We start from the raw sequence: 60,948 nt of genomic DNA on the forward strand, positions 1-60,948 counted from the left end.
TTTATATATCATATAACCGATAAAGGTAAAACTACTACTTTCAGCATTCATTAATAACAGGTTTACTACACATTTTAATTTTTATAGAATTTCTTGAGAAAGGTGGGGAGGTTAATTCTGGGTTATTTATGAGTGATGTGGGACTGTGTAGTTTTACAAATAGGATTATGAAGCTATTATTAATATAACTTTTTTGTTACTCCTAGGCCAAAGAAGGACGAGGAAGGAGCTCAAACAACCCAAGTACTGAACCCTCTCCTCAGGAAGTCGTTCCTCTGTGAGATAACGGGTTCAACCTCCTGACCTTATTACCGTACCATCAGACACAGCAGGGTAAGACCGTGGTCACAGGAGCCAGGATCCTTGTTGACGTTGTAATTTAGGGGTGTAACAGTAGAATGGGGGGGGGGGGGGGGGGGGGGTGGGGTGCTTTGTAGGAGGAACTGACCAGCTTCAGGAGTGAGGCTGAGGTGTGTAAAAGGTGAGTAGGTGTGGTCTGTAGGGAATGATTCTGACCTCCGAGTCCTCTGCTGGGATTAGAGTCTGCTGCTATGTTGCCCGCTGTCTTCATCTGAGATGGACTGGGAGGATATTTTTATCCTGCAACAGAGAAAGACTTTGAAAAGGTCAAACGGACAATGTGATGGGTACAACCGAGGCAACTTCAGCCCCACAACAACAACTTGGACAACCTTGGTGACACACCACAGAGCACACGTCCAAGAGCAAAGAAACATGTATCTGGATTAATGGGAATGAAACGTTTGACAAAATACACGATTTCTGTTTGGTCCCTTGAAAAGCGTTGACATTTTTGTCATCCTTATGATCCCACTATTTTCTTTTACGAAACTTAAATTCATCTTTAAGGCAATGAATGGATGAGTTGTAACATGCGTCCATTATCTTACTGTACCGTCAGTGGAATTGTCTTCTACACAGATTTAAAAGAAAACCATCTCCAACGGATTACACCAATTGTTATGTATTAATATTGATCATTTTATTTGTATTAGGCCTATAAAGTTGTAATCAGCCATTTTCAAAGACTTTTTGAAAAACGATGTACTTTATATTCTGGCAACCCGCCTTCTCCAGTGAACCGCCTCCTCCCCAAACCGGACACAACTTTACTGGGCAAAAAGGCCTGTTTAATCCACAAAGTCGAGAAACGAGAAACCTGGGAGGAATCGACGGTCCTATCCCCCGAAAACCTGTCTCTCCTTGCCCGAGCCACATGGCTGAGAGAGCCCTGATTGAGTGGAGAAGCAGGCTATTCAAGCCCTGCTTCTCCAACTGTTCCTCAGGTGCTCTGCATTTAGATAATTGGCCCCCGCTCCAACACCCTCAATGGCGCCATCTGGGGGTAGACTGCTTCCAGGGGTGCTGGGCCGGATCCGGGTTGCCACACTCCTCCACCCTTTGATGCAGCTTTGGGGCCTCGTGTTGGAGGGGCGGTCCTGCCTGAAGCGGAGCTGCTCCCGCTGCAGGCGTCGCCCGCTGCGTCGTCTCCGGCTGCCTCGTCTCCGGCTGTGTCGCGGCTGCTTTGGAGGCTGGCGTTCGCTCAAAAAATGGTCCGTAGCTTGGTCGAGTCCTCGGTCGATTCTCCACCATATGTGGCGACCCGGCCCCAGGAATGTCTCTACCACTCAGGAAATCAACATTTGCGTTGTAGTAGCAGAGAATGGCCTGCGGGGCAGTATGTACATTGTTAAATACATGAATAGGCTTGGATTTAGTAGTAATAGAGGTTTCATATTTTTACAAAATGGATTATGTGAACATTGCTGAATAACAATCATGTATATTAAATGTATTGCAGGAGTTTAGCTTGACAACCAAGTGAAAGGACAATTAAATGAAGCCCACCAAACATGTAGAAGTCAATGTGGGATTTTAATGTATGAACACAAAAACACTTGACAGAAATGTAATACAATTTTATAAAGGAAAGCAGAGGAAAACATTTTCCAAATTAATCTTTTCGAAATGTCACCACCATTCCGAAAGCAAGTGAAGAGGTTTGTGTAAAAGCAGTCCTCCCTGACCAGCTCTGTCCCTGACTCTAAACCCTGACTCTCAACCCTAACGATAAACCCTCTGAGGGCAGGAAGACGCGCCTTCAGTGTAAAGATTTGAACCAGAGAGAAGGAAGAAAAGAGGAAGCAGTAGAGAGTAGTGAAGTAGTGAGGTTAGTGACAGACGTGAGGGAAAGGCGTGTGGAAGCACACGGTTATATGTGGGGTCAAGAAGATCACTCCCACTGGAGGTCAGTGATCCATCAGCCTCAGACTGCTGAGCTCAGCAGGTCTTCTGGAGGACAAGGCTCAGATGAACTGAGGAGATGGGACCAGCAGGATGTCAGGATCAGGGCTGGTTTAGCTCAGGTGTGACTACCCCCGACCAAACAGGATCAGGTGAGGTTCAGCTCAGGTGCGTCTGCCCGGACCAAACAAGGACATTGATTAGGTTCATTATTCAAAAGATGCAACATTATCTGAACCAAATAAGTCATTAAGGAGCAGGCAGGCTTTAGGGCGCCTTGCTCAAGGACACATCACTGTATTCTGAGGACTTGAATCCGGCACCATTGGTTTGAGAGTTGAAACCCCAACCCCCTACCTAGTCCACCATGTCCAGATAATGCAAACTTATGAGGAATCCTTGATGGTAGAGTGCTGGTGATCCTCAGGCTATTCCTTCCAGATGTACGGCTTCTCCATCAGTCCTCCAGATTCCTGGTCTGGTTAGAAACGCAATTTGTCTCTGATGTAAGGTAACAAACACAGGAGTAGTTGGGCCCTAATATCAGGTAACAAACACAGTAGTAGATGGGCTCTAATGTAAGGTCACAAACACAGGAGTAGTTGGGCTCTAATGGCGCGTAACAAAGTAGCAGCTGTAGTTTGTCTGGTAAACAACCACAATAGTATGCCGGAACTTGTACTGGACAAACTAATCCTGCGTTACAACAAGTCTACTGTTTATTTTCGGCAAACTTACGAGGATCCTGGTTGGTGGAGCGATGTCGTCCTCCAGAGTCTTGGCTCCTCCATCAGCTCTCCTCAGCCAGAGTTCTGGTCTGGAACAAACAGAGCGAGTCTGGCCCCACAGTCTGGTAACGAACATGTAGTTGGTCTTATTTTTAAGCCCTTTATTCCCGGTTTGTTTGGTTAATACAAACTTACAATCCTTGTTTGTAGAGTGATGTTCATCCTCCAGATTCACGGCTCCCCTACCAGCTCGCCTCCTCTCCAGGAACACGTTCTAGTAAGAAAACACAGCGGTAGTTGGTTTACGCATAACAGCTGTATTTTGCCCTTTAAGTCAACCATGTAACTAAAAACTAACTTACGAGGAATCCTTGTCGGTCGATTCCTAGTCGTCCTCCAGCGTCTCAGCTCCTCCAGCAGCTCTCCTCTGAAAGAGTCCTAGTCTGGAAAAAACAGCGGAAGTCTTGCTTCAATATGTGGTAAAACAGATGTAGTCGTCTGGTATATATGGTACAAACGCCGGTAGTTTGTGGTAGCAGTGAGTGTGATGATCACTTCCGAGTCAAGCTCCATCTACCCCATGACAGACGTCCTTCACCAGGCAGGGTCTCCACAAGGCAGGGCCTTCAGCACGACTCCTCCAACAGCTCCTTCAGCACGGGTCCTCCAGACATGGATTCCTGGTCTGGTTACAAACCCAGTCCATCTCAGCAGTAAATCACCTGGGGACGAAACACACCCCACCTTCTGCATCCGAGGTTCACAAATGTAAACACTTAAATTAGACAATGTCTGCAGATTGTCGCATTCAGCCATTCATCCACTACGGTCGTAGGAGCACTAGTAACATTAATGGCTCATATGACTACTACATAACCCCCGTATGAATTAACTAAAATCACAGCTTGGCACAGATTTAAAGTCATAAGATGATCAAAACTAGACCTAAACTACCGTGGATTTTAGTGTTTCAGATGAGCTTGGTGATGGTTACCCTCTGGTCCGGTGCTGTGGGCCCCTGGTCTCCAGCCTCAGTCTCCGGTCCACCCTGGCACCACAAGCCTCTGGTCCCCAGCCTCTCAGCCTCGCCGTTCAGCTACAGCAGCAGGTTTATATCAGCATTTGCCCAACAATAAACTTAATTGACTCATCCGAAACAGTGTTGCACAATTAATTGAACTATTATTTTATAACTCAAGGCTAGAAAAGACTTGAGACCAGACATGAGCATCCCGTTTTCGGGAATGAAGACAGAGCTGTCCACAAGTTTAAAGAAGTGGTTCAGGCCATGCATTGAAACTGACCTGAGAAGACTACTCACACAGAGCACTGACCTGTTCTGGAGGACTTCTGACTGGAGGTGGAGGTCTGTCTCTTGGTGAGGAGGTGGAGGTCTGGCTCTGGGTGAGGAGGTGGAGGTCTGGCTCTGGGTGAGGAGGTGGAGGTCTGGCTCTGGGTGAGGAGGTGGAGGTCTGGCTCTGGGTGAGGAGGTGGAGGTCTGGCTCTGGGTGAGGAGGTGGAGGTCTGGCTCTGGGTGAGGAGGTGGAGGTCTTGCTCTGGGTGAGGAGGCAGACACCTTGGGACAAACTACATGTTACCTTTTGAACCTTGTACAGTTCTAGACTAGATTATCTTCTATTGTAACATGTGGGAATGACTGCCATTATTTTAGCTTTGATATAATGAAGTTGGTAACTGAACCAAAGTCGTTGTTTAACGTCATTCCATTGGGTAGGGTTTAACTTCTGTGCCAATTAATGACAGCAGATATTTAGAACGTACAAAAGTTGAAGTAACAAAGAACTCTAAGCAGTATCGATATTAAATCAAATATACTCAGCCATATTCAGGTGCTGGGTTCCGTTGAAGAAATGTCAAATTAGCTTCCACCTTGAAATGATTTTCAGCCTCCCCTGATGTCAAAAATGGGCCCGCAAGTAGAACGCCGTTTTGTACGCAGTGAGAGTCCCGTCACGTCATCGTGGTTAAAAGTACGGCGCAACCATCGGAATTTATCAACATATTGTACGACGTACGCATGAGTATGTATTTAATATCAGACTTAAGTTGTTTAAGATAGGGGCAACAATTCCCAATCGAAACCGACTGAAATAGAATAGGAAACGGCTCGAGGTTACGCAAATACAATCCAGAACGTTCCGCCAGATTCCCTCAGGGGACTCCAGTCCAACAAACTGCCAGGTGGTTTCTCATGGTTGTCAAGACTACAACGTTCTATGCTGACCATTGGGACTAAATCAAGTGACCGCACTCAGAACCTTCCACGGCGGGAAGCACAAACCGTCCGACTGGAATCCGAACATTCCGGCCGGAACCAACCAAAGAAAAAACAGAACCAGCGCCTCACCTTGAGCTGAACGGAGGAAGATCCTGAAGTCCAGCGATGGTCTTCATTAAAACACAGCCAACAGACTTACCTTGAGGAGATCTGTTTGTTGCTGTTGGTCATTACTATTCAGTGTACCTTTACATTATTATGCACCCAGTGTGTACAAGTTATATCACTCAAAACCATACGAAGAACCAAACTACCATGTACGTCCCACAACAACTTTAAAACTAAAATCATTTAATACAAAACCGTGTATACATTTTACAATTATCTAGATTATTCCGGGTATAAACCATACAGAGCAAATCTAAACGTTGAGCAGAGAGCCGACCATAGCCCTGCAACGTCACCCTGACCACCTCATCACCAACAGCAAATCATGGGCATCATCGTGGGCATCCGAGTGAAAGGACTGCCCATAATAAAAAGAAGCCCAATTCCTGAACTATCCAACCATCTTCATGGATTAAAGATTTACAGACTGGACATTCCATTGTGTTCTAATCACCTTAGTCTGCTCCCTCGTTACTTATAAAACTCTACATCTCCATCACTAGAGTGTTGCATCCTACTCATGGGGGTGTGGTCCGAGTGAGCAGAGATGCATGCTGGGATACAGTGCTGTCTGAAGTCTTCAGTTCTATAGACACGCCCCTCAGGAGAAACCAAGTGTTTAAGAAACTGTCGTGACATCAGTTACATGAGCTGGAATATCCTTCAAGATGGCACCAGGATTCTCAGAGGAGAACGGTCAAGAGAAAGATGTGTGGGTTCTTCCCCTCAGCCAGTGGAACACAACAACGGTGTTCATCAGAGTACCATGGAAACATTCTCCTCTTTATACCTTGAAGCCCAGTGAAGGTTTCCACAGGGCTCTTCATCAATCCGGCCAGGTAGGAAGAGCCGTCTCATTACAGGTCTGAAGGTCATCTTGAAAATCCATTTAGGTCCCTTTCCAACGTCAGACTCTCCGTGTGGAATTCCTTTTGGTGTCAATCCTCCATTGATCCTGATTGGTGTAGTCCTAATTTGAAGTCACTGATCTGAACACACCGCTTGCATCCTTTTACACTTGAGTTGGATACTCTCCTTCCTGCCCAGTGTGTTGGATATCGCTCTGGAGCGTCGCTCAGGGCTCTTCATGTCTACTGGAGGCCCTTGAGTAAACGTGTGGTCATCCATCAGGTATGATTTAGTTGACCCTTCCAATAGCCCAAGCCAATCACACAGACCCCCGTATGAACATTATCACTGTCAAAGCAAGCCGGACACACATAGAACCCAGGCCAGGCACGTAGAACCCTATGCCAGCTATGAGTGGGAGACACAGTATAACCCTCAAAAATCTTCCATCTCATGTCAAACACACACCACTGAGCCATAAAAGGCCAAACAATCATGCAGGGTAAACACCTCATGCCAAATAACATTCCATCATTCCCCACCCCTCCCCAGGCCTCCTGCCAGGGCACCCATACCAGAACAACCAATTTCTCCAGAGATGTAAATTATGCACAACATTCTTCAGTGGCGTCCCACATTGGTGATGGATTATGCTTTGCGTCTCCAAAATGTCCCAGGTTGATTCAACGTCTCTGAAGTCATGTCTTTGTAGTCAAGTGGTTTCCTGAATGAGGGGCCTTCACAGACGCAAACGGTGCAGCTTTAGTCAGCCTGAGGACAGGAAGGAGGTCATCTGTTCAGAAGACCACCCAGTGGCGGGGGGTGGCTCTTGAGGAGCAGGATCCATATGGGGATGGCCCCAAATAAGACCTTGGAAATGAAACCTTCCTGAGGAGTCACGATGCCTGGAGGGGACTGTTGAATGTGTTCCATGGTTCTCTGTCAGACTGAAGTTGTGTTTTGGCCGTTGAGATGAGGAGCCCCCTCATCTCCCCCTGGTGTTTCTCCTTCTGAATCCCTGTCTCCATCTTTAAGAACATTCCAGTCCATGTAACTGACGTCACGACAGTTTCTCAAACACTCGGTTTCCCCTGAGGGGGCGTGTCTACAGACCTGTAGACTTCACACAGCTCTGTATCCCAGTATGTACATCTGCTCACTCAGACCACACCCTCATCAGTAAAGCAACACTCATGTGATGAAGATGCAGAGCTCAGGAGAGTAGAATGAAAGAAGACTGCAGATATCAGAAACCAACCCATTGCCCAGGCTTACAACAATAACTTGGAGCCTGTAACCATTTTAACAAATCATTAAAACCAACATAAACCAAATCCCTAAGTAACCCATGAACCAATAAAACATCCTTGCTACTCAGATCAACCTTCAGGTAACAGGTTAACTCACCAGGAAGCCAAAATACATCAATGTGCCCAAGAGTAATGACAAATTAATGACTTACAGTTTGCAGTTCATCTTCATGGTTAAGTTGGGATACTCACAGAACTGCAGTTAAGTATCCATGATAGACCTTTGAAGGAAGGAACAGTTTACTCATGGTACAAATTTCAAATGAGTTAAACCACCACAATCCCTAATTAGTAAAACTCAATGCTAATTGAGCCAATTAGTAAAACTCAATGCAGGTTCGGCGCCCCGTGGTCTTCTTGGTAACAGTGAGAGGCTATTTCAGCTCTGTGTTTGATCTTAAATGACCTACCTCATTTTAATTAAAGGGATGAGTCGGATTTAGATTCATACTTCAAAACGAAAAAAAGTCTTCTTTCAATTCACCTTACTGTGCGACACACACACACACACACACACACACACACACACACAGAAGGTAATGTAACCTTCATACACCGGACTTTCAAACCCAAAGGATGGCAAGGCACACAGTTGCAAATAGGTTTTTAACAACATTCATTCCCCCAGTGTCACATAAGTGCCAAACATACAGAGGAGGCCAACCCCCAAATATCTGAAAATAGTAAAATATAAACATTCAAAAACCAATTCCAAAAACAAATAATTCAATCAAAATAATCAATTATTAAATATTCTCTATAATAAATCAAGCATATTCAAAATCAAAAACCGGTACTTCAAATAATGTCAATAAATCACATAATCCATTAGCAAAATAAATGCAAATTAAACTCAATCACTGACTATATTTAACCATAATTTACAACATGATAGAATAATCACCTCAGTAGATATTTAGCCTCTCATGGAGAGCTGAGCACCCTGCTCAACACAGACAACCTCTTCTGGCAACAGCATCCAGCAGACTGTCAGAAGGACAGCAGCTCAGCCCTTTTATACCCCATGGCCCCTCCCACTAGACAGGCTCAATCAACAGGGGGATTATAATACTGTGGCATATTGCAGGTCAACCATGAATAAACTCATCAAATATACAGCATGCATGTTAAAGTTCATTTCAACTTTTAGATCAGTGATTTTCACCAGTGCATTTAGGCTTGTCGCTCATTAATGTCCAATGTCAATGTTCAGTGTCCTCCTTTGACACAAGGAAAAATGGTTTGGCCCAAATTGGGCCAATCAGTGGCAGCAGGTGTTTCCTGACACCATATTTAAAGCCCTCAGCCCCACCCGGACTCTTTTAGTCTGCAGTACGGAGCCATGGTGAGAGGGAGAGATTGTTTATGAGTGTTTGTGGCTTGAATAAAGAGCTTGTATGTATATTGTATGCTTGAAGGTTTACTGTTCATGCACTATCCATCAATGCGCGCTATTGACGGGCAGTTAAACAGACAGGGACAGTGGTCAAACTGTCACACACACACCACAGATACACACATTCACACACAACATATAGATACAAACCATATGCACACACAAACGACAGATACAAACCATAGGTATACACCATATAGATACACACACACACCATAGTTACACACCATATAGATACACGCCATAAGGATAAACACACCAAATCGACACTCATCAAAGATTAACTTAATATAGATAGATTCATAGACTCAAGAGAATAGATTTGGGTGGGGATTTCTAGGATTCATAAACATCCGGGGCTTAGCCCAGAGTGAAAATGAAAATGCTGCGCGCCAAATTTATGTGTATGCTTTATTGTGCATGCAAACTTTTTCTTAATGCTTTATCTAAATAAACGAAAAAAGCTATAAGTTTATTATAGCTTTAAATAGCTACCTGACTGCTATGCTGCTTATCTCCAAATGCCTAAAGTTCCATTCAAGTTAGTCAAGCAAATGTATACAAGTGAGGCAGACCTCACACACACACACACACACACACACACACACACACACACACACACACACACACACACACACACACACACACACACACACACACACACACACACACACACACACACACACACACAGATCTGACTGGGGATAGGATAGGTTAATACACTTCAGGTGGTAAACAGGTTGTTGTTTATTCTCTTGCCAGAAGGACTATGTCTATCTAGACTAGGCTACTTATGTTTATGAATATTTATATTTTTGCAGTCATTGCAGACGGTTTGCTCATTTCACGGAGGAGGGCAGAGAGATGGCAAGAGCTACTATCTTTGTTATCACGAGGAAGCTCAAAGTGTCCGAAATGGAGGAGACATAATGTTTCTTTATTTTTTATTGGTTTGTTTGAAGAGAAGAGCAGAAAATAAAATAGATAATAATGGACACCAATTCTAAGAAAAATATTATTTGAATCGAAATGAAATCATATATTGATGATTTTTTGAAAAGCAAACAATTTCTGTTCCCTCTTTCTTCATTTGTCACGTGAAGTTGTTCCCCAATTTGTTATACTTTTCCATCATTGCCAATACGTTTTTTTTTATTATATCAATATTAATTTAAACAAAAATAAATAAATATAAAGAGAAAAGTCGACTCTCTCTAGCTTTCAATTCAATCTAAGTATTATTTAAAAAAACCTTTTAATAACAAAAAACCTTTTAATAACTCGTATTTTAAATGACCAAAGTCAATCAAACATCCGTGGTGTAAAAGGCAACATTGTGTTTTTACACTTGGGGGAGTAAGAAAAGGGTGTCCGTTGTCTTCTTCACTAAACCATGTTCATTGGGCCAGTAACTGATAAGGCATCTTCAAAAAAAATGATCTAGGTCATGTTTATTGTGAAGGAATTAGGATGTGTCTTGCTGTCATTGTTATTATTCTCATCCTTATTAGAGAAAGAATAATAAATATTTTCTCTTTCTGTTCCAGAGAGATTATCTTCTAGCCCACTTTGGAGCGTTTGGATCACATTAGGAGTCCTAGGGGTTCTAATTATCATTTTAATCATCACCATGTTACTTTTTTAAACCTCCTGACTGTATGACCGGTACCATCAGACACAGCAGGGAGGCAACTTCAGCACTACAACTTCAGCACTACAGAAGGGACGTCCAAAGAGCACCCTTCCAGGGGGGCAGAGATGTGTATCTAGAAGGATAGAGATGAAGGACTTCTTCTGCTACAACAAACAGACGTGGTGTTTTATAGCCTGTTGATCAGATGGAAAAGCAATTTGAGCTGCAATTTGCTGTTATGGTAAAGGTTGCTCCTATGGTGATTTATTATCATTGTTCGCTTTATTTGTATCATTATTTAATAATGAGCCACTTTTATATATTTTAGGGAACTATCTGTAAATGATGTCTTACCATTTGTCTTGGTCTTCACTGCCTCACTGTGGATGGGTGTTAAAATGAGCTTCACCTCAAACACAGGATGCCTCTGGTGCTGCACAGATTGTAATGTTGTACCCATTAAGTTAACGGTGACCACATCAAATTAAATTAATAAATATATATATATATTTTAATCCTCTATTGCTTGTCATTTCAAACCTCGCTGCTGGTTTTGTGTTATTTTTTTCTGCGCAAAGACACTTTGGCGAGCAGCACGGGACGAACTAGACGATCCCAGGTCAAACGAGTCTTCAACCCTCGTGCCCCATACTCCTGCTCCGGGGTGAGCCCCTGTAGGGCGGCGTGGAGGGCCAGATCCTCCCGCGCAGCAGGGGGGGACCTCTGGGTACCCGTGTTGGGCGTAGAGCCTAGCGTCAGCGGCGTTAGCTTAGCCCCCAGGCTCTCCTCCTCCTGGCGGCGGCGACCAGCTGGCTGCTCCCTGCTCTGGTCACTGAACGTCCGCTGCTCAAATCGCAGCAAGCAGGAACTGCGCCAGGTACGGCACCAGCAGCGGCGCCTCGTGGAACTGAGGCAGCTTGGCCGGTGTCCTGACCACCAGGGGGGGGGGGGGGGGGGGGTCGGCGGCTGACAGCGGTTCCCCCGTCGTGCAGGGCTCATTAGGGCGGGCTGCACCTGCCCCCTCCTCTGTGGGCTCAGCCTTCACCTGGCATACTTAGTAAAGAAAGACACACCTCTACACAGTGGCGTGCACAGGTAGACCCAAGGCGGTGCTATAGCACCTGTCCTTCGCCCCCTGGCCCAATCAAGTGCCCTTATGAAAAAAATAAAATAATCCGAAATATTTTTTATTTTTTTTAAACAGTGCATGTGGCCCATGCCGACATTATCATCTATAAAGGCTTGACAATTAAAAACGTGTGATAATAATGCCCCAAAATATATGCCCCCCCCCCTTCCTCGCACACACCTCTCTTCCTTTGTCAACGTGAACGCGCAGAGCAGACACAAACGGTTGCAGCAGCAGTTCACAGCTGCTGCCCACACACACCTACTCCCCTGCCCTGCCAACCAGCGATGTAACACATAAATTAATTGAGTCTAGAGTGTATTGTTTGCACCCTAAGCCTCCTTTCTGGATACTGTGACTGAGGATCTAAACAGGAGATTCAACACTGGAAGTCCCACTGCTAGAATCATTCAGTCCTTCCACCCCTTCACGGTACATGCCAACTGGGTAAGCACGCCAAACTCAGAAGCCAAGGAAGCTGTCCGCATCCTCTGTGATCTCTATGGAGAAGACGAGGACCAGCTGAAGACAGAACTAAAGGTGTTCCACTCCAGCTTTCCTGCAAAGGACCTCAAAGAAATCTTTGCCATGCTGAGGGAAAAGAGTGGCCAGCTCATCTTTCCTGCCTTTGTGAAGATGATAAAAATCGATGCAACATTGCCAGTGACAAATGCTTCTGTGGAGAGATCATTTTCAAAGCTGAAAATTATCAAAACTAAACTAAGAAGTCTGTGTGGAGAAGAACGGCTCTCTGACCTTCTCCTGCTTGCTATAGAAAAATATATCAAGATCAATCATAGTGAGGTCATCAACATCTTCAAAGACATGGCACCGAGGAGGTTGCTGCTTTAGAAAGTGATAATCACTCTTCACTTCAAAATGCTGCTTTAAAAAAAAAAATCTCACACTGCTATAATATGGCAGCCGGCAGTGCCACATGCTGCATGTTTCATTCCCATGTGTTCTAATGTGATTTTGTGTATGCTGCCTTTAGCTCGAGACCCTCGGCTCCACCCCTTCAGCTCCACCTCTAGACTGTGCACACCTGGAGTCCTGCCGCTGTCTGCTGTTGCCTGCTGTCGCCTGCTGTCGCCTGCTGTCGCCTGCTGCCCGGTATCCCTGTCCCGTCAACTGTTTAGCAGCTCTTCAGTCTTTGTTTTGTGTTGAGCCAGGAAGCCTGCCATTATGTTTGTTCCCACTTTTCTTGTTGCTAGGGAGGATTAGAACATGTACTTTTCTTTAATTTAGAAAGTTGTCTTTTGTTTCTAGTCAGGGATAGGCTTTTGTTTGTTGTTTTTGCCCGTTGATCTCCCTGAAGACAAGCGCTTGAGTTTGGCAATAAACACCCTTAACTTGGACTACATGACTCCTACTGTTTTTGACATGGTACTATGTTACTTCCCTTACCCCCTAGCCCACTTAGGGGACGTAACACGGCACAAAGTGCCCTAATTTTTCACTGAGCACCTGCCCCCCAAAATGTCTGTGCACGCCACTGCCTCTACATTACAAAAGAACCGTTTGAACCTTTGGCCGAGTCCAACCCTGCTTTGTCTGATGGTACGATGATAAAGTCAGGAGGTTTATAACAAGAGAGGAAGCCAGAGACAATGACAGCGCTGGGCAGTGTTGTGATTCAGACGGTCGTGGTACTGACGGGGCTGGTCGTCGTTCAGGGAGGTAAGCTGGACCGAATATAAACCGTCTCTCTGGCAAACCTAATATCAAGTGTTCTTCTATGTTTGGTTTGTAATGCTCGATATTTGGACTAGAACCAGGACTCAAACTATCTTTTTTTTCTAAAAATATAGCTCTTAGGTTTTACTTAGAATGTGGAAAATAATAAATAAAATACAAAATAAATAAATGTATTTGACCTCATTTGAACTTTGCTCATACAGAAACCAAAGCTGTCTCTAAAGATTAAACCAGTTTCTCAGGTGGGTCAGGTGATGTGAGAGAAGACGAGAGATAAGCAGACGGGGAAAGATAACATGCGTGTTGCTGAACAAAAAATAAAAAGCTAGAGAACATAAATCTGTCCTCTGGAGTAGTTAAGAGGACAGTTTGTCATTCACTCTCTCAGATTGTAGAGGTCTATAGGTCATGTTTTATGAGCGATTTAAGATCATTTTTAAATGAGTAGTCACTTATTATCAGTTATCACCATCAGAGTATTACTTATGGACCTGCTTCTAAAGTTAATGAAGAGTATGCCTCCAACACCCCCCTGTCCTCTGATCTCCAGACACCCAGGTGGGCTGTGTGTTTGGGGGGAGCTGTGTGCTGCCTTGCCGCTTCCAGCCAAACAGTGATACGACCCTCCACTGGGTCAAGAGGAATGGGAAGAACGTTTAGGTCCACTCCTACTACGATGACCAGGACAGACTGGGATACCAGGACCCTCTCTACAAGGGAAGGACCTCCCTGTTCAATGACCAGATCTCAGGGGGCGACGCATCCCTTGGTCTGGCCAGGGTGAACCTCCAGGACCAGGGCAGGTACCTGTGTTACGCCAGCACTTCACAGAACAACCAGGAGACCTTCGTCAGCCTGACAGTGAGAGGTGAGCTCAAGTCCTGTTTAACAGGACTAAAATATTAAATATTTTAAAAAGAACAACTCTTTTGAGTTTCTCGTTTTGATGCACTACCATGTCGTTGCAGCTCCTGTTTCTGGAGTGGACATTGTACTAGTGAGCAACAATGTCACCTGTAAGTCTGGAGGAATCTACCCAAGACCACAGCTCACCTGGTCCGTCAGTCCTCGCCCGGCTACTGTCCTCCAGAACACAACCGAGGTCCATGAAGATGACCAGGGACTCTATGACATAACTGGCTCCTTAAGGACTGTTAACAATGACACGGAATCGACCTAAAGCTGCTCAGTCCACAATGAACACAGTGCAAGGAAAGCCACGATGAGGTTACACCGTAAGTCTTTGAATATTAGAATGGCAACAGTCAGAGAAAACGTAGATTAGATCTGGTGCGATACAATTTGTGATGGCTTTAACTTAAAGTGGAACCATAAGGCCGCTAATTTCTAACATAAGAGAGTACTGCTTCAAATGTGTTTGAGAAAATATTTCGGTCTTCTACATCTACTCCATTTTCGCAGAAAAATGGTAAAGTGTTAGAGTTGATGTAATTGGTCTGGGATTTGCGTTCTCCATTGGTCAGATAAGGAAAAATCGTCTGACTCTCCGTCCACTCGAGTGTCTATTTGAATCAGCTCCAATGCAAAATGCTCCCAAGAGTGAGGTGTTACTCCCTTGTGACGCCTCGGGGCCCGACGACATCACCTGGACCTTCAACCACGACCAGACCATCCTCAGAAGACAAGCAGGACAAGAGGAGGTGGTGGAAACAGAGTGGCAGCAGCATGTAAGAGACCTGTCTGAAACAGGCAGCCTCCTGCTGTATGTGACCTCATCAGCCCAGAGTGAAGGGACGTACAGGTGTACTCTCAGGTACGCAGACGAAGAAGACGTAACCCACATTGAACTGAAGATACTGGAGGACCCTAATGAAGGTAGGCTCTTGGTGAAAGCACAAAAGCATCTGTGTGATGATTAAACCATCCTTGGTGTGAAGGGGACATCGGGCTTACAATACTTTGATTTCAACGTACATTGTGTTTTCTAGGCTGATAACTAAAGTCAATTTAGACATTGTGTTGAAAACATTGTTGACTAGGTCATGTTTAACATGAAGCTACTTGAATGTATATTAAACTTCTTGTTATCATTTGTTATTATTGTACTAATATTATTAATAATAATGATGATCATTTTTTTTTTTTATTGTTATTATTTTTTCCCTTTTTCTTTTCAGAGGGATCTTTGGTGGAATTAGGAGTCATCCTTGTAGTTATGCTTGGAGTTATCACCGTCATCGTAATCCTCATTATCTGGTAAATATATGTCCACCGGTACTACACATTTTATCAACTGGGATTTTTGCTTTATTTATTTCTGGGTCGTTTATGAGTGATGTGGGTCTGTGTGGTTTTAAGAATATGTTTCAGATTAATCTTTAATTAATTTAGGATACCTCTTTTTGCTCTTAGGAGGATAAAAATCAAAACAAAGATAGCAACAAAAAGTAAGCAACTAAAGCCCTCAATCCGGAGAGAGACCTCAAACTCCCCATAGACTCACTCTTCACACAATAATTGCACTATTGCACACATCCTCCATTATGTAAATACTGTGTATTTACAGTGTGTCTTTAATTAATGTTTACACGATATACTGTAATTCATGTAATTTTTATAATATTATATATTATACTATATACCTGACCTTTTTACTTTTTATTTTATAATGCTGTTTATTTTATTGTTCGCCTGCTTTGGCAATGCAAATGTATAGTTCTCATGTCAATAAAGCTTTTTTGAATTGAATATATATCTGGGGGGAAAGTGGTGCAGTCTATTTGATTGTAGTGGGTATACTGTGAATTAGCCAATGTATGATGGAAATTACGTGAAGATTAACCACTTAGAATAGTTGTCCCGCCTGCTGTCCGTCTAGTATGGAAATATAGAAGCACAAAAGCAAGAGAAGGAGCTAATAAAGAGATTTAGGTGTTCACCAAGTGATACAGAACATTAAAACGGTTCTAACGGTTCTGAGTGTAAAGATGAAGCTGCTGGGATCCTGGGAAGAGTTTTGAATCACAGCTAAATGCGTCACATCGTTTAAGTGAATAGTGAAACTAAAGTCATCATGAAACTTGGGACAACGTAGCGTTCCAGGTGCCTGTGACTTTGTATGGAGTTGCGCCGCCCAGTCGCTTTTGGTATGAACGCGGCTAAGACTTCAAGGGTATGAAGTAATGCTGTACTTTGTGTCGTCTGTGGTGAAATCCCGTGACTCTCAGAGTATCAAAATACAACTGGAAAAAAAAGCTTATAGGAAACACTTTTACTTTAAAGGACAAAGAACAATTTAAGAGAAGTCAAACAGACTAAAAAGGATAAACTGAAGAGAATTACTGGTTTAAACTGTACTCACACGAGCACACAAACACACACACACACACACACACACGGTTATTACCTCTGAGGCTAATTCAAGGCTAGTTGCTACTCAACTCACATTTAGCTTGATAAGACCCTGGCCGGTACCAAGGTTTTGCTTGCACTTGATATGCAAACAACCATGGAGCAATACACACAGGGAACCTTTTTCAGTTAACACCCCCCCCCCCACCCTCCTGGACAAATTAGGACCCTCTCAGGGGGTGAGGATCAGGGGAGCGGTGAGAATAAGGGTGCGGCCCGCTGCTCTGGGCTATCGTCTATCTACTGGACATGGCTGCAGTGTGGAGGTCCGGCCAGCAGGGGCAGCACTGAGGAGGCCTCAGTCCTTTGTTTGTTCTGGAAGAATGGCAGAACGTCTCACTGGTGTCTCACTGGTGTCCCACTGGTGTCCCACTGGTGTCTTACTGGTGTCTCACTGGTGTCCCACTGGTGTCTTACTGGTGTCCCACTGGTGTCCCACTGGTGTCTGACTGGTGTCCCACTGGTGTCTTACTGGTGTTGAATTAATCCTCACTGATGGTGCGCCCTCGCATAACTTGAACTACAAATGATTTAGATAAGTTAAACCAATGTCCTGAAACACTTCGGAGGGCTAGCAGTAGAAGCTCCTCACTAACTCTTTTTTTATTATTTTATTATCTATGTTTCATGAAGGAAAAAACTTCAGAGTTTTCTAGATTAAATCAATAAACATAATTGTAACTAATGTGTGTGCATATGTGTATGTGTGTATGTGAGCTTATGTGTGTATAGTTCACTAGATTACTCACTTTTTGGGTAATATCCTCCCTATAGACACTGATGAAGGGGTGAATGGAGATTCCACTGTTGTGTGTGTGGTAATATCCTCTCCACACACTGATGAAGGGGTGAATGGGGACTCCACTGTTGTGCTGGAGGAAACGTCTCCAGAAGACTTGAAGGATTTCAACTGAACTAACAGGAAGAATCATCTGAACACACGAGAACGTTCAGTTGATCCACTGAGTTACAATTGCAAATCATAAACAGGTATCTTTAATAACTGCACATGTTTAGTTTAGTTTTATTTGTGCAGATAAACAAGATTAAAGTGGCAAAAAGATTGTGATGACGCGGCTATTGGCGCGTCCTCACGCGTCCGTATTGAGGCCGCACCGGGCATTTAATCCATATAACCCGTATAACCCGTAATCGAGTGTCTGCATATTTGTTGGGACATAGACATACAAAAGTGCACGGGTGGGACAAAAGAAATCCCAAAGGGCTTATAAATGATGCCCACCTAAAATTAAAATAAGGTAGGGTAAAGAATTAAAATACAATAAAATGACAAAAAAATAAAACAAAAACAACTACAAGATGATGTTACAAAAATTAAAATACAAGTAAATATAGTAAACAAGCAAAATAAAATAGTAACTAACAAAAACAAAAGACAACATAACAGTCAGTTTATCCATAATCGTAAGCTTTTAAAAGATGTTGACTTGTTCCCAACAGAACACAAATAATCGATCTTCCGTTTAAAGTCATTCACAACATGGACATTGTTACCCTTTCCCATAGACCACTTATATAAATTTATGATTATGTTGTTTAATCTGCATTAAATCACGTTACATGTCAGACATGGCAAAATAAAAACTGATATCAAATTCCTTTATTACGATGAAAAATATAGCAAATATTGTAGCAAAAAAAGGCTCCATCAAACAACATTTAAAACACATTTTACCTTAGAAAGTAAATCTTTGTACAACCTGCTTAACCCAAAGGAAGATCTTCCTTTCATGGTTTATGCTGAACCTTCCAGAAGCCCAATAAAATGCAGCATTTGGAGTTCAGAGGAGCATTTAAATCAATCACAAAGTGTTGTACTTCCACTGAACGGGTTGACCCCTCAGAGCACCAACAGCTGCTGCTCAACAACCCGATGCACTACAGGTACGTCCATGGCAGTGGCGAAACTACCGGGGTAGCTGCCACCCCCCAAAAAATGCTTGCCACCCCACTTGCCACCCAGGTTGTTAGAAGTGTCTCCAATATACATTTATTGAATGGTATTATATTTTTTGCTACTGAAGCTGTTGATCTCATTGGTAACTTGTTTAAGTTTAAGAACTAAAATCTTTATGTCCCCCCTCCCCTGTAAAATGGTTGAGTCCATGAATCCTATTTGCTCTCTTCTCACCGTGCGCATCTGCCGCTTCATTCAAATGAAGACAGAAACGGTTTGAAAGCCAAAGAACTGGAGACAAGCCAACTGTACGCTTGCAGTGATGAAAAAAGGTACAGTACAGCTGAAACTTGAATCAAGAAAATGTGATGGGTGGTCGCATGTGTCTTAATCTGCATGCCTGTTGTGTTCGTGTGTGGACGAGTGCGTGCTCGCCATTGACACACTGATTACGATTGACGGTGGGGTTTCGAGATCGGACAGATCCAAACGCGCGCACACACACACACACACACACACACACACACACACACACACACACACACACACACACACACACACACACACACACACACACACACACACACACACACACACACACACACACACGCTTTCACAGTGCAAAGGCAGGAGGTGTTGCCCCTTTCTCAGGTAACAGACAACACAATTACTTTTCAAACGATCGACACCACATCAAGTCCAGCCGGCGCACAATGGGACCGCCCAAACACGCAACTCCACAGGCAGAGAATCCACAAGCCCTTTCCTCGTAGCTCTGAGTCTTATGAATATTAACAATGACAACCCATCACAACGAGGTGATGTAAATCAATCAAATATTAAATTGATTTAATATTAATCAAAGGGAGAGAAAATAAGTATTAAATTGGCTTTTCAGTGGCTGTTTCCCGATGTGCTCGGATGATGGGCGGATCATCCGAAGGGAACCACACTGAATCATTAAGTCTTTTGTGTAGAGATGGACGGGTATAGATAGACGCAAGACTGACAGACAGACACACAGACAGACACACAAAACTTAAAATATAGACAAACAGAAAGATAGACACAATATGTTAACTGTTTTCATTAGCGATTGGTATAAATAAATACATATAGACACCAGGCATGTGTGTTTCCAACAATAAAAAGACTTGACTTGACTTTGTGTGTGTGATTTGCCACCCTTGAATTTAACTTGCCACCCTTCTGCCACCCCATGTAAAATTTTCTAGAATCGCCACTGGTCCATGGGTCCACAGGTATTCAAACGTCCACCCTAACAGCTGGTCCTTAACAACGTCAGGACTGTGAGGACCCCCAGACCCAAGCGGCCCCCTCTAATCTGACGCTCAGCAGCCCAGCTGAACACAGAGAGGGCTGAGAGATGAACCACCAGAGACACTGATGTTACCTGCTGCTTACCACCGGCACACAGACCTGATGTGGGTTTAGATCCATGAAGGATGTGTGTGTGTGAGTGCATGTCTGTGTAAATAAGTCTGTGTACGTGTGTGTGTGTGTGTGTGTGTGTGTGTGTGTGTGTGTGTGTGTGTGTGTGTGTGTGTGTGTGTGTGTGTGTGTGTGTGTGTGTGTGTGTGTGTGTGTGTGTATAAGCCTGTGTATAAGCCTGTGTACGTGTGTGTGTGTGTGTGTGTATTTATAGAGTGCGATGTGTTTGTTTGTGTGTGCTTGTTTATAGAGTCATGAACGATGTGTTTGTTTGTGTGTGTGTGTGTGTGTGTGTTAATTTCTATGTACATATGTGTTTGTTGGTTTGGGTGTGTTTATGACTGTCTACATGTGTGTGTTTGTGTGTCTACAATGGACACTCACAGAGACGCTGAGGAACCACTCTTATACAACCCAACCCCAGGGAGGAGGACCTCCTGGGTGAAGGAGGCCTGGAAGGTGTGGAGGTGTGTCAGTGTGTCTGAGGACCCTCCTCCACCTGGGGACACTCTGTAGAAGGACAGAGAGCCAGCGGGCCGGTCCAGATACACTCCTACTCTGTTAGAGCGAGGGGGTGTGAGACGTAGGGCTGTTGAACTACCGTTGTGACAGGCAGTGTAGGCAGCAGCGTCACCGTCGTCATTACAATCAAGACTCCAGGACTTGTTGCTCCATCCAAGCACGGTGTCATCACCCCCTCCTCTCCTTGTCATTCCTCTGTATGCCACTCCTATATTAACCCGTCCTCCCCACTCTGCCTCCCAGTAGCAGCGGCCAGTCAGACCCTCTCTACACAACACCTGCCCCCAGGCGTCAAACCTCTCTGGGTGATCCGGATACGACTGGTTCTCTTCAACCCACGTCACCTTCCTGCTGTCCTCAGACAGAGAGAGTTGTCCGCTGGCTGTGTTTGGGTCCAGTGTGAGTTCACAGGCATCTGACGGGAGAAACATGATTAGGCTGCTAAACCAATATTATTAATTATAATTATCATCATCATCATCGTCATCAATATTAGATAAACAGCATCACCAGCTCTAATTTAAATCTAAGGTGAAACACATGCATCATTCAAAACATGTTAATATGATTATTATGTGCCATAGCTAATGTAATGACAGGAATTAAAACAATATTATAATTATTATAATGGTGACAAGATGATAGTTTAATTTAATAGTTTTTGAATATAAAATAGACATGTAATTATGATTAACAGTATCCTGATTATTATGGTGTTATGTCCAATGTTGTAAAATCATCACTCCTGATATAATCACAGCAATTATGTTAATGTTTATATATGTAAGATACATGATGTCAGTCATCAGCTTCATTCCCAGATATCTGAATGAACAGACGTCACCTCCTGCTGTGTGGATGGACTTTCCCTCTCAATAGTTAGTGTGCGTTGTGATGAATCAAACAGACACTTACACTTCTCTAGAGCTGGTTTCAGCCTCCACGCTCCACCGTGCTCCACACTGGCGGGGGAAACAAAGTGAGAGCAGCATGTTGAAACATTCACCATCATCATCTGCCGTCTCATCACTTTCTACACAACACAAGTTACAGCTGCCTTTTCAAACAACTTCATCTAGCAGAGGGTTGAATCCTTGTAGGAGGCATTTTCTCTGAATGGTGAGCTGTCCTCGCCATACCTGAGAGTGTCCAGTCTCCAGCGTGGATCCTCCCGTCCAGCAGAGAGCAGCGCAGCTCCTGAGTCTCCTGGGTGATTGTAGCTCAGGTCAAGCTCTCTCAGATGGGAGGGGTTGGAGCTCAGAGCGGAGGCCAGAGAAGCACAGCCTTCCTGTGTGACCAGGCAGCCAGACAACCTACACACACACACACACACACACACACACACACACACACACACACACACACACACACACACACACACACACACACACACACACACACACACACACACACACACACACACACTCATTTATTCTATCTGGAAGAGAATATTTCTTACTGAAGTAAACAGATTAATAAAGTATTAATTCCATATGATGGACAACTTAAAGCTTTATGATTTAATTCAGATCACAGCCCGTCTAGAGCCACCATCACCGAGCCTCATGTCTACACTAATGGCAACTCCTCAGAGTTACATAACATATAACACATAACACCCATAACATACAGACAGCAACCCCTAACCCTAACCCTCACATGAGCTGGTCAGAGTTACATCACATATAACATACATAACATGCTAGCAGTTAACAGGACAGCAACCCCTTACCCTCACATCAGCTGGCCAGTGTTCTGTCAGCTAGAATAACCTGTTAACTAATGACACACTAGCAGCTAACAAGACAGCAAAAATAAACAACCCTTAAAAAATAAAAATGATGTTCCTAGAATCCTCGTCCTCTAAAGTTCTGTTCCTCCTCTGGCCTCTTGGCCTCCCTCCTCCCATCTGTGCTCTGACATGTTGACCCCAGCCTACAAATGAATAATGATGCTGAATCTGGTGGGGATCTTAAGCCCAGTTCAGACCAAAGATTCGCCTCGCAACGAGGCTGTTTTGGAACGTCGCAGGGGAAGAGTTGCAGCAGCGTGACCTTAACCCTAACTTCAGGTCAACATTGGGGATCGTAATTATTTCCTTCAAATTTGTTCAACCAAAAAGTGGCCATTTCAGTATTATTTATCTGTAATTTATTTGATTAAATCCAAATTTTGTTTGTGATGTATGAAATAACCCATTCCATCAATTGACGACTGCATTTTACAAGTGTGTTATGAGTGGCGGGGCATGCACTCATTTAACATGCCCTGGGAATGTATAAATATTCTTGAAACTTAAAACTGGACCATATATTCATTAGAGTTGGATTTCAACTCAATGCAGGACCACTATTGGAGTGGATTTGACGAACATTGGAATAAAATTAATTGTTTGGAGTGCTGCGGCAGAACGAATCAAGGAATGGGCGCAGTATCGGCCCAAAAGCAACAGGCCTACAATGCGCTTTACAAAGTAGGAAGGCGAGAATATAGCCTAGTCCCCTCCCCATTTGCACACAAATTCTCGAAGGGGATCAATAAAAATAAACCAACAGTTTTTGCAAATAGAAATCTCTCTACAAAGTTAGAACTGCTCATGATGATATCGCTGCGTTGTCTCTGTGGAGACAGCGCAGCAACACCTCTGCCCAAGCCCCCGCCCCCCCCCCGCCCCCCGGAACCGCGGAGCCGTCGCATTTACATCAGAATGAAACCCAATAAACCGCCAATGTGTGTGTAGGGTCCGGGAGGCTAAATTGGGGTGCAAGCTCAAGCAACCTAATCGCAAACCTAAGTTAGGCTACTTTTTAGCGTGATGCTGATGCTGTTGCGGCTCTCAGCTGTGCCAGAGCGTTCACAGTTGCTAGGGAAACCACCTGACGTCGCCGCCCGGTGCAGCAGTTTGAACTGCCCCATTTTTAGAACGTCGCAGCCCGTCTCGTCGCAAGGAGTTGGAAGGAGTTGCGAGTTGCAAGTCGTTGCGAGGCTAATCTTTGGTCTGAACTGGGCTTTAGACACGTGTCGTCTGTTCTTTTAGATAACAGCCCACCTAGTCCTGGATTATCCCTTACTATCAAACAACCTAAAGACACATTTAACCCTAACCCTGACCTGAGAGTTTCCAGTGTACAGTGTGGACTCCCCAGTCCAGCAGAGAGCAGCTTCACTCCTGAATCCTGCAGATCGTTGGTATTCAGGTCCAGCTCTTTCAGACTAGAGGAGTTGGAGCTGAGAACTGAGGCCAGAGCTTCACAGCATCTCTCTGACAGATGACAGCCAGTCAGCCTTCACACACAAAATAAAAGACCATGTTACTGTGTTTATGACTTTAACATTTTCCATAATTGAAAGAGAAGTTACGCCAATGTTAATTTTTTTTATGTTTAAATTCTAATAATAAGCTTTAAAAAAAGCCTGACTACATGTGAATAGGTAGAATAATAATAATAAAAAATAGTAAACTGTACATTCTACATTAAATGTCTTTATTGAAGTTTTTTTGTTACTTTTTTTTTATAAAGACTCTTGTGCTGTAAAGGTTTGCACATTGAGTAAAACTGACCTGAGAGTCTCCAGTGTACAGTGTGGACTCCCCAGTCCAGCAGAGAGCAGCTTCACTCCTGAATCCTGCAGATCATTGTAACTCAGGTACAACTCGCGCAGACTAGAGGAGTTGGAGCTGAGAACTGAGGCCAGAGCTTCACAGCATCGCTCTGACAGATGACAGCCAATCAGCCTGCACACACAATAAACAGAACATGTTAGGAACCCTGATTTAATGTTTTAGACGACTTTTCTGATAGTTGTATAAAAATGATGATACATTATTCTTCTGTTAATTATATTGTGGTGATCACGGCCGTGGTCACCGTGTCCGGGTGCCGCAAAGGATCCTTGGAGCCTCGGGGGGAAGCGGCACCGCCACCAAGGGAGTCGTGTGTGTGAGTATGAGAGTGTGTGTGTGTGTGTGTGTGTGTGTGTGTGTGTGAGTATTCGTGTGTGAGTATTCGTGTGTGTGTGTGAGTATTCGTGTGTGTGCGTGCGTGTGTGCGTGCATGCGTGCGTGCATGCGTGCGTGCATGCGTGCGTGCGTGCGTGCGTGCGTGCGTGCGTGCGTGCGTGCGTGCGTGCGCGCTCGCGTGTGTCTGTGTGTGTGTCTGTGTGTGTGTAAAAAAAAAAGGCTACGTTTCCTGAAACTCCTCTTAACATGAACGCGCGTGCATTGCTCTAACGACGTTTGTAGGCTTGCAACTGTCCACTGACACGGTGCTGGAATGGGCTCTATAGGAGGGGGAGACGCAGGATTGTCGATGGAAAATAGGGTTAAATAGGGTTCAAATATGTCCCCATCAAGGCTAACGACAGAGTATCCTACGAAAAGAATAGACTACAATAATATGAATGCCGAAGATATAACAACACAATTGATTAGGCCTGGGCTGACATATGCTTTGTCAGTCCTAATCTTGAACGCACTGTGCGTATATTTTTTCGAGGCATTTTCCCCCCTGAAACAATTCCATATTACAAAAATCTAAAACAGCTTGTGTGACAACTACATTTATCTTAATGTGCTGATTTCTGAAACATGCTTTGCTCAGTGAAGAGAGCAGACTTTATCTGATTCCTTAAAAGGTTTCATGGATTGGCGCGCACTCTCTAGTCTAGAATCTTTGGTGTAAACATTAAAAATGCAACGTTCCATACATTCATTATCAGTCAAAGGCAGAGGCTGGGCATTGACACACGGCTATTGCTGACCCGATTAGAAGCGCATGGTCTAGATCCTGCCCATATTGTTGGGCAGGATGATGTATAGGCCTCTTTACACTGCCAAGCCGGTTCGGTCGCAGCTTGGCATGCCCGGCGACTTCACCGTCTTATCTTAAGTTTCCTGTGTAAAACCGAAGGGGGTCAAATCCCCCGTTCGTCACGGCGCGGGCTTTCTTGGTTCACTGGAGAAGGCGGGGCTGCGCACAGAGTTTAGACCTCTTTAGAATAATTTGCATACTCCCGAATGTTTTATTTTTTTTATGAATGAAGTCACCTGCATGCAAAAATGAGTTCACGTCAGTGTAGGCTATAAACGCGTTGAACAATTTACAAGTGCAAAAATGCCAACATATTCTTTATTTTGCTGACTAAATTAACTAAATTGGGGTGCTAGCTCAAGCAGGCAATTTACCTCGGGTAGTGTTAACGCGTGGATCGTGCCGCGAAAAAAAAGGCGTGCATAAGACGGCATATTTGGCAGTGTAAATACGCCTTGTGATGGTGCTGGTAATGTAAGCGGGAAAGCGCGTGGCATTCAGGCACGCATTGCAGCACAGTTTCCCGCAGAAGTCTACGTTCACTGCAGAAACCACGCTCTCGATTGTGCACTCTACTATAAGGTCAGGGATGTTCGTTACTGTCTAGACACGGTCCAATTAATAATGAACTTCAACACAGCCATAAAGCACGAAGCGCCTTCAGTGCTTTATGGCAAACAATCGCAACAAAAAACGCCTGCAGAAATTCCCCGACACCCGCTGGTCTCAGCCTGATTCATGTACAGTATGTCTTCTGTCATTAATCAATATGAGGACCAACCACAATGGTTGAATTAAAATCAGAGGGAGAAAGCAAGTGCAGCTCGAAAGCGACTTCCCACACAAGACGAATGGAATCATTTGAATTTATTATATGCCTTGAGGGTTACCTTGGGACGTGGCGTTTGATCGGTACATTTCGGCTGCGCATTTATTTTTGGAATTTTAAATTGCTGCAATAAATTATGTTGTTGTTGACTCTGTCTCGGTCTTTGCTTTTTAAATCTTACAGTAGTCTATGAGTAATATATTGGCGGTAACCACTGTTTAGGAGGTATTGCGAAATGGTGCCAGCTGTACATTCTGTGGTATTGGATGTGTTTTAATAAAACACATCCAATACCACAGAATGTCCAGCAGGTGACTCCACTGAGGCTATAGTAACGATGCTCTTAGCACCCTACGAGCACCCCTGGAGCCCTTGTTAGCCAAGATCCCTTGGTGGCGGTGACGCTGCCCCCGGGCCTCCCAGGATCCTTTGCGGCACCCGGACACGGTGACCACGGCCGTGATCGCAAAAATATCATTTTCATTGGAACAACTCAAGAATTTATATTTTTTGTATGCGTATAAAGTCTTTGTTATGTTATACTTTTTTACACGTCAAACAATTTAAGACATATTAAAAATAAATAAAGGCAACTCTCGGGTCGTGTGGTGTATTGTGTAAATGCTTTAAACCGGGTCTCCTGTTGGGTCATTCCTGTGCTGCTCGCCAAAATATAATAATTCTAGGTAGACCTATAACCTTTGATTGATGCAAATACTGTGACTTCATTTGTTTAACTCGCACTCTCCCGTTAACAGGAGATTGTGGGAGGGCACTATTATTATATTTTGTGTATATAATTGAAAAGATGCAATGGCAACTTGGATAACTTTTCAACTTTTCATTTTCGCACCGCACATACAACAAGGTGTAATATGTCCAATGGCACCACCCTGATAAACGTGGTCAGCAAGGGTACTGAGTCATTCGATTATATATTTAGACGACATTTAGGATGATCCTCAAACCAGGGGCCAATAGTCGTCTTTTAATAATCTCCTGATACGGAACTGTTTGCACGTTGAGTAAAACTGACCTGAGAGTTTCCAGTGTACAGTGTGGACTCCTCAGTCCAGCAGAGAGCAGCTTCACTCCTGAATCCTGCAGATGATTGGAACTCAGGTCGAGCTCTCTCAGACTCGAGGAGTTGGAGCTGAGAGCTGAGGCCAGAGCTTCACAGCATCCCTTTGACAGAACACAGGAATTCAGCCTGCACACACAATAAAAAGAACATGTTAGGAAGTGAGATTAAAAGTGCTTAAAGGATCCAACTAGCTCACAGGAGAAACATGGTGTAGCTAACGAACAGCACTGGAGGGGAGGACGTCCAGTGATGCTAGCGCCTCGGCTCTCCACGCTGCTATCAGGGATCAGGGAAGGGAGCTCAAGGAAATGACTGGACATTCAAACTTCCTTCAGCAGTCCCCTGATGGCCGTAGGGATCCTGAACTCTGTGTGAACAGAGTCAGACCTAACGAAGCAGAGGGCTATGGAGCCAAGGAGGGCCTTCAGCGCTCTATCAATCCCAATGCTTCCTTCTGTGAGACTATTGATTCATTAATTCAACCTTTTATTTTGATAAACCATCATAAATGTGCTTAAGCTCATTTACATAAACCTAAAACACTGAGGGCACTTGCCCTTCCTGACTTCAGACACTTATAGGGGGCTTCAAAACAAGGACGACTATGAAACCCCTCTGGGGCTTTGCTTCTTTACATATTCAAACGTTTGATCTTATTCTGTATTCCTACATATTAAACAGATACATATTGATCTGTATTTCTACATATTCAATCGTTTTATGTTGCTCTGTATTTCTACATATTCAATCTTTTTATGTTTATGCATTCCTACATATTCAATCTTTTTATGTTTATGCATTCCTACATATTCAATCGTTTTATGATGCTTTGTATATCTACATTTTCAATAATGTTGTTTTGTATTACTACATAGTCAATAGTTTTATGTTCTGTATTTTAACATATTAATTTATGTTGTCCTGAATTTCTACATATTCAATTCTATTATGTTGCTCTATATTTCTACATGATCAATAGTTTTATGTTGTTCTGTATTTACACATATTAAATTGTTTTATGTTGCTCTGTATTTCTGCATTTATTGTTCTGTATTTCTACATCTAAAATTGTTGGACCTTGTTCTGTATTTTATGTCTTCAATTGAAGTTCTGAAGATAAAATATATATAAAGTATATCTGTAAAAAATGATGACGTAACAAAGACCTTATAAAGTCATGGCAACAAAAAAGAAATTGTTGAGTTTCTCCTATGAAAATTATACATTTATGAACTTGAAATGAACTATACATTCATATAGCGCTTTTCAAGTCAGCTTACATTGACTTCATATAGGGCTTTACAGTGAAGGGGGGACCTCACTAACCATCACCAATGTGTAGCATCCACATGGGTGATGCACGGCAGCCAATCGGCGCCAGAACGCTCACCACACATGAATTGTGAATGTGTGATTGGACTGTCATATTTTACTTTGTTGACCCCATTGTCATGTACATTACCTTTAACACACACACTTACATACACCTATATGCATGCTTACACTACCAAGGGACCACAATGGAAATAAGCCCATGTGCTTTTATGTGTTATCCTTTTGACCTGTACATTTGTATGCTTACGTTTGTGCATGTGTCAAAGAATTTCAATCACTTCAATCAATCAATTACACACCAGCTTGAGGTGGAGAGTGAGGGGATTAATGAATCAGCTATTTAAACAGGGGGATGAATAGGGGGCCAGATTGAATGAGCCTGGTTGGTCAGTTTTAGCCGGGACCCGGGGAATCCCCTACTCTTTTTGAGATAAGTGCCCTGGGATCTTTAATAACCTCAGTGAGTCAGGACCTCGGCTTTACGTCTCCTCTGAAGGACGGCACCTTCCACAGCCCAGTGTCCCCGTCACTGCACTGGGGCATCAGGATTTATGCTCTGGCCAGAGGGAAGAGTGCCCCCTACTGGCCACCAACCGACACCACTTCCAGCAGCAGCTCAGTGTTCCCAGTTGGTCCCCCATCCAGTACTAACCAAGCCCACCTGCTCAGCTTCAGAGGTTCAGCTAAGGCAGGGTCTACATTGGTCTGGCTGCTGGTTTATTTAGACCTATAAACTTTCATGGATGCAAATACTGCGACTTCATTTGTTTAACTACCACTGTCCCGTTAACAGGGGATTGTGGGAACGCACTTTTATTATATTTTGTGTTAATAATTGAAAAGTTGCAATGGCAACTTTGGGATTACTTTTTAAACTTTTCATTTTTGCATCCCACATATACAAAAAGGTGTAATGTGTCCAATGGCACCACTCTGATACATGTGGTCATCAAAGGTACTGAGTTATTATCTGATATAGTTTGACGTCATTTAGGTGTGATTCTCAGACCAGGGGGCAGAAGGTAAAAGTCTTCTGAAACCGAACCTTGTGGTGTAACAGTTTGCACTTACTGACCTGAGAGTTTCCAGTGTACAGTGTGGACTCCCCAGTCCAGCAGAGAGCAGCTTCACTCCTGAATCCTGCAGATCATTGGTACTCAGGTCGAGCTCTCTCAGACTAGAGGAGTTGGAGCTGAGAACTGAGGCCAGAGCTTTACAGCATCTCTTTGACAGCTTACAGCTGTCCAGCCTTCACACAAAAAAACAGAACATGTTGAGAACCGTGATTAAATGTTTTATAAGACTTTTCTGATAGTTGAACAACTGATTATACATTAGATCTTGAAATGGTAGTTACATATTAGGTGTACAATGTTGATACTAACAAAAATGCTATAACAGTTGTTTTGTAGTTCTGAAAACTGTATCATAATATTACTTTTATAGAATTATGTATATAGTGTGCATCGTAAAACATTTTATAAGTATGCCTACAGATATATATTGTATGTTATTATAACTTTTGTATTCTAGTATTATGTATATTCTATTGTTTGCATTCGATACATGTTCTTAGTCCACCGTCAGAGATGTTTTGTAATTTAATATAACTTTTATATTGTAGTATTATGTTTAGTGTTGTATTCTTAATATATGTTATGAGTGAACCTACAGAGATGTTTTGGAGGCTTTGACCAATGGCAGCAGCCCCAGAAGACCCTCGTCAGAAGCAGAGTATTTCTTCAGGTAAAACACGTCCAGCTGCTCTTCTGATGTCAGTACGATGAAGACCAGAGCTGACCACTGAGCAGAGGAGAGAGATTCAGTGGAGAGACTTCCTGATGACAGGTACTGTTGGATCTCCTCCACTAGAGAACTGTCATTCAGTTCATTCAGACAGTGGAACAGATTGATGCTTTTCTCTTGAGAGAGATCTCCACCTATCTTCTCCTTGATGTAATGGACTATTTGGTTATTGATTTGTGACCTCCTTCCTGTCTGTCCCGGTGGATCTTTTTTAGTTAGATTGCCCGGTAATTTACTTCCTCTTGGTCCCAGCAGACCTTGTAGAAGCATCTGATTGGTCTCTAGAGAGAGGCCCAGGAGGAAGCGGAGGAACAAGTCCAGGTGTCCGTTCTCACTCTGTAAGGCCTTGTCCACAGCATTCTGGTAGAGGGGGAGGAGTTCAGCTTCCCTGGAGGTTGGATGTTCTTCTGAGAGCAGGTTGACACCAGTGTTGATGTAGGACAGAAAGACATAAAGGGCAGCCAGAAACTCTTGGATGCTCAGATGGACGAAGCAGAACATCCTGTCCTGGTGCAGTCCACACTCCTCTTTAAAGATCTGGGTGAACACTCCTGAGTAAACTGAGGCTGCTCTGATATCGATGTCACACTCTGCCAAGTCTGCCTCGTAGAAGATCAGCTGGCCTTTCTCCAGCTGGTTAAAAGCCAGTTTCCCCAGAGAAACAATGATCTCCCTGCTCTCCGAACTCCAGAGTGGATCAGTATCAGCTCGCCCATGATACTTCCTGTCCCCCTGTATGGACAGAACCCTCAGGAATTGGCTGTACATCTGAGTCACGGTCTTGGGCACCTCTTCTCCTCTCTGGGATGTTTTGAAGAAGTCCACTAGAACTGTAGCAGTGATCCAACAGAAGACTGGGATGTGACACATGATGTGGAGGCTTCGAGATTTCTTGACGTGAGAGATGATTGTGGTGGCCATTGTCCCCTCTCTGAATCTCTTCCTGAAGTACTCCTCCTTCTGTGGGTCGGTGAACCCTCTCACCTCGGTCACCATGTCAACACACTCAGCAGGGATCTGATTGGCTGCGGCAGGGCGTGTGGTTACCCAGATGCGGGCAGAGGGAAGCAGGACTCCCCTGATGATGTTTGTCAGCAGCACGTCCACTGAGGTCGGCTCGGTGACATCCGTCCAGATCGGGTTGTTCTGGAAGTCCAGAGGAAGTCGACACTCATCCAGACCATCCAAGATGAAGACTACTTGGTCATGGTCGTATCTGTAGATTCCTGATTCTTTGGTTTCAACAGAAAACTGATGAAGAAGTTCCAGTAAGCTAAACTCTTTCCCTTTCAGTAAATTCAGCTCTCTGAAAGTGAGGAGAAATGCGAAGTCTATGTCTTGGTTGGCTTTGCCTTCTGCCCAGTCCAGAGTGAACTTGTGGGTTAAGAGAGTTTTACCAATGCCGGCCACTCCGGTTGTCATAATTGTTCTGATTGGTTTATCTTGTCCAGGTTTAAAGATGTCTTCACATCTGATTGGTGTTTCCTCATTGGCTGTTTTCCTGGATGCCTTTTCAATCAGTCTGACCTCGTGTTCCTTGTTGACCTCTCCACTGCCTCTCTCTGTGATGAAGAGCTCTGTGTAGATCTCATTCAGAGGTCTCTGCTCTCCGGCTCTAGCGATTCCCTCAAACACACAGTGGAACTTCTTCTTCAGATGAGCCTTGAGTTCATGTTGCCACTGGACCGCAACAGCTCCTAAATCCCAAACCAGAAGAAACATACCATTCATATTTCCAAGCAATATTACTTGTGTAAAGAAAAAAGTACTATACAATTCTACTTTAGATGGATCTTATAACTTTATTAGTAGTGCTGTCGTTGTTGAGTATCAGTGGTATCAGTGACTTGCTAACCTAATAGAAGAAGATAGTGGTGCATCTCTTTCACTGAATTATTCTGCTGTTGATCTGCAGTTTAATGTTTAAAATTCTTTAAGCTGATACCCCCACAATAACCCTACATATCTGGATCAAACCATGCAACCTGATACCCCCACAATGACCCTACATATCTGGATCAAACCATTTAACCTATATATGAGTATCTTACCACTCCCCAGCTTGTCGGCCAGTTCCTCCTGGTTCATCTCCATCAGGCAGAGCTTTGTGATGTCTACCACTCCCTGTATGGCGCGCCTCCTCTGCTCCTTGTTCTTATCATCCCCCTCCTCCCTCTGACTCTCTGAGCATTGTGGGAAATCTGAGAAGAGATCCCTCCAGAGCTTCTTCAGCTCCTTGTCTAGAAAAACGTGTGCGTTCTCCTCAGCCCTCTGGAACAGAACAAACATCAAGGAGAACTTTACTTTGAACTAACCGAGGACATCAGAAGCATCAGTCCTAGATGAACGTCTCCCTGGTCTATAGAGGGAAAACTGGAGCTCCACAAGAGATGCTTTTATTGCCCATGTAGAGCCAGGGGCACCACTAGAGATTGTGGGCCTTATCAAATAATATATTGGGCCTCCAACCTAGACCACCCACCAGCCTAGAAAATCCATTTGACCACCCATAGATTGATAGACTAGCTCTAGTGTAGCCTACTGCTAATTACCTAATACTAAGCCTGCAGTCATTGACCATTGATGTATGAATGTAAGAGGTACATGAGTAAGGCTGGGACAATGCGTCGACGTAATCGATGACTTCGACGCATAAATTACGTCGACGCGAAAAATGCGCGTCGATTCGAAAAACCCAAAACGAAGATGGCGGCGCCGGAGCGTAGTAGCAACGCGAGTGGCTCTTCAGACTCTCATAAGTGCAAGGCGCCACGCACTCATTCCTCTAAAGTATGGGAATTCTTTAATGTAAAAGGAAACGATTCCGTGATATGACATCTTTGCAAAATGGAGATCACTTTCCATTCTAGCACCACGGCAATTCACCAGCACCTGAAGAGGCGCTGTCACACTAAATTTGTACCGGCTGCCAAATTTGTACCGGGCGCGTCATCCATACGTAATCCACTCCAAATCTGCCTGGCAACAGATGATCGGGACGATCGCGTCGAATGACGTGAACGTTCGCGAACCTTCTATCTAGCGATCCGTTATCTGTATTGTGCTATTTCGCCCTTGACCTGCTTTAAACACTCAGTTTACTTGCTAAATTTGATTAAACAATTAAATACAATCTGCAGCTGTCATCTGCAGCTGCAGATGACCGAGCACCGTAGACTTCTAAGAATGCATTACTTTGCACTTTTATTTTGGAATTTAAAGGCAATAAACATGTCTTGCAATGTTAAGGAATTCATGTTTTTATCATTCAGATATGTAAATCAACATGTATAAATTGCTATTAGTCAATTAATGGGGAGATAATCGATAATCGAATCGAACTGAAAAAGTGAATTGTTAGATTAATCGATGCATCGAAAAAATAATCTCTAGATTAATCGTTTAAAAAATAATCTTTTTTCCCAGCCCTATACATGAGTGGCATCTCTCATTACTGTTGCTGTTCTGGCAAAAGGCTTGCCTCTTGAGAAATTCATGAAATTCAGTGGTGCTTTACATTTTGGTCAATTTGTTCCCAAAGTTTGTCAGATGCCAGTAATGTTACACTGGCTCTAACCACCTCAGTAAAAAGAGACAGAAAAGACACAGACTGTCTTCATACTCTGCTATTACTTTTCACCACTAGGGGTCAGTATTCACAGACCTACCCTGGCTGTATAGTTGATAAGTAGAAGAAAATGAGTGAAGGCCTAAATAAACAGATTTCCCGGGTCATCCACCTGTCTCCCTCATTTATTGATTTATATTTATGAATTTCATGTTTTATGAAGAACTATTTGATTGATATAAGATTCTATGATTCACTAGGTAGCTCCGTGATAATGGGCACCTCAGGAAGGTAAATAAATAAAAACCTTTATTTGTATAAACTGGGTGACCTTTTCCTCCCTCTCAGGTTTCTGTTTCTGATACCCCGACTTCTACATCAACGACGACGTGTCAAACTACCGACAGTCTGTTCTCCGTCTGTTCTGCTTGTAAGCTGACCGAGTGGAAGACTCTGTGCTGAAAACTGGATCCACGCAAGACTGAACCATGCAATAAAGAGAGAGAGGTGGAATATATAGACTATACTGAACATTTAGCCAAACATGGAGGAACAAACCCCTTGTTTGTTTAAATTGCAACGTTTTTTAGATAACATTTTCACTCGAAATATATTAACTTGATTATGATGAATTCCCCCCCCCCCCCCCCCCTCCCTTTACGGGCGCCCCTGTTTAGAGCTGAAGTCAAATGTCTTGTTTCATTTACACACCTTGATCAGCTCTGCTTGATTCTGCTGTACAGACCGAGCACTGATAACCTTTGACCTCTCCTGGAGTCGCCTGTGGAGACAGCGTGCGCGCGCACGCACACACACACACACACGCACACACACACACACACACACACACAAACACACACAAACACACAGTATCTTTTTATAAAAATATTTCCTGAATTGTAAATATCAGTTAGTAAAACTACTAGTTTGTTGGAAACTCCTACCTCTCCTCTCTGGAGGGGCGTCCATCTTTAAGTCCAGGAGGACGATCCATAGACCGGTCGCTCTTCAAGGAGACACAGCTGGGTCCAGGGGAGTCCGCTCTCTCCTTCTGGACTCTTATAGAAAAACAAGAACCAGGATTTATTAGGGCTGCAGGATATATCGGCTATGTACGATATATCGATATAATTTCCACGGGGATACAAGATTTGACAATATCGTTTATATCGATATGCGTTAAAATGGTCAGTTTCCCCCTCAAGCGTCTACAGCGCTTGCCTTGGAGACTGTGAGCGCGACCCCTCCCCCTCCCACTCTGTCTTTCCGAACGTGCGTGTGCAAAGACGCCTCATTCCCGCCCCCGCCGCCCCCTCACAACACAACAAGCATGGATGATACCCGTAAAGAAAACGAGACGGCGGCGGTAGACGAAATTGTTTCAAAGAGGAGAAACAACGGCTCCATAATGTGGAAATAGTTTGGGTTTAAAAAAAAACAGATGAGCAGCAGCTGCAGGTCATCTGTAGAGAGTGTAGCAAAACCGTTGCGACTAAAAGTGGAAGCACGACAAATCTGTTCCACCATTTACAGCAGCGGTACAAAGTGCAGTATAAGGAATGCGTAATACTCCGTGGCTGTGCTGCTGCATCACCGGCCGCGACAGTTTCTTCTGCCCCGAAACCAGGGCCGGCGCTCGGCATATGTGTTGGGGGCGCCCTCTGGTGACGCTCTTAATTAATTAATTAAAATATACGAAACAAGCGAAATTAAACCAAACATGTTCCCAAATGGAACGGAGAAGGAAGGGGGCGGGGGATTAAAGTTACGGCGCACTGAAACCCTCACCGTAGTACACAGGACAATGCGACGAAGCCAATGCTCTTATTGGTAGCTAATGTGTGTAACCTACAGCTTTATAATGTTTTGCATAGGTGATTATTTTGTGAAGAAGGTGAAAAACGTCCCTTTTTTTTAACATGTTCATTCAATTCTGTTGAAAATAACGATACAAAATCACATGTTGCAGTCATACTGACCTATGTTTTAATAAAAGTGCTTGCAACATCTCACATGCGGCTTTTGACTTAGAAAAAAAACATCTAACCCACTCTATAGAAAATATCGAGATATATATCGTATATCGCCATTCAGCCAAAAAATATTGGGATATCATTTTTTGCTCATATCGTGCAGCCCTAGGATTTATGGATGTTTGATCGATGCTGTCGTTTTATGATTTTTGACAAATCCTTACCCTTCCTCTCTGGAGGGGCGTCTATCTTTAAGTCCAGGAGGATGACCCATAGAGCGGTCACTCTTCAAGGAGACACAGCTGGGTCCAGGGGAGTCTGCTCTCTCCTGCTGGAATCTTATAGAAAAACAAGAACCAGGATTAAAAGATGTCTGATAGATATAGTTGTATAATATCTGATAAATCCTCACCTCTTCTCAATAGACTGATTTCCATCTCTAAAGTTAAAAGGATGAGCCATAGACCAGTCACTCTTCAAGGAGACACAGCTGGGTCCAGGGGAGTCTGCTCTCTCCCGCTGCTCTGGGCTTCAACACAACACGCACACAGCTTTTACTAAGACTGATGATGGAGTCATGAGATATCAGTGCTGAGCTCTGAGAAGGACAACAGTCACAGACAGTGAGATCCTCTTCTTACCTCTTTGCTTTGCTCTGGCAGCCATGTTCCCCAGACAGAGTGGTTTTAGAGGTAGGAGCCCCCTCCTCTCTCTCCTCATCCATAGTAGACTGGAGACCTGGACACAAACACAACTACAGATTGTTTCTGTGGATTCTGTTAGAGTACCGAACGTGAAATGACTGTAGTGAAGATGTGTTATCCTCCTGTCTAATAGTCACACACTCTATCACTCTCTTTGTCAAGATATACATAGTATATCACACTCTATGTCTAGATCACACACACACACACACACACACACACACACACACACACACACACACACACACACACACACACACACACACACACACACACACACACACACACACACACACACACACAATCACTGTCTATCTCTAGATATACACATTCTATCATCTATGTCTTTATCCGTTAACTGTTGTAACCATAAACCATCAATAATGAACTAATGTTACCAATAAAACGCCACAATAAAAGTCCATAACACAACCAAACTGACTACTACAGACCCTGGAGAAAACTTATCCTTTCAGTACAATTAAAAACACTTTATGTACCGATCCAAAGGATCCGTATATAAACGCCCTCCACACAGTGAAACTAGTTATTGATGTTCTGACCCATACTCCTTCATTTCAACAGGTTATTTCACTGATATCAGCGTCCCTTTTACACCACAAACCTGGAAACACTGAACTTGGACTGGAAACAGATTCATTTAGTAAGAATGAATTAATATAGTAAGAATACATCACCAGTCATCTGAAGATAACTTGAATTCACCATACTGTACCTTATCTTCTCCATGTTAAAACTTGTGCTGTCTGTGTAGAATGGAAATATAGAAGCAGAAATGAAAGGCAAGCCAAAATCACGGAGAAGTGTTAAGAAGCGAGACAGAACATTAAACGGGTTCTAAAGGTTCAGAGAGTAACGATTGAGCTGCTAGGCTCCTCAGTGAAGACCGATCAAGAGGAAGGAGACTTTGAACAGCAGGTAACTACGTCTACAAGCTTTATGTTCCACTGGCCTCTGTCAGGGCACAGCACCATGATTGATGAAGTGATAAGATAAGACCGAGCAACAGCTTAATAAAGTCCATATCAAGCTATAAACCAACAGGTCCCAGTGCTGATACCCACAGTGATGGCTGGATAGTACAACTAAAGTATGACTTCCAGGGTACAAAGTACTGCTGTGTTTGGTATCGTCTGTATAGAAATCCTGGGACTCTCAAAGTATCAAAATACAACTGCAAAGGAAGGAAAATAAAAGAAATCCTTTTACTTTGAAGGAGCAGAACATTTCTCAACACTTTTTGTAGTTAGTAGACATAAAGTACAACAAAACAAACACACATTAAGGTGATCTTTTAAAACGCATACACTGTCAGAAACACCTCAGATCAAACCAGGACACAGACTCGAATCTTACTAACAGCTGTCATTAAATAATCCATCATTAACTGGTTTACCTTTACACGCGCACACACACACACGGACACACACGCACGCACGCACACACACGCACACGCACGCACACACTAATAATTTGTCACACAGCCAGAGTCAGATATTACCTTTCAGGCTAATTCAAGGCTAGTTGCCATTCAACTCACATTTTGCCTGCATGATAAGACCCTGTCCGGTACCAGGGTTTTGAAAAATAGGGGGAGGACTTGAACTTCATGTGCTAACAAACACGGAGCGATACACATTGGGAACCCTTTCCAGTAAACACACCCCCAGCCTTCTGGACAAATTAGACGTCTCACTCTCATTTAAAACCTCTGTATCAACAACTGTAAAGGACTTTCCTAAGTGTGTCCTCGTCGTCAAATCGTGAGCTGCCCCGTTTATAAAAATACAAAAGGACAAATCGAAGGAAGGTTGAATTAAGTGTAGGGGTATGCCAAAACACAAAAGGAATGTTTAGAACCGAGAGAGAACATTAAGCGGGTTCTGAAGTTGTTGAGAGTAATAATTGAGCTTCTGGGCTCCTTAACCATAACTGTTTTCAGTGATAAGAAATAGCAACGGTCTTAGGAGATCACAGTGGACACACACCTTGCTGGAGACCTCCTGCGGGGACCTCCTGTTCACTGAGCCCTGAAGGTGACCCCCCTAGTGGACACACACCTTGCTGGAGAGGAGCAACAATACTCCGATTCCCTACATCTGTTTATTTACAGACGTACCTAAGTTGGATGAATTTAATTGTTTCCTTCATTCCTCCTTCTGTCTTCATCCCATGAATGATTCCCAACGTTAGATGTGTCTAGTTTCCATGCCAACCGTGTCATGTCCACATCCAATCAAATCCTAATTCAGTGTAATGAAGACACTGGAAACACTGCCCTCTAGTGGTCGTACTTGGTTAAAGCACAAACAACCTTTTATTGATTACATCAAATACAGAAGGGAACTTTGACAAGTTTAATCGAGGAGAATAATCAAACAAACCAAACCAAAGCAGAATCAACAGCAGCCATCAGGAGCCCAGTTAGGGGCCCTCGAGGGAGCAGTGAAGGGGGGGGGGGGGGGCTCACCATCCTGAACAGAGGTCGGTCTGAAGCAGCCCCTCTGCTGTGAGGGAGAGCCCCCCAGGACTAAAGAGAAGGCCCAGCGTTTAGGGCCTTCTCACAACTGTGGAGCAGTGTGTGTGTGCGTGTGTGTGTGTGTGTGTGTGTGTGTGTGTGTGTGTGTGTGTGTGTGTGTGTGTGTGTGAAAATTAGTGGGCTGGCGGTCTGAATACTACACCAACACCTGACATCAAACACACCACTGGGGGTGGTCTGTGTATGGTGTGTGTGTGTGTGTGTGTGTGTGTGTGTGTGTGTGTGTGTGTGTGTGTGTGTGTGTGTGTGTGTGTGTGTGTGTGTGTGTGTGTGTGTGTGTGTGTGTGTGTGTGTGTGTGTCTGTCTTCCATGTGTTTGTGTAGATGCGTGTATTTATTCCATTTGTTTGTGTATCCCCTGGTGAAAATTAAGTGCACTGAAGTGTATTGCAAAAATATTTTCGAAGTACATAATTCATTGCAAGTACATTTTCCAGGCATATACTTCATGTTAAGTATATTTTAGGTAGACTTTTGGAAAAGTATACTTCTTCTGAGATCTTTTTAGGTTCAATGTAGGTGTACTTGAAATAAATATACCAACGCTAATGTACTTAAAGTGTTGTTTCAGTATATAAATTTATTTACAATATATTTCAGATAAAATATATTTCTGCCAGGATGTCATTAAGCTCAACTGTAATATACTGAAAATAATGATGATACTGCTGTAATACTTGAAGTATGCATTCAGCATACTTCTTACAAGTATACTTCACTGATCTTTTTTGAAGTTTATTTAGAATATATTTCAGATAAAGTGTATTTCAGTCAGGATGGCCTTAACCTCAACTTTAATATACTGAGAATAAGTATGCTACTGCTGTAATGCTTGAAGTATGCTTTCAGTTTTCATCTTAAAGTACACTTAACTGATCCTCCTTAAAGTTTAATTTGAATATATTTCCGACAAAGTGTACATGCATCTTGGATGCATCCTTGGTCCGAGATTTCCATGAGGAGCCCCCTGATAGACCTGCTGGAGGCGCCCATTGAGGGGGGGAAGGCCTACTGTTAGGGCCCCCAGAGCTGGATGCTCAGCTCTGCCTCCCCCTCTTGGGCAAGGGGTTTCCTCGTTTTCCCCAGCTCCACACCTATCGGACTTGCACACCTGTCATCAGTCTCCAGTCATCATCTCTGCTCCACTTAAACCCCGGTTCTTCAGCCACTCATCGCCAGATCGTTGTTTCAACTACAGTGGTAGATACCAGTCTCGGCACTAGTGAATGTTTGGTAACAACAACAATCTGTCCCTTATGACATCACAGGTGGGCGTGTCCACCTAGATGTGTGACGGAGAGATGAGCAACGTTTGCTACAGTCCACTGGGTAGGCTAGTAGACTGATCTATCCAGCACACATCTAGGTGGACACGCCCACCTGTGATGTCATAAGGGGCCGATTTCCGAAACGGCTTGTAACGGCTAATCACACCACACCTGGTGGCATGTCATGGGACCTTTAACTCTCCACGTTCTCCTCGCCCCAGGATCACCAACCCCGTAGCTGCCTGCCATCCACCCCGTGTGCTCCTCTGCCTGCCCAGCTGCCTGGAATCCACCCTCGCCTGTCCATCTCCTGTTGTTGTTCCCTGTCTCCTGCAGGTCGTCCTGTCCACCAACATGGCAGAGACCAGCATCACCCTCAACGACGCGGTGTACGTCATCGACTCCTGCAAGTAAGAAACCCGGTCATGATGTTTCTGAATGTGTCTTTGTATTGACGGTGTATATACTTTGGGTTTTGACCCAGTGTCTGAAAACAGGCGAACTATATAAGGTGGCCTGTGTTCTAATCTATTATGTGCCTTTGGTTGCACCATGTACAGCACTTTGGCCAATGAAAAACAGTTTTTAAATGTGCCTTATAAATGGATTTTACTTACTTACTTACTGTGGGGATTGTTGATGTTTCCTTGGGGTTGGTCCACCAGAAGTGGACGCTGTGGACAGCAACGACGAGCTGCCCTCTCTGGGACGCCCCGTGGCCCACCGGGGAGCCCCGCCTGGGGGAGATAATGGTCATGGGAGGCCTCTTCAAGGGAGCGTCCTGCTCCCACAATAACCACTCGTTTACATATCATAGAGGAGGGAGGAGGGGAAGAGGAGGAGGGGGACAAGGAGGTGAAGGAGGAGGAGGAGGCGGTAGAGGTGGTGGTGGAGGAGGAAGAGGGGGAGGAGGGAGGGGATGATGATCATGGGAGGCCTCTTCAAGTGAGCGTCCTGTTCCCCACCACCAGCGCTCATTCCCATCTATTCTGTATCCATGTTTGAACACTGCGTCCAGAAGCCAAACTCATTTGAGTTACTAGTGCTTGTATTGAAGTTACTCGTCGCTTTTCCAACAGTTACCTGTTACTATTTTAATTAGTGACTTTATATTGTTGATCCTTGCTTCGTTAGATGAGTACTAGGCCCTGTCCCATTCCTCTCCCCTTAACGAGAACACTTCCCTCCACAGTAAAGAGTGAAGTGATAGTGAAGATCGTTCCCTATGAAATGTGACACCACTATAATTAATATTATGCAAATTAGCGTAGTGAACGTGCTCCCCTACGTCACGCGCAGCACCGACGTGTCTACACTACAGGAAGGAGCCTACTACTATTTTCATTCACGTTTGAAAATGTCACCCTTGTGTCGAAAATAAGACAACCTACACATTCAGGTCGTATAGTTAAATCCAGTCTACGGATAAATAATTTAACATAATGTCTAACAGTTTGAGAAAAACATGGAAAAATAGCCGCTTGCTGAGTTCGCAACGTGTCCTGGGTCATACGTGATACTCCCTTGGCTGTAAGTGAGGTACCGAGCTGGCGAGCTGCCAAGGGACTTTAAGGGGAAATAGGCCCTCTCTCTCCCTAAGTATTGGATCACCCTACTCCTCCGAGGGAACGCACAACTTATAGGGCTAGGGCTCAAATCCAGGGCTAGGGGAATAATAGGATGGGGCCCTAGATACTATTGCAGCCCTTCTAGGCGCTATAAATGTTATACGATGTGGTTTGAATTAAACAACACATGACCAAACCAGCAATTATAGAAATCAACTCTATTCTAGTCTTCACTTCTGGTGTGTGTGTGTGTGTGTGTGTGTGTGTGTGTGTGTGTGTGTGTGTGTGTGTGTGTGTGTGAGCAGAAGCGCCTCAACACGTCCACCCTGAGGATGACCCTGGAGGCCAAGGTCCAGCTGGAGGACATCCTCTCCATCTCTGGCTTCCCTGAAGGTGATTGGTGCACGTCCCCCCTTGCCCCGCCCACCGCAGTCTCTCCTAGGGTCTGGAATCAGCCGGGACGATGCGATATGAAAAGCCGTTGTGTGAATACTGAGATTCTGTAAATATTGTGGAACGGTATTTCGATCTTTCTGGAAGGTTTACGTGGTGGTTTCTGTTCTACAGGTCCTCAATGCAAATGGACGATTGTCGAGCATGCATAACATTAAGCGATACTCTATTGAGCAATGTTGTCAGAGAGACACAAATCAGTACTTTCCTATAGAGCGCACTCTATAGGAAGGTACTGATTTGTGTCAATCTGACAACGTTGCTCAATCAAGTATCGCTTAATCAAAGAGTCCCGGTTCTCCCATGAATGGATTCCTATTCCCCCAGTCCCTGCTTGCTCTGCCCTGAGTCAAACCCCTGCATCCAGACATCGTGGCTCTGTTGCTTTTCTTGCATATCATCGACATTTGGTCTGCGGATGGAGTTTTAGTCTTCAGGTAGTCGGTCTGAAATGTTGGTAATCGGTCATCGTATGACGTGTGTCTAACCAGAGAACCATGAGTGTGTTTATCAGAGGGTCTGATGAGCCGGGTGTTGAACGCGGAGGGGGCAGACAACGGTCTGGATGTGGGGGTCAGCCTGTTGACCTTTGGGCTCCTACCCCAACGGGTGCTCCTACATGGAGAGGCGGGGGATCCTGACCCCGGGAATGAGGCGACGCCCTCATCCACAAGACCTCCGTCGACTGTCCTTCAGCAGCCAGGACATGACCTTCCCCTCGCCCTGCTTCGACTTCGGGGAGAAGGTCAGCAGATATTTGCGTTCTCAAAATGACAAAACATCTGCATTGTATATTAACAGAAAAAATGTATCAAAATTGAAGAGATTGATAATCTGGGAAACTACAAAAATCACAGCACCTTATCGGCCCCAAAATGTATCAAGAAAAATATGAAAATGGTTTAATTTTGATTGACAAGGTGTGCGTGTGTGGTACTACCTGGAGGAGTGCATCCAGCTAGGGTGAGGATGGAGATGAGGACATAAGGAAACCTTTGCACCATGTAACGTGAACTACCATCTAAGGGCCTGATGCATTACCACAGGCCTGCTGTCTCTGAACCAATCAGAGAGCAGAGTTCGCCAGATAGGCTAGGCTCGCCAGAGCCTAGCTGGTTAGCTCGCCAGATAGGCTCGCCACCTTTTTACTTACTTTTTGTTTTTGTATATGCGTGTGTGGTTAAAAAAATCTGACTCCACTGTTGTGTGTGGTAATATCCTCCCTGCACAGTGATGAAGGGCTGAATGGAGACTCCACTGTTGTGTTGGAGGAAACGACTCCAGAAGACTTGGAGGATTTCAACTGAACTACCGGGAAGAATCGTCTGAACACACGAGAACGTTCATTTGACGCACTGAGTAGTTTATTAACATTATGATTTATGAACAATTACAAATCATAAGGCATCTTTAATGACTGAACATGTTGACTTGTTCCCAAAAGAACACAAAGAAACGATCATCCGTTGAAAGTAATTTACAACATTGTTACCCTTTCCCATAGAACTCTTATCATCATTCATGATTATGTTGTTAAATCTGCTTTAAATCACTTTCCATGTCAGGCATGGCAAAATATAAACTGATTTTGGATTCCTTCAAAACGATGTTGAAAATATATAAAATATTGTAGTAAAATAACACTCAATAAACATTTAAAACACATTTTACCTTAGAAAGTAAATCTTTGTACAACCTGCTTAACCCAAAGGAAGATCTTCCTTTCATGGTTTATGCTGAACCTTCCAGAAGCCCAATAAAATGCAGCATTTGGAGTTCAGAGGAGCATTTAAATCAATCACAAAGTGTTGTACTTCCACTGAACGGGTTGACCCCTCAGAGCACCAACAGCTGCTGCTCAACAACCCGATGCACTACAGGTACGTCCATGGGTCCACAGGTATTCAAACGTCCCCCTAACAGCTGGTCCTCAACAACGTCAGGACTGTGAGGACCCCCCAGACCCAAGCGGCCCCCTCTAATCTGACGCTCAGCAGCCCAGCTGAACACAGAGAGGGCTGAGAGATGAACCACGAGAGACACTGATGTTACCTGCTGCTTACCACCGGCACACTGACCTGCTGTGGGTTTAGATCCATGAACGGTGTGTGTGTGTGAGTGCATGTCTGTGTAAATAAGTCTGTGTACGTGTGTGTGTGTGTGTGTGTGTGTGTGTGTGTGTGTGTGTGTGTGTGTGTGTGTGTGTGTGTGTAAATAAGTCTGTGTAAGTGTGTGTGTGTGTGTTTATAGAGTGCGATGTGTTTGTTTGTGTGTGCTTGTGTGTGTGTTTGTTTATAGAGTCATGAACGATGTGTTTGTTTGTGTGTGTGTGTTAATTTCTATGTACATATGTGTTTGTTGGTTTGGGTGTGTTTATGACTGTTTACATGTGCGTGCTTTTCCATGGGTCTTTTTGTGTGTTTGTGTGTCTACAATGGACACTCCCAGAGACGCTGAGGAACCAGGGTTATTTAACGTAAACCCAGGGAGGAGGACCTCCTGGGTGAAGGAGGCCTGGAAGGTGTGGAGGAGTGTCAGTGTGTCTGAGGACCCCCCTCCACCTGGGGACACTCTGTAGAAGGACAGAGAGCCAGCGGGCCGGTCCAGATACACTCCTACTCTGTTAGAGTGAGGGGGGGGGAGACGTAGGGTTGTTCTACTACCGTCGTGATCGGCAGTGTAGACAGCAGCATTGTCGTCGTCATTACAATCAAGACTCCAGGACTTGTTGTTCAATCCAAGCACGGCGTCACTACCCACTCCTCTCCTTGTCATTCCTCTGTATGTCACTCCTATATGAACCCGTCCTCCCCACTCTACCTCCCAGTAGCAGCGGCCAGTCAGACCCTCTCTACACAACACCTGGTACCAGCCGTCAAACCTCTCTGGGTGATCCGGATACGACTGTTTCTCTTCAACCAGCGTCACCTTCCTGCTGTCCTCAGACAGAGAGAGTCGTCTGTGGGCTGTGTTGGGGTCCAGTGTGAGTTCACAGGCATCTGACGGGAGAAACATGATTAGGCTGCTAAACCAATATTATTAATTATAATTATCATCATCATCATCGTCATCATTATTAAATAAACAGCATCACCAGCTCTAATTTAAATCTAAGGTGAAACACATGCATCATTCAAAACATGTTAATATGATTATTATGTGCCATAGCTAATGTAATGACAGGAATTAAAACAATATTATAATTATTATAATGGTGACAAGATGATAGTTTAATTTAATAGTTTTTGAATATAAAATAGACATGTAATTATGATTAACAGTATCCTGATTATTATGGTGTTATGTCCAATGTTGTAAAATCATCACTCCTGATATAATCACAGCAATTATGTTAATGTTTATATATGTAAGATACATGATGTCAGTCATCAGCTTCATTCTCAGATATCTGAATGAACAGACGTCACCTCCTGCTGTGTGGATGGACTTTCCCTCTCAATAGTTAGTGTGCGTTGTGATGAATCAAACAGACACTTACACTTCTCTAGAGCTGGTTTCAGTCTCCACACTCCACCGTGCTCCACACTGGCGGGGGAAACAAAGTGAGAGCAGCATGTTGAAACATTCACCATCATCATCTGCCGTCTCATCACTTTCTACACAACATAAGTTACAGCTGCCTTTTCAAACAACTTCATCTAGCAGAGGGTTGAATCCTTGTAGGAGGCATTTTCTCTGAATGGTGAGCTGTCCTCGCCATACCTGAGAGTGTCCAGTCTCCAGCGTGGATCCTCCAGTCCAGCAGAGAGCAGCGCAGCTCCTGAGTCTCCTGGGTGATTGTAGCTCAGGTCAAGCTCTCTCAGATGGGAGGGGTTGGAGCTCAGAGCGGAGGCCAGAGAAGCACAGCCTTCCTGTGTGACCAGGCAGCCAGACAACCTACACACACACACACACACACACACACACACACACACACACACACACACACACACACACACACACACACACACACACACACACACACACACACACACACACACACACGTTCATTTATTCTATCTGGAAGAGAATATTTCTTACTGAAGTAAACAGATTAATAAAGTATTAATTCCATATGATGGACAACTTAAAGCTTTATGATTTAATTCAGATCACAGCCCGTCTAGAGCCACCATCACCGAGCCTCATGTCTACACTAATGGCAACTCCTCAGAGTTACATAACATATAACAGACAGCAACCCCTAACCCTAACCCTCACATGAGCTGGTCAGAGTTACATCACATATAACATACATAACATGCTAGCAGTTAACAGGACAGCAACCCCTTACCCTCACATCAGCTGGCCAGTGTTCTGTCAGCTAGAATAACCTGTTAACTAATGACACACTAGCAGCTAACAAGACAGCAAAAATAAACAACCCTTAAAAAATAAAAATGATGTTCCTAGAATCCTCGTCCTCTAAAGTTCTGTTCCTCCTCTGGCCTCTTGGCCTCCCTCCTCCCATCTGTGCTCTGACATGTTGACCCCAGCCTACAAATGAATAATGATGCTGAATCTGGTGGCGATCTTAAGCCCAGTTCAGACCAAAGATTCGCCTCGCAACGAGGCTGTTTTGGAACGTCGCAGGGGAAGAGTTGCAGCAGCGTGACCTTAACCCTAACTTCAGGTCAACATTGGGGATCGTAATTATTTCCTTCAAATGTGTTCAACCAAAAAGTGGCCATTTCAGTATTATATTTATCTGTAATTTATTTGATTAAATCCAAATTTTGTTTGTGATGATGTATGAAATAACCCATTCCATCAATTGACGACTGCATTTTACAAGTGTGTTATGAGTGGCGGGGCATGCACTCATTTAACATGCCCTGGGAATGTATAAATGTTCTTGAAACTTAAAACTGGACCATATATTCATTAGAGTTGGATTTCAACTCAATGCAGGACCACTATTGGAGTGGATTTGACGAACATTGGAATAAAATTAATTGTTTGGAGTGATGCGGCAGAACGAATCAAGGAATGGGCGCAGTATCGGCCCCAAAGCAACAGGCCTACAATGCGCTTTACAAAGTAGGAAGGCGAGAATATAGCCTAGTCCCCCCCCATTTGCACACAAATTCTCGAAGGGGATCAATAAAAATAAACCAACAGTTTTTGCAAATAGAAATCTCTCTACAAAGTTAGAACTGCTCATGATGATATCGCTGCGTTGTCTCTGTGGAGACAGCGCAGCAACACCTCTGCCCAAGCCCCCGCCCCCCCCCCCCCCCCCCCGGAACCGCGGAGCCGTCACATTTACATCAGAATGAAACCCAATAAACCGCTAATGTGTGTGTAGGGTCCGGGAGGCTAAATTGGGGTGCAAGCTCAAGCAACCTAATCGCAAACCTAAGTTAGGCTACTTTTTAGCGTGATGCTGATGCTGTTGCGGCTCTCAGCTGTGCCAGAGCGTTCACAGTTGCTAGGGAAACCACCTGACGTCGCCGCCCGGTGCAGCAGTTTGAACTGCCCCATTTTTAGAACGTCGCAGCCCGTCTCGTCGCAAGGAGTTGGAAGGAGTTGCGAGTTGCAAGTCGTTGCGAGGCTAATCTTTGGTCTGAACTGGGCTTTAGACACGTGTCGTCTGTTCTTTTAGATAACAGCCCACCTAGTCCTGGATTATCCCTTACTATCAAACAACTTAAAGACAAATTTAACCCTAACCCTGACCTGAGAGTTTCCAGTGTACAGTGTGGACTCCCCAGTCCAGCAGAGAGCAGCTTCACTCCTGAATCCTGCAGATCGTTGGTATTCAGGTCCAGCTCTTTCAGACTAGAGGAGTTGGAGCTGAGAACTGAGGCCAGAGCTTCACAGCATCTCTCTGACAGATGACAGCCAGTCAGCCTTCACACACAAAATAAAAGACCATGTTACTGTGTTTATTACTTTAACATTTTCCATAATTGAAAGAGAAGTTACGCCAATGTTAATTTTTTTTATGTTTAAATTCTAATAATAAGCTTTAAAAAAAGCCTGACTACATGTGAATAGGTAGAATAATAATAATAAAAAATAGTAAACTGTACATTCTACATTAAATGTCTTTATTGAAGTTTTTTTGTTACTTTTTTTTTATAAAGACTCTTGTGCTGTAAAGGTTTGCACATTGAGTAAAACTGACCTGAGAGTCTCCAGTGTACAGTGTGGACTCCCCAGTCCAGCAGAGAGCAGCTTCACTCCTGAATCCTGCAGATAATTGTAACTCAGGTACAACTCGCGCAGACTAGAGGAGTTGGAGCTGAGAACTGAGGCCAGAGCTTCACAGCATCGCTCTGACAGATGACAGCCAATCAGCCTGCACACACAATAAACAGAACATGTTAGGAACCCTGATTTAATGTTTTAGACGACTTTTCTGATAGTTAGCTATCAGAAACTTTTCTTTTCTGATAGTTGTATAAAAATGATGATACATTATTCTTCTGTTAATTATATTGTGGTGATCACGGCCGTGGTCACCGTGTCCGGGTGCCGCAAAGGATCCTTGGAGCCTCGGGGGGAAGCGGCACCGCCACCAAGGGAGTCGTGTGTGTGAGTATGAGAGTGTGTGTGTGTGTGTGTGTGTGTGTGTGTGTGAGTATTCGTGTGTGAGTATTCGTGTGTGTGTGTGAGTATTCGTGTGTGTGCGTGCGTGTGTGCGTGCATGCGTGCGTGCATGCGTGCGTGCATGCGTGCGTGCGTGCGTGCGTGCGTGAAGCGCTCGCGTGTGTCTGTGTGTGTGTCTGTGTGTGTGTAAAAAAAAAAGGCTACGTTTCCTGAAACTCCTCTTAACATGAACGCGCGTGCATTGCTCTAACGACGTTTGTAGGCTTGCAACTGTCCACTGACACGGTGCTGGAATGGGCTCTATAGGAGGGGGAGACGCAGGATTGTCGATGGAAAATAGGGTTAAATAGGGTTCAAATATGTCCCCATCAAGGCTAACGACAGAGTATCCTACGAAAAGAATAGACTACAATAATATGAATGCCGAAGATATAACAACACAATTGATTAGGCCTGGGCTGACATACGCTTTGTCAGTCCTAATCTTGAACGCACTGTGCGTATATTTTTTCGAGGCATTTTCCCCCCTGAAACAATTCCATATTACAAAAATCTAAAACAGCTTGTGTGACAACTACATTTATCTTAATGTGCTGATTTCTGAAACATGCTTTGTTCAGTGAAGAGAGCAGACTTTATCTGATTCCTTAAAAGGTTTCATGGATTGGCGCGCACTCTCTAGTCTAGAATCTTTGGTGTAAACATTAAAAATGCAACGTTCCATACATTCATTATCAGTCAAAGGCAGAGGCTGGGCATTGACACACGGCTATTGCTGACCCGATTAGAAGCGCATGGTCTAGATCCTGCCCATATTGTTGGGCAGGATGATGTGTAGGCCTCTTTACACTGCCAAGCCGGTTCGGTCGCAGCTTGGCATGCCCGGCGACTTCACCGTCTTATCTTAAGTTTCCTGTGTAAAACCGAAGGGGGTCAAATCCCCCGTTCGTCACGGCGCGGGCTTTCTTGGTTCACTGGAGAAGGCGGGGCTGCGCACAGAGTTTAGACCTCTTTAGAATAATTTGCATACTCCCGAATGTTTTATTTTTTTTATGAATGAAGTCACCCGCATGCAAAAATGAGTTCACGTCAGTGTAGGCTATAAACGCGTTGAACAATTTACAAGTGCAAAAATGCCAACATATTCTTTATTTTGCTGACTAAATTAACTAAATTGGGGTGCTAGCTCAAGCAGGCAATTTACCTCGGGTAGTGTTAACGCGTGGATCGTGCCGCGAAAAAAAAGGCGTGCATAAGACGGCATATTTGGCAGTGTAAATACGCCTTGTGATGGTGCTGGTAATGTAAGCGGGAAAGCGCGTGGCATTCAGGCACGCATTGCAGCACAGTTTCCCGCAGAAGTCTACGTTCACTGCAGAAACCACGCTCTCGATTGTGCACTCTACTATAAGGTCAGGGATGTTCGTTACTGTCCAGACACGGTCCAATTAATAATGAACTTCAACACAGCCATAAAGCACGAAGCGCCTTCAGTGCTTTATGGCAAACAATCGCAACAAAAAACGCCTGCAGAAATTCCCCGACACCCGCTGGTCTCAGCCTGATTCATGTACAGTATGTCTTCTGTCATTAATCAATATGAGGACCAACCACGATGGTTGAATTAAAATCAGAGGGAGACAGCAAGTGCAGCTCGAAAGCGACCTCCCACACAAGACGAATGGAATAATTTGAAATTATTATATGCCTTGAGGGTTACCTTGGGACGTGGCGTTTGATCGGTACATTTCGGCTGCGCATTTATTTTTGGAATTTTAAATTGCTGCAATAAATTATGTTGTTGTTGACTCTGTCTCGGTCTTTGCTTTTTAAATCTTACAGTAGTCTATGAGTAATATATTGGCGGTAACCACTGTTTAGGAGGTATTGCGAAATGGTGCCAGCTGGACATTCTGTGGTATTGGATGTGTTTTAATAAAACACATCCAATACCACAGAATGTCCAGCAGGTGACTCCACTGAGGCTATAGTAACGATGCTCTTAGCACCCTACGAGCACCCCTGGAGCCCTCGTTAGCCAGGATCCCTTGGTGGCGGTGACGCTGCCCCCGGGCCTCCCAGGATCCTTTGCGGCACCCGGACACGGGGACCACGGCCGTGATCGCAAAAATATCATTTTCATTGGAACAACTCAAGAATTTATATTTTTTGTATGCGTATAAAGTCTTTGTTATGTTATACTTTTTTACACGTCAAACAATTTAAGACATATTAAAAATAAATAAAGGCAACTCTCGGGTCGTGTGGTGTATTGTGTAACTGCTTTAAACCGGGTCTCCCGTTGGGTCATTCCTGCGCTGCTCGCCAAAATATAATAATTCTAGGTAGACCTATAACCTTTGATTGATGCAAATACTGTGACTTCATTTGTTTAACTCGCACTCTCCCGTTAACGGGAGATTGTGGGAGGGCACTATTATTATATTTTGTGTATATAATTGAAAAGATGCAATGGCAACTCGGATAACTTTTCAACTTTTCATTTTCGCACCGCACATACAACAAGGTGTAATATGTCCAATGGCACCACCCTGATAAACGTGGTCAGCAAGGGTACTGAGTCATTCGATTATATATTTAGACGACATTTAGGATTGATCCTTAAACCAGGGGCCAATAGTCGTCTTTTAATAATCTCCTGATACGGAACTGTTTACACGTTGAGTAAAACTGACCTGAGAGTTTCCAGTGTACAGTGTGGACTCCCCAGTCCAGCAGAGAGCAGCTTCACTCCTGAATCCTGCAGATCATTGGAACTCAGGTCGAGCTCTCTCAGACTAGAGGAGTTGGAGCTGAGAGCTGAGGCCAGAGCTTCACAGCAGTCCTCTGACAGATCACAGGAATTCAGCCTGCACACACAATAAAAAGAACATGTTAGGAAGTGAGATTAAAAGTGCTTAAAGGATCCAACTAGCTCACAGGAGAAACATGGTGTAGCTAACGAACAGCACTGGAGGGGAGGACGTCCAGTGATGCTAGCGCCTCGGCTCTCCTTGCTGCTATCAGGGATCAGGGAAGTGAGCTCAAGGAAATGACTGTGAACATTCAAACTTCCTTCAGCAGTCCCCTGATGGCCGTAGGGATCCTGAACTCTGTGTGAACAGAGTCAGCCCTAACGAAGCAGAGGGCTGTGGAGCCAAGGAGGGCCTTCAGTGCTCTATCAATCCCAATGCTTCCTTCTGTGAGACTATTGATTCATTAATTCAACCTTTTATTTTGATAAACCATCATAAATGTGCTTAAGCTCATTTACATAAACCTATAACACTGAGGGCACTTGCCCTTCCTGACTTCAGACACTTATAGGGGGCTTCAAAACAAGGACGACTATGAAACCCCTCCGGGGCTTTGCTTCTTTACATATTCAAACGTTTGATCTTATTCTGTATTCCTACATATTAAACAGATACATATTGATCTGTATTTCTACATATTCAATCGTTTTATGTTAATCTGTATTTCTACATATTCAATCTTTTTATGTTTATGCATTCCTACATATTCAATCTTTTTATGTTTATGCATTCCTACATATTCAATCGTTTTATGATGCTTTGTATATCTACATTTTCAATTATGTTGTTTTGTATTACTACATAGTCAATAGATTTATGTTCTGTATTTCAACATATTAATTTATGTTGTCCTGAATTTCTACATATTCAATTCTATTATGTTGCTCTATATTTCTACATGATCAATAGTTTTATGTTGTTCTGTATTTACACATATTAAATTGTTTTATGTTGCTCTGTATTTCTGCATTTATTGTTCTGTATTTCTACATCTAAAATTGTTGGACCTTGTTCTGTATTTTATGTCTTCAATTGAAGTTCTGAAGATAAAATATATATAAAGTATATCTGTAAAAAATGATGACGTAACAAAGACCTTATAAAGTCATGGCAACAAAAAATAAATTGTTGAGTTTCTCCTATGAAAATTATACATTTATGAACTTGAAATGAACTATATATTCATATAGCGCTTTTCAAGTCAGCTTACATTGACTTCATATAGGGCTTTACAGTGAAGGGGGGACCTCACTAACCACCACGAATGTGTAGCATCCACATGGGTGATGCACGGCAGCCAATCGGCGCCAGAACGCTCACCACACATGAATTGTGAATGTGTGATTGGACTGTCATATTTTACTTTGTTGACCCCATTGTCATGTACATTACCTTTAACACACACACTTACATACACCTATATGCATGCTTACACTACCAAGGGACCACAATGGAAATAAGCCCATGTCCTTTTATGTGTTATCCTTTTGACCTGTTCATTTGTATGCTTACGTTTGTGCATGCGTCAATAAAGAATTTCAATCACTTCAATCAATCAATTACACACCAGCTTGAGGTGGAGAGTGAGGGGATGAATGAATCATCCATTTAAACAGGGGGATGAATAGGGGGCCAGATGAATGAGCCTGGTTGGTCAGTTTTAGCCAGGACCCGGGGAATCCCCTACTCTTTTTGAGATAAGTGCCCTGGGATCTTTAATAACCTCAGTGAGTCAGGACCTCGGTTTTACGTCTCCTCTGAAGGACGGCACCTTCCACAGCCCAGTGTCCCCGTCACTGCACTGGGGCATCAGGATTTATGCTCTGGCCAGAGGGAAGAGTGCCCCCTACTGGCCACCAACCGACACCACTTCCAGCAGCAGCTCAGTGTTCCCAGTTGGTCTCCCATCCAGTACTAACCAAGCCCACCTGCTCAGCTTCAGAGGTTCAGCTAAGGCAGGGTCTACATGGGTCTGGCTGCTGGTTTAATTAGACCGATAAACTTTAATGGATGCAAATACTGCAACTTCATTTGTTTAACTACCACTGTCCCGTTAACAGGGGATTGTGGGAATGCACTTTTATTATATGTCCAATGGCACCACTCTAATACATGTGGTCATCATAGGTACTGAGTTATTATCTGATATAGTTTGACTTCATTTAGGTGTGATTCTCAAACCAGGGGGCAGTAGGTAAAAGTCTTCTGAAACCGAACCTTGTGGTGTAACTGTTTGCATTTAGTAAAACTGACCTGAGAGTTTCCAGTGTACAGTGTGGACTCCCCAGTCCAGCAGAGAGCAGCTTCACTCCTGAATCCTCCAGTTCATTGTTACTGAGGTCCAGCTCTCTCAGACTAGAAGAGGAGTTGGAGCTGAGAACTGAGGCCAGAGCTTTACAGCATCTCTTTGACAGATGACAGCTGTTCAGCCTTCACACACAATAAACAGAACATGATGAGAACCGTGATTAAATGTTTTATAAGACTTTTCTGATAGTTGAACAAATGATTATACATTAGATCTTTAAATGGTAGTTACATATTAGGTGTACAATGTTGATACTAACAAAAATGCTATAACAGAAAACGGTATCATAATATTACTTTTATAGAATTATGTATATAGTGTGTATCGTAAAACATGTTATAAGAATGTATATATTGTATGTTATTGTAACTTTTGTATTCTAGTATTATGTATATTGTATTGTGCGCATTGCAATACATGTTCTGAGTGCACCGTCAGAGATGTTTTTAAATTTACTATAACTTTTATATTCTAGTATTATGTATAGTGCTGTATTGTTAATACATGTTAAGAGTGAACCTACAGAGATGTTTTGGAGGCTTTGACCAATGGCAGCAGCCCCAGAAGACCCTCGTCAGAAGCAGAGTATTTCTTCAGGTAAAACACGTCCAGCTGCTCTTCTGATGTCAGTACGATGAAGACCAGAGCTGACCACTGAGCAGAGGAGAGGGATTCAGTGGAGAGACTTCCTGATGACAGGTACTGTTGGATCTCCTCCACTAGAGAACTGTCATTCAGTTCATTCAGACAGTGGAACAGATTGATGCTTCTCTCTTGAGAGAGATCTCCACCTATCTTCTCCTTGATGTAATGGACTATTTGGGTATTGATTTGTGACCTCCTTCCTATCAGCCCCGATGGAACGTTTTTTGTTAGATTGCCCAGTAATTTACTTCCTCTTGTTCCCAGCAGACCTTGTAGGAGCATCTGATTGGTCTCTAGAGAGAGGCCCAGGAGGAAGCGGAGGAACAAGTCCAGGTGTCCGTTCTCACTCTGTAAGGCCTTGTCCACAGCACTCTGGTAGAGGGGGAGGAGTTCAGCTTCCCTGGAGGTTGGCTGTTCTTCTAAGAGCAGGTTGACGCCAGTGTTGATGTAGGACAGAAAGACATAAAGGGCAGCCAGAAACTCCTGGATGCTCAGATGGACGAAGCAGAACATCCTGTCCTGGTGCAGTCCACACTCCTCTTTACAGATCTGGGTGAACACTCCTGAGTACACTGAGGCTGCTCTGATATCGATGTCACACTCTGCCAAGTCTGCCTCGTAGAAGATCAGCTGGCCTTTCTCCAGCTGGTTAAAAGCCAGTTTCCCCAGAGAAACAATGATCTCCCTGCTCTCTGAACTCCAGAGTGGATCAGTTTCAGCTCTCTCACGATACTTCCTGTCCCCCTGTATGGACTGAACCCTCAGGAAGTGGCTGTACATCTGAGTCACGGTCTTGGGCACCTCTTCTCCTCTCTGGGATGTTTTGAAGAAGTCCACTAGAACTGTAGCAGTGATCCAACAGAAGACTGGGATGTGACACATGATGTGGAGGCTTCGAGATTTCTTGACGTGAGAGATGATTGTGGTGGCCATTGTCCCCTCTCTGAATCTCTTCCTGAAGTACTCCTCCTTCTGTGGGTCTGTGAACCCTCTCACCTCGGTCACCATGTCAACACACTCAGCAGGGATCTGATTGGCTGCGGCAGGGCGTGTGGTTATCCAGATGCGGGCAGAGGGAAGCAGGACTCCCCTGATGATGTTTGTCAGCAGCATCTCCACTGAGGTCGGCTCGGTGACATCCGTCCAGATCGGGTTGTTCTGGAAGTCCAGAGGAAGTCGACACTCATCCAGACCATCCAAGATAAAGACTACTTGGTCATGGTCGTATCTGTAGATTCCTGATTCTTTGGTTTCAACAGAAAACTGATGAAGAAGTTCCAGTAAGCTAAACTCTTTCCCTTTCAGTAAATTCAGCTCTCTGAAAGTGAGGAGAAATGCAAAGTCTATGTCTTGGTTGGCTTTGCCTTCGGCCCAGTCCAGAGTGAACTTGTGGGTTAAGAGAGTTTTACCAATGCCGGCCACTCCGGTTGTCATTATTGTTCTGATTGGTTTATCTTGTCCAGGTTTAAAGATGTCTTCACATCTGATTGGTGTTTCCTCATTGGCTGTTTTCCTGGATGCCTTTTCAATCAGTCTGACCTCGTGTTCCTTGTTGACCTCTCCACTGCCTCTCTCTGTGATGAAGAGCTCTGTGTAGATCTCATTCAGAGGTCTCTGCTCTCCTGCTCTAGCGATTCCCTCAAACACACATTGGAACTTCTTCTTCAGATGAGCCTTGAGTTCATGTTGCCACTGGACCGCAACAGCTCCTAAATCACAAACCAGAAGAAACATACCATTCATACTTCCAAGCAATATTACTGGTGTAAAGAAAAAAGTATTATACAATTCTACTTTACATGGATCTTATAACTTTATTAGTAGTGCTGTCGTTGTTGAGTATCAGTGGTATCAGTGACTTGCTAACCTGATATAACATGATAGTGGTGCATCTCTTTCACTGAATTATTCTAGTGTTGATCTGCAGTTTAATGTTTAAAATTCTTTAAGCTGATACCCCCACAATAACCCTACATATCTGGATCAAACCATTCAACCTGATGCCCCCACAATGACCCTACATATCTGGATCAAACCATTTAACCTATATATGAGTATCTTACCACTGCCCAGCTTGTCGGCCAGTTCCTCCTGGTTCATCTCCATCAGGCAGAGCTTTGTGATGTCTACCACTCCCTCTATGGCGCGCCTCCTCTGCTCCTCGTTCTTATCATCCAGCTCCTCCTCCTTCTCCCTCTGACTCTCTGAGCATTGTGGGTAATCTGAGAAGAGTTCCCTCCAGAGCTTCTTCAGCTCCTTGTCTAGAAAAGCGTGTGCGTTCTCCTCAGCCCTCTGGAACAGAACAAACATCAAGGAGAACTTTACTTTGAACTAACTAAGGACATCAGAAGCATCTGTCCTAGATTAACGTCTCCCTAGTATAAAGAGGGAAAACTGGAGCCTATAAGCTCCACAAGAGATGCTTTTATTGCCCATCTAGAGCCAGGGCACCACTAGAGATTGTGGGCCTTATCAAATAATATATTGGGCCTACAACCTAGACCACCCACCAGCCTAGAAAATCCATTTGACCACCCATAAATTGATAGACTAGCTCTAGTGTAGCGTACTGCTAATTACCCAATACTTGGCCTGCTGTCATTGACCATTGATGTATGAATGTTAGAGGTACATGAGTGGCATCTCTCATTGCTGTTGCTGTGCTGGCAAAAGGCTTTCCTCTTGAGAAATTCAGTGGTGTTTTACATTTTGGTCAATTTGTTCCCAAAGCTTGTCAGATGCCAGTAATGTTACACTGGCTCTAAACACCTCAGTAAAATGGGACAGAAAAGACACTTCATACTTCATACTCTGCCATTACTTTTCACCACTAGGGGTCAGTATTCACAGACCTTCCCTGGCTGTATAGTTGATAAGTAGAAGAAAATTAGTGAAGGCCTCAGTAAACAGTTTCCTGGTTCATCCACCTGTCTACCTCATTCATTGATTCATATTCATGAATTTCATGTTTGATGAAGAACTATTTGATTGATATAAGATTCTATGATTCACTAGGTAGCTCCGTGATAATGTGCACCACAGGAAGGTGAATAAATAAAAACCTTTATTTGTATAAACTGGGTGACCAACTATGGGCCCTGCTCCTCCCTCTCAGGTTTCTGTTTCTGATACCCCGACTTCTACCTCAACGACGACGTGTCAAACTACTGACAGTCTGTTCTCCGTCTGTTCTGCTTGTAAGGGCACCGAGTGGAAGACTCTGTGCTGAAAACTGGATCCACGCAAGACTGAACCATGCAATAAAGAGAGAGAGGTGGAATATATAGACTACTACCACCCCCCCCCCCCCTTAGGTCACCCCTGTCTAGAGCTGCAGTCAAATGTAGTTTTTCATTTACACACCTTGATCAGCTCTGCTTGATTCTGCTGTACAGACTGAGCACTGGTAACCTTTGACCTCTCCTGGAGTTGCCTGTGGAGAGAACGCGCACACACACACACACACACACACACACACACACACACACACACACACACACACACACACACACACACACACACACACACAGTATCTTTTTATAAAAATATTTCCTGAATTGTGAATATCAGTTAGTAAAACTACGGTACTAGTTTGTTGGAAACTCCTACCTCTCCTCTCTGGAGGGGCGTCCATCTTTAAGATTAGGAGGATGATCCATAGACCAGTTGGAGACACAGCTGGGTCCAGGGGAGTCCGCTCTCTCCTTCTGGAATATATAGACTATACTGAACATTTAGCTAAACATGGAGGAACGAACCCCTTGTTTGTTTAAATTGCTATGTTTTAATCAATAACATTTTCACTCGAAATATATTAACTTGATCATGATGAATTCCCCCCCCCTCCCTTTACGGCGCCCCCGTTTAGAGCTGAAGTCAAATGGCTTGTTTCATTTACACACCTTGATCAGCTCTGCTTGATTCTGCTGTACAGACTGAGCACTGGTAACCTTTGACCTCTCCTGTGGTCGCCTGTGGAGACAGCGTGCACACACACACACACACACACACACACACACACACACACACACACACACACACACACACACACACACACACACACACAGTATCTTTGTAATACAAATATTTCCTGATTGTAAATATCAGTCAGTAAAATTACTAGTTTGTCGGAAACTCCTACCTCTCCTCTCTGGAGGGGCGTCCATCTTTAAGTCCAGGAGGAAAATCCATAGACCAGTTGCTCTTCAAGGAGACACAGCTGGGTCCAGGGGAGTCTGCTCTCTCCTTCTGGACTCTTCTATAAAAACAAGAAACAGGATTTATGGATGTTTGATAGATGCTGTCGTTTTATAATCTTTGACAAATCCTTACCCTTCCTCTCTGGAGGGGCGTCCATCTTTAAGTCCAGGAGGATGACCCATAGACCGGTCGCTCTTCAAGGAGACACAGCTGGGTCCAGGGGAGTCTGCTCTCTCCTTCTGGACTCTTCTATAAAAACAAGGACCAGGATTAAAGGATGTCTGATAGATATAGTTGTATAGTATCTGATAAATCCTCACCTCTTCTTAATAGACCGATTTCCATCTCTAAAGTTATGCAGATAACCCATAGAGCGGTCACTCTTCAAGGAGACACAGCTGGGTCCAGGGGAGTCTGCTCTCTCCCGCTGCTCTGGGCTTCAACACAACACACACACAGCTTTTACTAAGACTGATGATGGAGTCATGAGATATCAGTGCTGAGCTCTGAGAAGGACAACAGTCACAGACCCTCTTCCTACCTCTTAGCTTTGCTCTGGCGGCCATGTTCCCCAGACAGAGTGGTTTTAGAGGTAGGAGCCCCCTCCTCTCTCTCCTCATCCATAGTAGACTGGAGACCTTGACACAAACACAATGCCATATTGTTTCTCTGGATTCTCTTTAAGTACAAAACATGAAATGTCCCTCAGTCTAGAACTACACACTCAATCTCTAGATCACAAACTCTATCACTCTCTCTGTCTAGAGCTACATTCTAATCATTCTCTATGTCTTCTAGATCACACACACACACACACACACACACACACACACACACACACACACACACACACACACACACACACACACACAATGCTTCTAACACGTTCATTTAATTATGGACGATTATTTATTTACCTTTAGATCCGACACTTCCAAACCATCAATTCTTAACTGTCTGTTACCAATGAAACTCTGACCGTTCTGACCTCCCTACAGAATAAAAGTCCACAATACAAGGAATGATCCGTATATAATCGCCCTCAACATGGTAAAACTAGTTACTGATGTCCTGACGCATACTCCTTCATTAAACCTATTTTACACCACTAACATGGATACAATGAGCTTGGACTGGAAACAGATTAATTTAGTAAGAATAAATTGATATAGTTAGAATACATCTGGTAAGAAAACAGGAATTCAGGAAACGGTACCTTGTGACCAGTGGTGTAGTCCAGGGTATACGCGGGTATACGGAGTATACCCACTTATTTTTCAGTCAGCATTGCGTATACCCACTTCTAAACCCCCCCAGATGCGCACCATTCAGTAGTATCTGCAAGCGAAATCGCGCACTTTTCCCCGGTGAAGCCATGACCCACGCTACTCTGCCACTTATTGGCTAATACTCGCTGCTTTTACTGATTAGATTGGTTAACTGTAGGCATGACGACGAATGAGCCAATCGGAGGGAGAGAAAGGCGGGTCATGCCGAAGTAAATATCGTGAAAGACAAATTTACTTTTACAAGTTTACTTTAAATGATTTTCTATAATAATCCGGTAAAATGAAGCGAGCTATCCAAACAAAAATTTCATTTGACAATTTCAAACGTCCTCGCGAATCAATATCAGCCAGCAGCTCAGCAGTTAATGTTAGCGATCGTACACCGGTACAGTTACCGTCGAAGCCCGCTCTGCCCCCCGCCCCCGTCGGAGAGGAGGCTGTCAGTGAAGGAGATGCTGCCTCACCGCCCACAGCCAAAGATGCCGGCACAACTTCGGA

The 60,948-nt window shown here is 44.0% G+C and overlaps 4 protein-coding genes and 3 long non-coding RNA genes across 7 annotated transcripts; 1 reads left to right on the top strand and 6 right to left on the bottom strand.

Moving 5' to 3' along the window:
* Positions 1-2,384: 2,384 nt before the first annotated feature.
* On the bottom strand, positions 2,385-3,253 carry LOC115537774 (uncharacterized). The gene is made up of 3 exons (XR_003974875.1): positions 3,004-3,253; positions 2,623-2,743; positions 2,385-2,439 (listed from the first exon to the last, which is right to left on the bottom strand). It is a non-coding gene; the product is annotated as an uncharacterized LOC115537774 (long non-coding RNA).
* A 17,215-nt stretch (positions 3,254-20,468) lies between these two features.
* Positions 20,469-21,636, bottom strand: LOC115537736 (stonustoxin subunit beta-like). The gene has a single exon (XM_030349793.1). The coding sequence runs from the start codon at positions 21,108-21,110 to the stop codon at positions 20,538-20,540; it is 573 nt and encodes a 190-aa protein (XP_030205653.1). The 5' UTR covers positions 21,111-21,636; the 3' UTR covers positions 20,469-20,537.
* Positions 21,637-23,918: 2,282 nt separating this feature from the next.
* Positions 23,919-32,773, bottom strand: LOC115537722 (NACHT, LRR and PYD domains-containing protein 12; the record flags this gene model as incomplete). The annotated part of the gene is made up of 6 exons (XM_030349770.1): positions 23,919-23,964; positions 24,242-24,415; positions 27,356-27,529; positions 29,814-29,987; positions 30,411-32,241; positions 32,596-32,773. Coding segments are annotated over 6 exons (2,577 nt in total), but the record flags the coding sequence as incomplete, so codon positions are not given.
* A 2-nt stretch (positions 32,774-32,775) lies between these two features.
* On the bottom strand, positions 32,776-36,366 carry LOC115537759 (uncharacterized). Its single transcript, XR_003974861.1, has 4 exons — positions 36,310-36,366; positions 35,057-35,170; positions 34,824-34,893; positions 32,776-32,815 (listed from the first exon to the last, which is right to left on the bottom strand). It is a non-coding gene; the product is annotated as an uncharacterized LOC115537759 (long non-coding RNA).
* Positions 36,367-43,305: 6,939 nt separating this feature from the next.
* On the top strand, positions 43,306-44,830 carry LOC115537748 (uncharacterized). Its single transcript, XR_003974846.1, has 2 exons — positions 43,306-43,382; positions 43,869-44,830. It is a non-coding gene; the product is annotated as an uncharacterized LOC115537748 (long non-coding RNA).
* Positions 44,831-44,949: 119 nt separating this feature from the next.
* On the bottom strand, positions 44,950-46,470 carry LOC115537744 (stonustoxin subunit beta-like; the record flags this gene model as incomplete). Its single annotated transcript, XM_030349801.1, has 3 exons — positions 44,950-45,636; positions 46,137-46,183; positions 46,361-46,470. Coding segments are annotated over 3 exons (783 nt in total), but the record flags the coding sequence as incomplete, so codon positions are not given.
* A 279-nt stretch (positions 46,471-46,749) lies between these two features.
* LOC115537692 (NACHT, LRR and PYD domains-containing protein 3-like) lies at positions 46,750-57,084 on the bottom strand. The gene is made up of 6 exons (XM_030349738.1): positions 57,025-57,084; positions 54,840-56,670; positions 54,262-54,438; positions 48,768-48,941; positions 48,438-48,490; positions 46,750-46,760 (listed from the first exon to the last, which is right to left on the bottom strand). The coding sequence occupies exons 1-6, from the start codon at positions 57,065-57,067 to the stop codon at positions 46,750-46,752; spliced, it is 2,289 nt and encodes a 762-aa protein (XP_030205598.1). The 5' UTR covers positions 57,068-57,084.
* Positions 57,085-60,948: the final 3,864 nt, after the last annotated feature.

Source organism: Gadus morhua, chromosome 23 (genome assembly GCF_902167405.1).
Source record: "Gadus morhua chromosome 23, gadMor3.0, whole genome shotgun sequence".
Lineage (NCBI taxonomy): Eukaryota > Metazoa > Chordata > Actinopteri > Gadiformes > Gadidae > Gadus > Gadus morhua.

Bases quoted from the DNA above. Each gene is read 5' to 3' on its own strand.
- LOC115537736 (XM_030349793.1), bottom strand. From the start codon at position 21,110: ATGTTTCTCCCGTCAGATGCCTGTGAACTCACACTGGACCCAAACACA.
- LOC115537692 (XM_030349738.1), bottom strand. From the start codon at position 57,067: ATGGAGATGAACCAGGAGGAACTGGCCGACAAGCTGGGCAGTG. The intron at 54,439-54,839 runs GTAGGTTCACTC...TTGTGTGTGAAG, and splicing joins AAAGCCTCCAAAACATCTCT to GCTGAACAGCTGTCATCTGT. The intron at 48,491-48,767 runs GTCAGTTTTACT...TTGTGTGTGAAG, and splicing joins TGTACACTGGAGACTCTCAG to GCTGACTGGCTGTCATCTGT.